Here is a 72,089-nt window from a genome sequence, read left to right as displayed (position 1 = left end):
AACGGGTATGTATGAGGAGATGCATGAACGTGGAAGAGGCGAAGATTGTTTGCAAAGACAGAGTGGTTTGGCCTTCTATTCTCTTTGCCTACCCCTACGGGGAAGCGGCGTGATGGTTAGTTAGTTAGTTAGAGTGAATGGTATTGAAATCAAATAACACTGAAAATCAGTAAAAGTAAATATAAATCTTTAAGCGAAAATCAATTTGCTGCGTTAAATGCTGAAATGATTTTTTTATTATTTCTAATTCAAACTGTATTATATGTTTCGTAAACGATTTACTGCAGTTTTCTCTTTGAATTTAAACTGAACGATATGTCCCGTAAAAGATTTACTGGAGTTTTCTCTTTTAGTTTTAACTTTAAAATAAAATACAACTTAGTAGACTCAAAAAGTCTGTGTTTGATTTAAGATTAATACATAAATTAAAATTGAGTTCTACAAATTAAACGCCAAATCAATAAATAAATATACTAAATGATATGTTCCATAAACGATTTATTGAGGTTTTTTATTTAAACTGAATGATATGTTCTGTAAACGATTTACTGGAGTTTTCTCTTTTAATTTAATCTGTATGATATGTTCCGTAAACGTTTTATTGGAGGATCTTTAATATACATTTAAACGCAGACACGTAAATGGGTTAAAGCTTTGGCAACAAGATAACGGCCTTGCAATAAGGAGGTTTTATTCGTTCGACCAGAAACAGTATATACGGTATAATGTATCGCAACCTACATGTGTGTGTTATTTCCCATACTTGGCAACAAGAGCTTTCGAGCTTTTCGTTCGTATTGCGTCGACATTTTGAGCTTTTGATCACGCAACAATATTTTTTCCTTATATTTTTTTAAGAAATATTTGATCCTTATCTACATGCGCGCTTATTTTCAACGTACTCTCTGCGTTTTATGCGAACCCAGCGAAACGTTTAAAATTAACAACCGCTTATCACGAGTTTTATCTTTATATTAAATATATTTTTCAAGGTTCAGTGGGTTGTAAATACATTTTATTTATCTTTTTTCTATGATCAACCTGGTCCTATTATTCGTCCAAATGACAAACAGTGTGTGTATATATATATATATATATATATATATATATATATATATATATATATATATATATTTATATATAAATATATATATATATATATATATATATATATATATATATATATATATATATATATATATATATATATATATATATATATATATATATATATATATATATATATATATATATATATATATATATATATATATATATATATATATATATATATATATATATGTATATATATATATATATATATATATATATATATATATATATATATATATATATATATATATATATATATATATACATATTTAAACATATGTATATGTATATTTATATATTAATTCTTGTATTCGTTTTTGGATGAGGTAGAGTAATAATAATAATAATAAAACCCTTATCCGCACCCCAATGGTGCATAGGGCACTGCGTCATATAAACGCAGTGTTATCTTGATCGTTTACACATGAAGGAAAGGTGATCAGCCCTCCGCTGCAGGTACCAGTCCAGGGTAATATTGAATAAATATTACAGTAAAAAAATCACTCATATTTATTTTACCCCCCCTGGGAGTCGAACCCGGATCCTCCAGAACGGTAGCCGAGCGTGCTGACCATTACACTACGGAGGCGGATGAGGTAGAGTACATTGTTTTTTTTATGTGATCACTTTATACGTGTGTAGCGTTACCATTTTACCCAACTACACTACTGAAATTTTAGGAACTTGAACCCCAAGATAATTTCAGTTTACGGACTATTTATCATTTTTATACATTTTTCATTAATTGATTCGGCAGTCATACCATTTACTCTGATCATTTTAAATTTATTAACACATCGTAATACCACGATTTCTTAAAATTTATCGTGAGACACGTTCCGATATATTCTGTATTGTAACGATGTTCGAAAATGATACGGAATGCATGAAAACACGTGTCACAAAATATATAATGAAATAATGGTACTTATCAAGTAATATTTAAATTGAAAACAAATGAAATCCTTGATAAGATTCCCCTCAATATTTTTGTTTAATTGAAGAATATGTTATTATTGGAGAGTCACTTGGTAAATACAATTATTTCATTTAATCTATTATGTTATTATATTTCAAACACCATAAATGACGCAGAATCTGTCGTAACATGTGTCACAATAGATTTTAAGAAAAAGTGGAATTTATAAAGTATCTAATGTTTAAATAAAAAATGGATAAATATTTTCACAAAATGACTTGTTCATCAATTAATTGGACTCTATTTGTAATAGTTGAACGTATATTTAATGACATTACGTGGAAAAATATTAAATATAATGTAAATCTTTGTATGTATGTTATATTCAATTACGCGTGTACAAACAAAGATAAAGTCATATCTTTAAGCAACGTTCACAGTGGATCAACAACACAAACGTTTCAGTATAAGCTTGTCAACCTGTAGATGGGCGTTCCTGAAAACTGAAACAAAGCCCCTGAAAGCGTGCAAAGGTGCTTGTAATTTCGTTAAAACGCCACGTTAGATAAGACGATAAACGAATATGTGTTTAAATATACCATATGAACACAATTAGCTAGATATATCATGAATGAGCGATGAAAATATTATGATTATTTATAGAATTTAGATGTTTAGGTGATTGAAAGTCAAATATAAAATGTTTTCAAACATACGTATGTACATAGGGTTTTTGTGATGTATTTTTCACATTTACCTTCCCTATCTTTACTTTTCTACCTGCAGAAAAGCCTCTTTAAATAGAGGCTTTGCGGGTTATTCCTCTAAAACATACCAACCCCATAAAGATAATCGAATAACATGATAGAGTGATGACAATATTATGATTATTTATAGAACTTTGGTGTAAAGATGGTTAAAAGTGATAATTTATGTCTTCAAATATGCCAACACAATAAGCTGCAGTTGGAATATCATGAATGGCTGATTAAAATATTATGATTAATTATATAATTTAGATGTTTAGATAATTGAAGGTGATAATATAAAATGTCTTCAAACATGCCAACACGAGATGGAATATCATGAGTGACTGATATAAATATTATGATTATTTGAATAATTTATGTGTTTGAAAGGTTATATACTAATATGATAAGCTAGAGTTGAAATATCGTGAGTGACAGATGAAAATGTTATGACTATTTATAGAATTTATGTGTTTAGGTGTTTGAAAGAGATGATATACCAATACGATAAGCTAGAGATGAAATATCACGAGTAACTGATGAAAATATTATGATTATTTATAGAATTTTGGTATTTTGATGACTGTAAATGATAATGATAAGGATGATGAAGATTTTTTTTAAAGGTTAATGGTAAAAAATTGGAACCTCTCATGAGGAACGTGTGCCCGCGACGTGGTCACTTCATCTCGCGCTACCAGGCGACCAGCGGGCGCAGGAGTCTCGCGCGACCGCCCAGTACTCCGTCAGCTGCACCGCCGCACATCACACCGGGCACCGAACATTCCGACCGACGAGCACTCTGTGTTTACATTCGCGCGGGCGCATCTCAGAGGCTGGCTAGATCATGGCCGACTGGGTGCCCAGAGAGGCCAGGCGGCCCGGGACGATGCGGACTGCTCGGCGTCTCGGCGCGCACTGGGCGTCGCGCGACCCCCATCCCCCGCTGCGTGACGCCCCCCCTGCTATCTCCCCACCTCGCCGCGCCTCGTCATGCCGACCTCTCTGTACCGCCAGTTCGGTCTCCGAATAATAAAAACGGCATTTTTCCGGACGTGGAAATTCCGATGACACCAGTACTTCCATAGGTAGGGAGAACGATGCTAGACGGGTTAAATATATATATATATATATATATATATATATATATATATATATATATATATATATATATATATATATATATATATATATATATATATATATATATATATATATATATATATATATATATATATCGTAGTCATAGAGGAGAAAATGACCAAGCGCATTTTTGACAAAAACGTGATCATTGACTATTTGATATCTTACTAGCTTAATATTGCCCTGAAAATAATCTCAAAGGATTTTAAACTTGGAAGTATGATATATTGACTTGTTTAAAATGACTAACTGCATTGGTGTTTATTTTCTTGCCAAGCTAAAGTGACTTAAATGGCCCTCCTGAACATTTTGTTTTGTTAGTTGGTCACTTTCTCCTGTACGACTACGATATATAAACATGTATTATATAATAAATATAATATATATTTTCTTCCTCGAAAGATATCTCGAGAAAGACCAAAGAACTCATGGATGCTGCAAAAAGATAGCATAATCGAAGCACGGCCTAGGTAACGTTGTCCATGACAGAAGGACCTACAACCTGAGTATGAGCAGATGCATCAGTGTGGAAAAGGCGAAGATCGTTTGGAATGACAGATATTGTTATGGTGTTCGAAAACTTCGTGATGGTAGTAGTAAGATGAGTTGTAAAAGAAAATTAATTTTATTATGACGACTAGTTTCGGATAAAAATGTTTACATTTACACCCAAAGGTGGAAATATAGCTTCCGAAATTAGTCGTCATAATTAAATAAACTGCGAGACATTACTCTAAATTATTTATTGTAACTGCAGACAGTTGATAAAATTCCATTTTGAATTGTTGGGTAATATATCAAAAATTTAATACGGTTATTGGATTGAATTCTACTTTTAATTACATGCATATAATAATAAGTGACGCGTTTCGTCTTATTCTGTCATTATCAAACACTGGAGTCAGTGTTTGATAATATATATTAATAAGACAAAACTCATCACATATCATCATATATAAATAAAATATAATAAAAGTTGAATTCAATTACCGTGATTAATTTTTGATATAATACCCAACAAATAAATAGTTATGTAGAGGATAGGCAATTGAGATGGTATGAGCACATAGGATACTGATTATATTATAAACCAAGGAATTGCCATGGATCTTCCTCGAAAGACATCTAGCGAAAGATAAAAAAATCATGGATGCTGCAGAAAGATAACATGATTGAAAGGCTTGACCTAGGTGACGTTGTATATGATAGAACGACCTACAACTCGAAGACGAGAGAGCTGACCCTCACAGTCTATAAAGAAGATAAGTTAAGACAGAGCAAGGAAGATTAAGACAACGGTTTCAAGTCTAATGTATGGAAATAAAACATGGAGTTGATAAGAGAAAGATGAACGTAGACTGAATTTAGTTGAAATAACATTTCTTTTGTTAATAAAATATATTTTCTAACTCTTATTCGTACCCAATGGTGCATAGAGAACTGCATCGTATAAAAGCGGTGTTATCTTGATGAACAATCTATATTTAAAAAAGATCAGAAAAAAAGTAAAAAATAAACACGACCAAAACACAAAAGTGAAAAGGATAAAAAAAAACAAAAATAACACAGAGTAATATGTAAAATATAAAATTATAAATGGGTAAAGTAAATAGGCATATAAACACCGATTGTAAACAATGATTTGGACACTGTATTTTTCTTTTTTTTTAAAAAATGTTTGTAATATTAGTATAATCAAGAGTCTACTGGTTTCAAGAGGTACCCGTCTCTTCATCAGAACAATCACTGCATGCAAACACTACTAACATTAAACAAAATATAAATAAAAGTAAAAATGACTAACCACAAAGTAAATGCATTAAATATTAATACGATTGATTTTTTTTTAATAATTAATATTTGAAGCACTAACTTTGAGATTTTCCATTTTATAATTAAAATGTAACATTGTTTTAAAATCACATATCGCTCTCTCCTTTCAAGAACGTCATAAATCAAAAATTGAAAATTTTTAGTTGTGCACGTTTTCGGAATGCCCAGAAAATGTACTATATTCCAGCAAAATTGGCAAATGTTTAACTTAATATTTACCCGCTACAGGCCAGAAAGTGTTGTTTTTGCATTTTGAAGAAAATGTATTATTTAGTTATTTTTTTAAATGTACTAAATATTTTTCAAAAAACCGTCAGATTTTACCTAAAAAGATCTGCTGCACAGAAAAAAGTTAAATAAGTAGCTTGATATTTATTTTGAATATATTGTATTATAGTTGTAAACTTTAAAAACGTTCTCCTTAAAAATCATTTTTTTTTATTTATGAAGTTCTTGAAAGGAGTGAGCGATATAATGTCTACCGGTTTCCAAGCTAACCGCTTCTTCATCAAGACTGATTAAAACTGATTAATTAAGTATTTTTCAGTCTTGATAAAGAAGCGGTGAGCTTCGAAACCGGTAGACATTATAATTAAGTTATAATAAAATATTTATAGTGATCTTAAAACAAAGCTACATTTTAATTATATTTTTTTTCTTCATGTAGGTTTATACGCATCAGTAATTATTTGAATTGTAACCATTCCTTTGGACCGCTGTAGGATATTTTCGACAGGTGTTAGGCACACCCCGAAGCTCCAACCCTGGTCCTGGAGGGTCTGTCATCATCCCTCCATCCCTCTCTCCCCCACCACCCGCCCTGGAGGGGGGAGGGAGACAGACACGTTTAGGGGAGTGCGTCTATTGGGGCCACGTGCTACGTGTAGATCGATATGGTGCTATAGCCTTCTGCAAACTACTCACCTACGAAACGTCAGTCCGATGTAGAAGGCTCAGAGTCAAACGGGGCAAGAATATGTTATACAATTTCATATTGATATTTTTTTTTTAACATCTCATCAAAGATGAAGAAGAATATGGAAGTCTGGGCCTTTACGGGGCTGACGACCGTCATATGATCACTTTACACACGCGTAACATTCACCAATTCTACCCATTATTGACAACCACACTACTCAAATTCTTGGAAGTTCTATATATGGGCTGATGACCGTCATAGGCTGGTTTAAGTGATCACTTTACACACGTGTAACATTCACCAATTCTACCCATAGTTGACAACCACACTACTAAAATTTTTGGAAGTTCTATATATATGAACCAATTTTGAAACATCGATCTTGAATCACTAGAACTTCACTAGAGACATCTATTGTTAAGATGAAAAGCTTTTTATTGAGCAGAAACTCTTTTAATAGTATGTGAGGTCCGAATCCTGGATTATAATCGCACACATGAGAAACGCCAGAAAATATCATTTTCATTTTTATTATTTAAGCTTATAATTTGACCAGATAATTTATTTACAATATTTTGAGTGTCCAATTACTTGTTCACAAAATCTGGATTAACTCCAATTATAGGAGTTATTTTCATATTATTTTTTTGACATCTCATCAAAGATGAAGAAGAATATAAAAATTCTGAGCATTTACGGGGCAGACTTCTATATTCTTCTTCATCTTTGATGAGATGTCAAAAAATAAGATGAAAATAACTCCTGTAATTGGAGATAATCCAGATTTTGTGAACAAGTATTTGGACACATTCAAAATGTTGTTGATATGATATCATTTAATTACATTTTTATCTCACATAACGATCCGCAAAATTTATCTTTTAAAGAATTATTTTTCGTCCTGGCTATATTCCAACTTATTTTCATTAAGATCGCTGGAATCAGCTCTCTCTGTCCTCAGGTTGTAGGTCCTTCTGTCATGGACAAAATCACCTAGGTCATGCATTCGAATTATATTTTCTTTCTGCAGCATCCATGAATTCTTTGGTCTTCCTCTAGATGTCTTTCGCGGAAAATCCATGGCTATTATTTCCTTGGTTTATAATATAATCATCCTATGTGCTCATACCATCTCCATTGTATTTCCTCTACTTAACTATATATTTATGTCTGTTACACGCAGGCTTCCACTAGTATACATTGTACTTTTAAACAAATTCTACATACAAATTTTATAGACAAAATAAGGGTTAGCGTTCCAAAAAAAAAATTAAGATAGCTTACATGAATATGTACTTTTTGTTTTAATAACAAACATATTATTTAATTCGGATTTTGGAACAGATAGATGATTTCGTATATTTGAGTATTATGTTTTCTAAGGATGGAAAGATTGATAAAGACATGGAAAGGAACAAAGTGAATGGTGCACTGATATCAGTTATAGCAAATAAAAACCTATCAGCAGAAGCTAAACTGGCAGTACACAACGGAGTCCTGGTTCCAACTCTAATGTATGAAGTGAAACGTAGAGTTGGCAAAAGAAGGATGAAAGCAGTCGAAATGCGATCTCTCAAAAGAATGTGCGACAAAACGATGTATGATAGATGTTCGAATAGTAGAATAAGGAAGGAATGCTAAGCTGAGATAAGCACTAGCGATAAAATTAAGAAAGGTGTGTTGATATGGTGTGGACATGTAGAACGAATGAGTAAGGAAAGAACGGTAAATGAAATTTATGAGGCGAATGTAATTGGAAAAAGGAGCAGAGGAAGACCGAAAAAACTTGGCACGATCAGGTATGCCAAATACTTGAAAGTGGTCAGATTAGGAGTCGTAATAATCGTCGGGTATGTATGAGGAAATGCATGAACGTGGAAGAGGTGAAAAATGTTTGCCAAGACAAAGTAGTGTGGCGTTTTTTTCTCTCTGCCTACTACTGCGGGGAAGCGGCGCGATGGTTAGTTAGTTACTTAATTTATTTAATTCGTTTATTTTTCTGAAACTGTGTTAAAGAAAGCGTGTACAATACACGTGTATAAAAAAAATATATATCATCCGTTTTATATAAAACCGTGTTATACGAGGCCCAAGTGTTTATGTAAATAAAAGTAGAATTCATATTATTTTTGACATCTCATCAAAGATGAAGAAGAATATGGAAGTCTGGGCATTTACGGGGCTGACGACCGTCATAGGCTGGTTTAAGTGATCACTTTACACACGTGTAACATTCACCAATTCTACCCATTATTGACAACCACACTACTCAAATTCTTGGAAGTTCTGTATATATGAACCAATTTAGAAACCTTGTTCTTGAATCAATAGAACTTCACGAGAGACATCTATTGGTGAGATGTGTAAAGTGTAAAGTGATCACTTAAACCAGCCTATGACGGTCGTCAGCCCCGTAAATGCCCAGACTTCCATATTCTTCTTCATCTTTGATGAGATGTCAAAAATAATAAGAAAATAACTCCTATAATTGGAGATAATCCAAATTTTGTGAGCAAGTATTTGGACACACTCAAAATGTTGTAAAGTAGAATTCAATCCTATAACCATATTTAATTTTGGATATATATCCCAACAATTCAAAATGGAATTCTACCAACTGTCTGCAGTTACAATAAATAATATTTTTTTGTTGTATTTTCAGTTTTTCAAAATCCCAATTTTTGGTTAATTTATATAAATCTTTTCTTCTGGATCTGTCCCTTTTGATATGTGGGACTCTAATTGGTTTTACTTTTGCGTAGCATAACTCCAACTTGTGTACTTTACAATGCGATGTGGTAAAAAAAGCATACAAATTTCGATTCCACTCCAGTCACAAGAAGGTTCGCTATGAAAAGTTACCAAAAAATGTTCACAAATTATTAGATATACAGCATCTCCTCATTGAATTAGACCCACTTACTTTTTTTTACACATTTTCTCGAATAAAATAAAGGTAATATTTAGTCAACCAAAAAAAATCATTCAAAGATTGTCTTATCTTCATTAATACTTTTTAACTCAAAATTTTACATAATTTTTTTTACAACTTATAATTGAGTGTTTCACCTTTTAATAACCTGACTACCTCTATTCTTGCTGGCATACTGAGAACGCATCGCTCATTATTTTATTTATTTATTTCTCATTACTCGTCCATGTTTTTTCAATATATTTTTAAGACATTGAAAATTGGTATATATATAATTACAACTTTATAGCCTATTTCTTTTTTTTTAAAATATGGAATGGCATTGCACATAAAATACATTGCATTTGCCAATGTTAGTTGAATTCTTAATTATAAAATATGATAGACTTATTATTAAACTATAAATTTATTCCATTTAATTAAAAAAAACAACTAAAAGTCTGTACAGAATAGGGTTCCTGCTCGCCAGGATGAGATGGATATCTGTAGGGAGGGGAATAAGCGGGGCCAGAGTTAAAAAAAAAATGGCATTTGGTCATTTATTGGGCAAACAAAGATTATGTGGTTAAGGTCTTCCTCTTCAAAACGACACTCGCAAATGGGGGAGTCAAAGACACCAATCCTCGCAAGGTGCTCTCTCGTACAGCAATGACCCATCCTCATCCGACAAATGGTGGATGTATCTTTCTTGTTCGTCGAAATTTTTCTAAACCAAAGACGGGACGGGACAGTAGGCTGAATGAGAGAGTAATGTTTTCCCTTTGAAATTTTGGAGGTGTTCCATTTGAGGGACCAGCTGGAAGACATATCAATATTTGGAATTGTCAAAAGGTCATCAGATAGGTAGTTAGAGAAATTCGTACTTCCATATAGCCTATTTCACATATATTTTATCTGTCCAGTGACCTACTTTCATCGTTACCAACATCATCAGACTGGTAGGACGCTAGAAAAAATTATATGATATATATACAACAAGGCAGGGGTTAAAAAACATGATTGTATAGTTTTGATTCTGATAAAATAAATGAATTTAAGTTGTGTATTATGAAAATGATTACATATAAGTTATGGTTAAGATTTTAAGTATGATTTTATAAAATATTATTTTGGAAGTGGATTTTAAATAACATTAAAAAAATCCATTTCTATAATAAAATTATATGAAATCATACCTGATACCCTTACCATTACTTATATGTAATTATTATTATAAAATTATACCCAAATTCATGCGATTTTAATTCCTAATGTCAGAAAAAAAGTATTTTAAAATCATACTTTTCAATCTCTGCCTTGTGTATACATGCATTATAAATACTTGTCTTGCTTGCTACCAATCTAATGTAGCGACGAATCTCGGTAATTGCTCAAATGAAATACTTGTGGATAAAACTATATAAGTAAGTAGTTATTATTTTATTATATTAAACGTAGTTACACCTAGAAATGTCTATATAAGTAGTTATTATTTTATTATATTATACGTAGTTACACCTAGAAATGTCATAGTTACACCTAGAAACTAGAATGTAATGAAAAAAAATATAAAAAGAGAAGAAATCACCTAGAAACTAGAATGTAATGAAAAAAAATATAAAAAGAGAAATATTTCTGTTTTTATTCATTACACAAATATATCAATTTCATAATATTTCTGTGAGCCTACGTGGCTCATTATTATAAATAGGTATCAAATTGTGGTAGAGTGGGTTCGAACGGAGAAACTCTGACTTAAGATTCCGCAACACTAACCACAGGACCACAACCCGACACAAATTATAAAAAAAGTTTTTATTTAAAAAAAGGACATTTAAAAATATAATAATATTCATATTTTTATAAATATATAAACTTTTTTTACCGAAATTATACCATGTTAAATAATACAATCGTACTAAGAAGTTCTTAATCATTTAATCAAGGAGTTTCTGAAAATTAACAAAGAAAATGAAACGAAGTTTCAGATAATCTATAATCTAGAATTCAAATTAGGGAGCGTTTGATAAAACTTTAGCTTTGGGAATACTCAACTGTTTAATTGGACTCTTGTTTAGATCGATTTGCATCAAAAATAGATAACTGAAGCTTCAAATTTCAATCCGAGTTTAAATTTAAAGCATAAGACTATATTTATTAGAGATCTACTTTTAAACGTCATTAACCTTCGAGTTCATTTCGAAGATGTGTATTTTAAAAAATAACTGAAATTTACTAAATACCATTTGAGTGTGTCCAAAAAAATGTTGCTAACAAATTATCTGTTCAAATTATAAGCTAAAATAATAAAATGAAAATTATATTTTCTGGCTTTTCTCACGTATGTGATTATAATCCAGGTTCGTATCTACCTCACATACAAATGTAAAAGTTTCTGCTCAATTGAAAAGCTGATTCATGTCACTCGTGAAAATTCTAATGATGTAGGTACAATGTTTCGAAGTTGGATCATATATGGTATACAGAACTTCTGAGAATTTGAGTAGTGTAGTTGTCAATCATGGGTAGAATTGGTGAATGTTACAAGTGTGCAAAGTGATCACTTGAACGTTGATATGTCAAAAAATATATAAAATTTAGTTGGTAAATACCACTTTTCCTTACAATGAGTTATGACACGTGTTCACATTTCACAAACTGGGAGATGCCTGAAAAGATAATTTCCAGGTTTTATATGGGTCACAATAACCTATTTTAACAAGGATTTGGACACACACAAAGATATTTGCATTAGCTAATAACGAAGGAGGTGTTTTTGCCAAAAAATATCCGGCATTAAGACATCCGTAATTTCATGAATAAACTAGCGATCAGGGCGGCAGAACAGTCGAGGAGATTTCCATTATAAGGGAATAAATCATAGAACTGATGTGTTATTCGGCGGACACTCGAGACGGGGGGAATATCTTGGCAAGGCATTCAGATTCGCATTTTATTTGAGGTTCTCAACACAAGCCAGGGGTGAATTTTCAAATTTTCATTTTAAAAATGATAATTATTTTTAAATTAAAGTTTCACTTGATATTTTATTTATTTTATAACATATTACATATCGTGGATATTTTGACTAAATGATACGGTTTTATAAATTTTTTAACGTACAATTCGGGAAAATACACTAAAGTACCTTAAAATGTCATATTTATGTGGTTTCAAAATTAAATTCTACTTTATGTTTGATAGCATGTATCAGTGATATTTACCAATTTAATTAAAAATAGATGGATAACAAAAGTTAAATAAAAATTGAAAAGCATGTTTTCAGGCGTCTTCCGGAATGTTGAATAATTCGGAGGAATCTAATATACATTTTCATAAGAATCTCTTCAAAGTAAAAAGCTTGCTCAATGCAACCGTAGATGCTGCCAAGAACTCACACTTGAATAAACGCGTCAATTATAGCTTATAGTATATAAACAAATTCCAAAAAATTAAATAGTGTGTTTGTCAATCACGATTAGAATGGTGAATGTTAAACGTGTATACAGTGATCACTTAACCAGGTTATGGCAGATCGTTAGTCCAGTAAATAACCAGACTTGCATATTTTCATTATCTTCATATGTTTAGAAGTTTGTTTGTACATAATTATTGATTATTCTTTTGCTGTGGCAATATTTCCCTTTCTCATTTTTCAATTTTTTTTCTTCGTTTTTTATTAAGTGATCACTTAAACTAGCCGTTAAGAAATTGTAAGCCCAGTAAGTACTTAGGCTCAAATACTCTTTATCAATGTTCAGATTGAGATTGAGTGAACACAATAAAGTTTTTTTTTACTGTAGCAATATATCCCTCATCATCTATCAATTGAATTTTTTATTTATTTATAGTTTTATAGCCCTGGCTGCGGTTAGATTACAGCCTTCCTTGATAACATCTACTCTTGAGGGTAGAAGGAAATAGGGGTAGGATATTCCTTGTATTTCAGCGGTTATGTAAAACATAGTTACAACATGTTATTTATTGCGTTAAATTTTATAGAATCATTTTTGTACTTAAAAACACGTTAAAATTAAAACAGTTTCCGTTCCTTTTGCATAAACAATAACGTATTTTTATTTATATCTATGCAGCAACATAGATGAAGAAGTATATGGAATTTGGAGTATTTTAAATGTCTTCCTTATTCGCACCCAATGGTGCGTAGGACACTGCATCGTATAGAAGCAGCGTTATCTTGATCTATGAATACACGAAGGAAAGTTGATCGGCCTTCCGCAATACTAAATAAATAATAGACTGAAAAATAATATTTATTTTGACCCTCTTGGGAATCGAACCCGGGACCTCCGGCCTGGCGGCCACTATGGAGGCAGACAATTTTTTTTTCATAGGATGGTATGAGTGATTAATTTATACACTCGTAAAATTCACCATTCTTGACAAACTTCAATTTCGAAAGTTATATTAGTGTTTTAATAGAAAATAATTCGTCTGCCTCCGTAGTGTAATGGTCAGCACGCTCGGCTACCATTCTGGAGGTCCCGGGTTCGATTCCCAGGGGGGTTCAAATAAATATTTGTGATTTTTTCACTGTAATATTTTTTCAATATTACCCTGAACTGGTTCCTGAAGCGGAGGGCTGATCACCTTTCCTTCATGTGTAAATGATCAAGATAACACTGCGTTATATGACGCAGTGCCCTATGCACCATTGGGGTGCGGATAAGGGTTTTATTATTTAATAGAAAACATTTTGCTCATCCTACTTTTTCATCACCATCTACAGTTGAATTAAGAAAGTTTTTTTTACTAGCAGAGATCCTCATAAAATGTATATAAATCCTTATATTCTTCCTGATTCACTTAACATACAAGGAGACGCTTTAAATATCATATTAAAAATAATTTATTACCTTCGTAAAATAATTCGGAGAAACCCAATCGGCATAAAGGTTTTTACTAAATAAAAACTTACTCAACTTAGCCATAGTTGGTGCCGAGAGCTCGCATGTGAAAGAAGGTATCAATAAAATGATAAATACATCAAGTAATGCCTATTTAGTAATCAGTGGATTTAATTTTTGGTGTGAAGTTACTATAATTTCATATAATTCATAAGTGAAAAAAAAAATTGGGTATTCACAGGATTTATTATCAATCATACGTTATCATTCTACACATGTGCAACATTAGTCATTCTACCCATGATTGACAATCAAAATACTCAAAATTTTGGAACTCCAACATATTTGTATCATAAATGTCACGTGTGAGTTGATGCAATAAGTAAAATAATCCAGTTAGGATCTTGTTAGTCTCTGCTAAATATCATAAAAGCGTTCTCAAATTTACTTCACTAAAGTGTCATGAGATTTATGACATGAAATTTGAGTAGCGTGGTTGTCAATTATGGGTAGATTAATGAAAGTCACACGTGTGTAAAGTGATTACATAATTATTATAAACACCCAGACTTCCGTATTCTTCTTCATGTATGCTGAGATGTGAAATTGTAAATAAAACTCCTAAATGGAGAAATCCAGATTCGTTAAAAAGGATTTGGACCCAAAATCTGTGAAGAAAAAAATTGGTAAAAAACATTCAGCATCCCGCTAAAGTCATAATTTTATACAATTCAATGATATTAAGTAAATTTTATTTATTGTTTCGGCATTAACTTTATGGTAAGACAAGTTACAATGATTAAAGAAAACACTTGTTTTTTACCACTTGAGTTTTATTATAGACTACATGTTTCAGAGTTTAAACTTCCATCATTCAGGTCTGTATAATAACTAAAATATAAAATATAAAATTGCTCTTTAAATAAGGAGAGGGAAAAGTTAGGGGAAGGGGTTAGTCAAGGGGTGGAGTTTGAAAACAAAGGAAAAATGGAAAGCAAAGGTGAAGAATTTTGAAACAATATATTATTTAATAAATTATGATTAGAATTTAGGTTTTTTTGGATTTCTAAATTTTCAAGATAATTCATAATTTGGCCTTTATGTGGAACAAGGTGTAATAATTTTAATTTATGAGAGTGAAAGAGTGAAATAAAACTCAAGTGGTAAAAAACAAGTGTTTTCTTTAATCATTTTAAGTTAACATTGAAGTTACTTCGGTAGGTAAATAATCTTATTAGTTTGATTTTAGTTGTGAGTTTTCATAGGTTATGATGGAATTCGGCCAGTTATTGTCGATGGAAATTGGTAATCATAAACATGCCACATGCCCCCTGCATTCGATACTTTAATATGGCACTTGGCTCAGAGCGAAGGGATTTAGTGAAGAGTTACTTTTTCACAAATTTTGTTTGGTCCCTCGCCAAAAATTAACGGGAACACGAAGCTAGAGTCCCGAGGGATCTCGTTGGAGGGGATTTGTAAAAAGTAATTAGTTTTGTTTCTAGATCAAAGGTTAAGATCTGTACGTTTGGAAGCTTTGCTTTTACCAGGATAACAGAAAATAACTTATATGTATCATTGAAAGAAACTCCCTGACCATCGGGTAAGACAATTTTAGACCATATGACCATAGCATTCAGGTGCTTTATCGGGTCATCGTTTAGCAAGCTTACCAATTTTATTTATCACCCGTCTGAAGAGTGAGTATTAAACAAAAGATCAGTTGCTACTATCATAAATATTTATGACCACACGATTGCCTGACACGCATTTTTGAAAGGTGTAAGTGGATACATTGTAGGATGCTACGCATTCCATGGACTGATATGGTCAGCAACGTATATGCTCCAAAGAACAAGAGTTGGATGACAGTTGATGACTGATATCAAAGTCCGAAAGATGTTCTATCTGATGCATGTGCGTAAAGGAGAGAAGTACGAGCTATAGCACCTAATAAAGTTCTTTTTTTAGGTGCTTATTATGTAAAAGTTTTACAGATCATGCAGGGAAATTTTCGTTTCTTCTAGCTAAAAACACCTTTTATTTTTGGTATTTGTAGTATATGGAGTTGAAACATGGACTCTTATTTTAAGATGGGAGTTGCATTTAATATTTACCTTGCTAATTATGTGTAAAGATCACTAAGTGGATGTTTTATTTAAATTTGTATAAGAAACAGGATGGATGGTCTAGTGTGGGACAATCAGGAACTTCTCAGCATAGATCTTCAGGAATAGCCGGACTGTTGACCTTCTGTTTCACTAGAAGAGGGTTCGGCATTTTGTGTTTATTGTACATTATAAATGGTCGATAAGGTGTGGGCAGAAGGCAGATCTCCTGGCACCGGAATACACGAGACTGGACGGGTATCAGAAACGTCGAGGAGGTGTTTAGAGCTGCGCAAGACAAAGACAATTACTCTCAAGTGATAGTCGACGTCATGGGGACCTGGCATGACACGCACAGAAGAAGCAGTGTATAAAGTGATCCCTTAAGCCAGCCAAATGCCAGGCCGCAAGCCCTGGGATGCTCAGACTTCTATCTTCTTTCGTATAAACACGACAGATGTTTCATCTCAAGTGAAGACACATATTATATGCGTGATGGGTTTGTACCATTGCGTATAGTAAAAGTTTTGGTTACAATACGGATATCTCCATATTCAATAAAAAAACATTTTTTCGTATAAAGTGCTTTATTTACTAAATATTTTCATTTTTATTTATTTTATCATATTATTTATTGACTTGGCGTTTAATTTGTAGAACTCCATTTTAATTTATGTATTAATTTTGAATAAAACACAGATTTTTTGAGTCTACTAAGTTGTATTTTATTAACAAAAAACACATAAAAAATTATATTGTGACAATTGTTTCGCCTTGTTAGGGCATTATCAAACGAATGTGAAGATCAAATGGATTACGGTTCTTATGTAGCTATACAATTCTAAGTGACAGTTTTAACATGTGCAGCAATAATTTATGGGAGACAACAGTAGCTAATGGGGGATGTAGGTATGTACCCTTATATTTGTTTTCTGGGAAAGGAAGAATTTATTGACATGGCCATATTTTAGAGATTTTAATACAATTGTTGGTAATATTATTTTTAAGAATTTTTATATGTAGATGTAATTATTAGTTTATCAATAACGCATCATGCAAGCGTTTACATAGAGAGAGATGATGTACAGTAATAGTCTATTTAAATATATCATTTACAATATTACACATATTATTGTTATGTGTGCCCTCACTGAGTTTTCCCGTGCCGAGGACATATTTTACAATATTCGTTATTAAAACTATTTAAAAGAGAATTATTTGTGACATGAAAAAAAATACGACATGGTCGAATTATGCAATCTATTTCACATCTACTCACCTCAATTATTCATTTTTAAACAGCTCTTTTAGACTTGGTTTATTTTTTTAATGGTTTTGTGGATAGTGAAACCAGGTTGTAGAACTTTATTGCATTATAATCATAGTTTTTGCTGACCAAAAGAGGTATGTGTTTTGTTTGATGTGTTTCGGATCTTGTAGGTTCATGTACGTTACCATAACGTGTGTTAAATGTGATTTGTCTGCTTTTCTGGGAGGTGCTTTTTTTGTGTCATATGAGAATAATTCTTTAATGCATATGTAAGGATTATTTTAATGTATTTTTAATGTTGGAGTGTTATAAGTTAATTTGTTGAATATTTCCTCTCTGAGTTTCTGTATTTTGGATCTTGCAGTTCTATGTACGTTTCCATAAAGTGTGTTATTTGTAACTCTTTCCTTATCATTTATCCTTAACTTTGTGTAATACATTTTTAAAGTCACAAAGTAAACAATGGTTTTTATATTATTTTTTAACATCTCATCAAAGATGAAGAGGAATATGGAAGTCTGGGCATTTACGGGGCTGACGACCGTCTAGGCTGGTTTAAGTGATCACTTTACACACGTGTAACATTCACCAATTCTACCCATTATTGAAACCACACTACTCAAATTCAATTCGACAAAAATTAAATTGAATTTGAGTAGTGTGGTTGACTTCCATATTCTTCTTCAAATTTGATGAGATATTAAAAAATGATATGAAAATAACTCCTGTAATTGGAGATGATCCAGATTTTGTGAACAAGTATTTCGACACACTCAAAATGTTGTAAATGGTTTTTATAAACAAAAAGTGTTATTTGTGATTTTTGTACTTTATATATTTATTGTACTTTATATATTTAATTAAATAAATAGTGTAAAATAATGTTTTGCCCGTAAACTGTAATCCAAAGCATTCAAGCGATGTGAAAATTATAGACAATTTTAGACGAATGAAATATTGACTTTGATTTCTTGAACTGGTTTAGTTTCTTCATATCGACGACAAAATGTATAAATTCAAAACACCATATGTTACCTTTTTCCGTAAATGTCATCAATTGGCATTTGAATTTTCCAAAGAAAAATCTTTCTCCGATCAAACTTCGAGTTATAGTGTATATATTTATATCATTAACCCTTTTAAACCCCTGCAATAAAAAATAATTAAAAAAATTCTTCTTTTCTTCTCCTTTTTTTTAAATAAAAAAATATTTTTGTTTTTATTATTTGCACAAATATTTCAATTTCATACTACATATTTCTATGACCATAAGCGGCTCATTATTAGAAAAAGTATCAAATTGTGGTAGAGTGGGTTTGAACCGAGAAACTCTGACTTAAGAGTCCGCGACACTAAGCACGGGACCACACCCCAACACAATTTCTTCTTTTTCTTCTTCATCTTCTTCTTGGTGCAGACGTTCTGGCCTGTTTTGACATGTGAATGTAGCGCTTTCAGCGTACCATAATTTATATTATTTTTTACATCTTAACAAAGATGAAGAAGAATATGGAAGTCAGGGCATTTACAGGGGTTACGACCGTCATAGGCTGGTTTAAGTGATCACTTTATACATGTGTAACATTCAACAATTCTTCCCATGATTAAAAACCATTAAATTCTTGAAATTTCTATATTTGTATATGGTTCCATATGGTTCGATTTTGAAACTATTGGTGAGATGAATGAAGCTTTTTATTGAGCACTAGCTATTACATTTGTATGTAAGGTCCGAATCCTGGATTATAATTACACACATGAGAAGCGCTAGAAAATATCCTTTTCACTTTATTATTTAAGGTTATAATTTTGCCCAGGCCTCAATATTATTCTTCATCTTTGTTGAGATACCAAAAAATAATAAGAAAAATAAATCCTATAATTGGAGATAATCCAGAGTATTTGGACACACTCAAAATGTTGTACCATATTTTATGTTACGAATTAAATTTCTCAACATAAATTTCTCATAATGGGAAAACTCGTTTCACACAACGAATTTGCTCCTGGAACGAATTTGTACGTTATGCGAGGCAATACTCTAAATTATTTATTGTAACTGCAGACAGTTGTAGGAATTCCATTTTAAATTTTTGGGTAATACATCAAAAATTATACAAGGATATTGGATTGAATTCTACTTTTATTTACATATATCGCTTACTCTTTTCAACAACGTCATATAAAATAACTTGATTTTTCAGGAGATCCTTTTTTAAGTTTAAAAATATAATCAAATGTATTATATATATATATATATATATATATATATATATATATATATATATATATATATATATATATATATATATATATATATATATATATATATGTATATATATATATATATATATGTATATATTTATATATAGATATATATATATATATATATATATATATATATATATATATATATATATATATATATATATATGTATATATATATATATATATATATATATATATATATATATATATATATATATATATATATATATATATATATATATATATATATATATATATATATATATATATATTTATATATATATATATATATATATATATATATATATATATATATATATATATATATATATATATATATATATATGTATATATATATATATATATATATATATATATATATATATATATATATATATATATATATATATATATATATATATATATATATATATATATATGTATATAAAGCCATTTATTAACTTTTCAGTGTCCAACAGATCTTTTACGGTAAAACCTGAATGTTTTTTCTCCATTTGAAAAATATTTTAAAAAATAATTAAACACTACTTTTTCTTCAAAATCCATAAACAACACTTTCTGCCCTGTGGCGGTAAATATAAAGTTAGAAATATGCCGCTTTTGCTGGGATATAGTATATTTTATGGGAATCCCGAAAAAATACACAACTGAAAATTGACGATTTTTGATATATGACGTTGTTGAAAGGAGTGAGCGATATATATTTATTATATATGATAAAATGTGACAAGTTTCGTCTTATTCAGACATTATCAAACTCAAACATTATGTGTTTGATAATATTTCAATAAGACGAAACGCGTAACATATTTTTATGTTAAATATAATATGTAAATAAAAGTAGAATTCAATCCAATGACCTTGTTTTGTTTTGGATATACTACCCAAAAAACACTCTGAATATTTTGATAGTAAAAAAGTGAAAATTGACCTTTTTCAGATAACAGCGCGAGTCCATTAACAGAAGATTTCCATAGACAGACTCTATCAATTTTGCGTATTCGCATATATTTTTAGAGTTGATGGTCACTGTCACTTCATATCTGGTTCCAGACCATTTAAAACATCGAAGACGAGACTGAAATAATAAAAAAAAAAAATACAAATAAATTCATTGAATTATTTTTCTTTATTCCAATTTCCAATATCGCACAAAAAATACTTTAAATGAAAATCTGTTCTGTTTACTGTATTCTATCGAAATCATAATTAAAGTTGCGACTAAACGCGATCAATCATGTGTTAAACCAATATAAAATTATAATCGCACCAAAACGTAACGATTTTACAAGCCAAAATCCCTGATTGCTTAAAATAATTTATAATAGAAATGCAACGTTTAATGACTTACTTGTATTGCATCGCCATTTTTTATATTAGTCATATTACCTCTCATTACAGATTTAGTATGGTCAGGATGTATTTCTATGGTGGTGTGTATTTTTGATAAGTTCAGTCTCTTCAGTCCCTTGCATTGGTCCACAGATTCGAAAAACAGTTCATAATCTCCCTTAAACAATATAACATATGAATAAATTAACTGGTCATATCAGAAGCTAAAAATAAAAAATGAAAAGGTCATTTTCTAGCTTTATTTAAATAAATTCCAGGATTCGGACCTCACATACAAATGTGGTGGTCCTCACCAACGTTACATTTTCATTACAAATGATTTTAAGTAATCAGGAATTCTAGTTTGTAAAATTGTTACGATTTGGTGCGATTTAATGATTTCATATTAATATATTATTAGATTAAAACCGATATTTTTAGCTTTTCCACTTTATTTTTATTTGACCAGCGACCGGGTTTCGTCGCTGCCGACATCATCAGACTGGTTTGATATTAGTTTAACATAGGACTGGTCACGTTTTGTCGTAACTTTAATTAAGATTACGATAGCATACAGTAAACAGTACAGTTTTCATTTAATGATTTTTTTGTACAATATTGGAAATTTTACTTTTTGGCGAGGACCTCAACAAATGAAAGAATTTCTGCTTATTAAAAAGCTTCTGTCATCTCATCATAGATGTCTCCAGAAAAATTCTAGTTATTTAAACTGTTTTGAATTTAATCGATATAATTAGACGTTTTAAGAATTTGAGTAGTGTGGTTGTAAATCATGGGTAGAATTGGCGAATGTTACACGTGTTTAAAATGATCACATATTAACATAGATGAAGAAGAATATGCAAGTCTGGGCATTTACAGGGCGTACGACCGTCATAGGCTGGTTGAGGTGATGATCACCTTACACACGTGTAACATTCACCAATTCTACCCATGCGTACCACACTGAAACTTCTAGATATATTGATCAAACTCGAAGCACAGTGTGATCTATTATATAACTAACTAACTAACTAACCATCACGCCGCTTCCCCGCAGGGGTAGGCAGAGAGAATCGAACGCCACACCACTCTGTCTTTGCAAACATTCTTTGCCTCTTCTATATTCATGCATCTCCTCATACATACCCGACGATTATTACGACTCCTGACCCGGCCGCTTTCAAGTATTTGACATACCTGATTGTGCCAAGTTTTCCTCGGTCGTCTTCTGCTTCTTTTTCCAACTACATTCGCTCCATAAATTTGTTTAACCGTTCTTTCTTCACTCATACGCTCCACATGTCCAAACCATCTCAACACACCTTTCTTAATTTTATCGATAATGCTTATCTCAGCCTTACATTTTTTCCTTATTTCATCATTCGAACATCTATCAAACATCGTTTTGCCACATACTCGTCTGAAGGATCGCATTTCGACTGCATTCAGTCTGCTTTCATCCTTCTTTTGCCAACTCCATGCTTCGCTTCCATACATAAGGGTTGGAACCAGAACTCCATTGTGTACTGCCAGTTTAGCTTCCGCTGATAGATTTTTATTTGCTAAAACTGATTTTAGTGCACCATTCACTCTGTTCCCAGCATTCACTCTCCTTTCTATGTCTTTATCAATCTTTCCATCCCTAGAAAACATACTACCCAAATATATGAAATCATCTACCTGTTCCTATTCTATTGTTCTATTATATTGTGTATATTATATTGTGTATATTACATATTCTTCTTCATTTATGTTGAGATGTCAAAAATAATGTAGATTATAACTGCTTATTAGAGATAGTTTGTGAACAAGTATTTGGACACGTTCAAAATGTTGTGAATTACAATAAATTAAACACTTATTTTTTTCTCTTTCAATGCACATTTCAAAAAATATTTGTACGCCACAATGCATTGCCTTTTTTCCTACTTTTAACCGCAATATCACACACTTCCTTTGCATATTCACATACTTTAAAATATTCTCACATATCGCTCACTCCTTTCAAGAACGTCATAAATCAAAAAACTAGATTTTTAAGGAGATCGTTTTTAAAGTTTAAAAATATAACACAATGTATTAAAAATAAATATCAAGCCACTTACTGAACTTTTTACTGTGCAATAGATCTTTTTAGGTAAAACATTAAAGTTTTTTTCCATTTGAAAAATATTTAGTATATTTAAAAAAATAATGAAACACTACCTTTTCTTCAAAATGCAAAAACAACATTTTCTGCCCTGTAGCGGGTAAATATTAATTTAAAAATATGCTTCTTTTGCTGGGATGTAGTACATTTTCTGGGAATTCCGAAAACATGCACAATTAAAAATTTACGATTTTTGATTTATGACGTTCTTGAAAGGAATGAGCGATATCATTTATATTTAATTTTGCATCCTTCGCAATCATCTTCATTAGTTAGTTAGTAAATTAGTTTTTTTAGTATTCTTACGAAATTTTCTAAGGTGAATGGCATCACATTGCTTATCAAGTAATATAGAAATATTCCAAGCAAGTATCTTGAAATATATCCCTCCATACTGGAATTTGATTATTGTTTTTAAAAGAGCCTTAATTTTAATTACAGTGATGTTTATTCAAGGTTTATTCGAATTATTTCCATGATGATTAATTTTATGTAATACAAAAGTTGAAACTAATATCAATTCAACTGTTGCTGATTCACTGTTGAAAATATTTTTCAAATAACAATGGGATACTAATCTACTTAGATAAAAAATAATGGCCTAGCAAATGATTGCTTACACAGGATGTTTGATTTTTTATAATCTATTTTAATGTAACATTTTTATTTTTTATTTCATCACAACCTGTCCACAAAAAAGAAAAGTAAAATAAACTAATTAAAATTTTTGTCAATATTGATATTTTTTATCATTTCCTTTATTTTGCCTTTGCTCCATATATCGTAGTCGTACAGGAGAAAGTGACCAACTAACAAAACGTAAAATGTTCAGGAGGGCCATTTAACTCACTTTTGCTTGGCAAGAAAATAAACATCAATGCTGTTAGTCATTTTTAAGAAGTCAATATATTATACTTCCAACTTTAAAATCCTTTGGGATTTTTTCAGGGCAATATAAAGCTAGTATATCAAATAGTCAATGATTTTGTAAAAAATGCACATGGTCACTTTCTCCTGTATGACTACGATATTTGTTTGCCCTCTTACAACAACAACCAAATTTAAAAGACTCGAAACTATGTATTGAAGTTGCTATGTTCTACTTCAAAATGTATTAATCACTCTTGGGACCATCAACCCTTCGTAATGGGTAAACCGGGATCATAGTCGTGCGTTGGCGCATTTTTATACTTTTTACTAGTTGTAATACCTTCGAAGTCTTGTTCCGTATACTCCTGATGGACTGTCTGGCGAGCTGCTGGGTCCATCTTGTGGGGACCTGTCTTGCAATACGTTCTACTTATTGCAAGACAGGACACTCTTGGGACCATCAAACCCTTGGTCGTGGGTGAAGCGGGTATCATAGTCGTGCACATGAAGATTTTTATACTTTATACTAGTTTGTAGCTCAATTATGACATCCATCCACAATATTCCACGTATTGGAAGTGACTTGATATGGTTATATACCAATATTGTATTATCTCATTGATATTATTTTTGACATCTCAAAAAAGATGAAGAAAAATATGGAAGTCTGGGCTTGTACGGGGTTTACGACCGTCATAGGCTGGTTTAAATGATCACTTTACTCACGTGTAACATTCACCAATTCTACACATGATTGACAACCACAATACTCAAATTATTGGAATTTCTATGTATATATTGTTCATATTCGAGATATAGTACTTGAATTTCAATTTGAGATGTCAAAAAATAATATAAAAAAATCTACTAATTAGAGATAATCCAGATATGTGAACAAGTATTTGGACACACTCAAAATGTTGTAAAACTAAATCTCTTTGATTATATAATAATAATAATAATAATAAAACCGTTGTCCGCACCCCAATGGTGCATAGGGCACTGCGTCATATAAACACAGTATTATCTTGATCGTTTACACATGAAGGAAAGGTGATCAGCCCTCCGCTTCAGGTACCAGTTCAGGGTAGTATTGAATAAATATTACAGTGAAAAAACGTATATTGACTGAAATGATATATTGCTTTAATTTTTCTTTTCATCTAATCAAACTGAGCCAAAGAAAAGCGAGACAGGGTACAGGTATTAGTAAATAAAATTTGCTTGAATTTTTTCATATATTTATTTATAAAAAAAAAAACAATTTAAATTTTTTAAAAACACGAATATTTTAATTTCATGCTTTTTTTAGGGTTATAATAGGCCTGTGATAATAACGTCATGATAACAGTCCATTAAATGGTCACACGAGTAAAATCGACTTTTTTAATGTATGAATAATTGTGTATAATTTCACTTGTATTATGCATGTAATGATCGCATAAATTTGTATTTATGTATGTACTTATATCATGAAAAAAAATCTCAAAAGTTAAGTTTCTTTTACAGATGGTGTTAAAAAATGTGTTATTTCTAGATTTCAATGTTATAATTTAGAAATGGATCTTTCTGGAAAGTAATCTAGAGGAAGACCAAAAAATTCATGGGTGAAGCAGAAATATAACATGGTTCGAAGGCATGGCCTAGGTGACGTTGTCCAGGACAGAAGGACATATAACCTGAGGACGAGGAGAGCTGACCCCAGCAGTCTACAAGGACAACAAGCTGGGATGTAGCCAGGAAGAAGAATGTTATAATTTAAAAAGGTGTGTTTTTTTTATGTACATAACAATCTTCATCATATATGACACCTAACCTCGAACGTAATAAGCAAGGTAACTAATGAATACAACCCCCATCTAAAAACACATACGTAAAGTATTTTTTGAAAATAAAACATGTACAAGTAAAAAGGGGTTGGATTATCATTAACAAAAAGAATGTACAAAGAATGGCCTTGAGCTTTTGGACCTAGACTTATCAAATATTGCTTGTATTTCTTGAAGTGGCACATTTTATAAACAACATTTTACTAACCACTTTCATTGGTACACTTTTTCCAACCGGTTTCAATAAGAACCTTGTCATCATCAGAGTTTATGTACTAATCCTAAAACATTGAAATACTCATAGTTAGGTTATAGATAATTAACCTTCCCTTGCGATACCAAAAACTTCCACGTACTCCGTACACCATATTGGAAAAAAATATTGGTATTGATATCCACCATATTGGTTGGAAAAAGTGTACCAATTGCTTGTAACTTATTTATAATACATAATGTCCAATTTATTTATATATATATATATATAAACATAAATATTATGAACTTTAGCCTGTAAGTATTTCGGCTCATCACAGGCTATGCCTAAAGAGATAATTCAAAATACAGATAATTCATACGTATGTATAATACATGTACATATTAAATAAATAAATGAAATACTACAAATAATGCCTTATTCCGGAAAAAAATACAACTATCCGAATGGGGTTCTCTTCCAATCGATTCGGATAGTTGGAGATATAGTTTTATTTAAGTCTTAGCTCATCATCAATGTCCACCATCTCGCAGCTGTGATACTTGGAAGAGCTGTCCATCCAGCTGTCCAAATTGCTGGCCAGATCGTCGTTGGAGGGCTGTTCGGTAAGGGGCTCCAGCTCGGGGGCGCATTCCTCCCTCTCGTCGTACAGCCTTTCCCTGCTGCTGGAGGCTCCGAAGGCGGACCCAGGGGATGAAGGGCAAACTGATGAACAAAAAAATACAACGACTTATATATGTTGGAGATATAGTCAATATGAAATGGAGGTTTGGCATTCACCACTTAATGCTTAGGTTTCTTTACACAAAAATATGTATTATTACATACTAAAATTATCATAAAAATTTTGAGTGTGTCCAAATTGTTGTTAATCTAACCTAACTAGTCACTACACAATCGAAATTTTGCGATTTTAAATCGCAAAAATACGGACATTCATAGCTTATCTCCTTTCTTAATTATAAATGAAGTCAAAAATTATAATAATTTAGATTTATTTGCTGAAAATATTGAAAAACCATCTGGCAACGCTCACGAAACAAGCATAGGTCCACTCTCTAGTTGGAAGCTCAAGAGCTACTGCCGAGTACCGTTAGTGCCATTAGCCGTTAGCCGGAGGAAGAGACTGTTTTGAGTGATCACTTTAGACACGTGTAACATTCACCAATTTTTCCTATTTTTGACAACCACACAACTCAAATTCTTGGAAGTTATAGAACTTATATATAGATATATGAACCAAGTTCGAAACGTTGTTCTTGAATCACTAGACCTTTACTAGAGACATCTATCGGTGAGATGAAAAGAAGCTTTTTGAGTAGAATATATTATAGAAACAAGGATAAAATAAGACTATCATTTTTGAAAAAAAAACACAGTCGCAAAATTGTATAATGTATAAAGGTTTGAAAATGTACGATGAGATGCCTGAATGTATGAAGAATGAAAATAGTCGGAATGAATTTAAAATTGAATGTTTTGTCTACTGTAAGAATAGTACTGTAAGATGTAATACTGTAAGATGTTAATATGTGCGGCCAGACTATGGAATGAATTACCTCTCCTTGTAAAGAATGCACCTTCTCTAATATTTAAGAAACGTCTGAGACATTACTATTTATCATTAGAATCCTACCTGTCCATCAACCCTCCTCCCTTAGTTTTTCCCTCTACCTCCTTCCTTAAACTCCCTTTTTCCTTTGCCCTCCTTATATCATCTTTTGTAATTTATATGTGTTAATTTGTAATTTTTTTTTTTTTTAAATGTTCAAGTATTATCTACCCTCTGATTTCAAACGGCTATATATGGTATCAAACGTTTTGATCAATATCACTAGTCTGTTTTTGGTTGGTTGTAAGATATTCCTTTTTAGTAATGATCCCACCAACGTACTTATTTATTTTCTGTACATGAAGTTTAATACAAAAATAAATAAATTTATTTATGATGTAAATTAATTGTAAAAAATAGTTAAATAAAAAAAATAATCAAAAATCTAGCTTAGCTGGAACAAAAGAAAATCGTGGCAAAACAATACAACGCTGGCCTCTACTTGACCTCCATATTTCTACTCTAGGAGTACTTTTGTTACCAAGGGTAGTTTATTCAAATGCAAATTGAGGCTACTACCATAGAATGACCGGGACTTGTTGAGCGAGGGTAGGAAGGAAACGACGCGAAGTGGAGCGCTCTAATCGCTAATACACCAACCCCTACTTTGACATTTGCGTTTTTGTACGCTCATTACTATTAGGGTTGAATTCAATTCCGCCTTGATTGCAGTACCAGGAAAAATGTTGGATTTGTATGACGATTTGAGTATATATTTGAAGTTCTTTGAACGTTATTTCAGTGATGAATTTTACCACAGAGACTTACTTACTAACATAGAATAGAACAGTGCTCTGCAACCTTTTCTCACCTACGACACACTAAAATTCTTCCTAGTGTTCCGCGGCACACCAAAAGCTTAAGTATATATAGACCAATGAAAAATTATTTAATTGTAGTAATTATTATCCGCCTCCGTAGTGTAATGGTCAGCACGCTCAGCTACCGTTCTGGAGGTCCCGGGTTCAATTTCCGGGGGGGGGGGTTAAATAAATATAAATGATTTTTTCAGTCTAATATTTATTCAATACTACCCCTGGCCTGGTACCTGAAGCGGAGGGCTAATCACCTTTCCTTCATGTGTTAACTATCAAGATAACACTGCGCTTATATGATGCAGTGCCCTATGCACTATTGGGGTGCGGACAAGGGTTGAGAGAGAGAGAATTATTATATCCTACATTTTGAAAAAGAAACAATATTATGAAAAATAATTCGTCATCGTGTATTAAATACAAAATTAAAAACTGTAAAATGTCATATACATTAAATTTGATCGCGGCACACCTGTATCCGGCTCACGGCACACCAGTGTGCCACGGCACACCGGTTGCGGAGCACTGGAATAGAACACCACATCAATCTGTCTTCATATAATATATCACTTTATAACTGATTTCATTCGCTTCATATTTTGGTTTTACCTTTTTTTCTTTACTCATGCGTTCCACATACCTAAACCATCTCAACACACCTTTCTAATTTGTATCGAAAACGCTTGCATTCTTTCCTCATAAATACGTGTTCATTTGCTTGATCTACAATATTTTGTACTAATCTTTATATTTCTGTAATTAACTTTAATTGGCTTTTTCAATGTATATCTTGTTATGTTTTGTGACATATGTTGCTGTTGTAAAAACAATTTTTTTTTTTAAATCACTATAACTGTCCATAAAACTTCCTCCCTTAGTTTTTCCCTCTACCTCCTTCCCTAAACTCCCCTTTTCTTTTGCCCTCCTTATTGTCATCTTTTGTGATTTACGTATTTTTAAAAGTTAAATGTTAATTTGTATTTTTAATTTAAAAAAATATTCAGTAAATACCACTTTTTCTAAAATCTGCTGTGACGCGTGTTTCGATGCATTCCGCATCAATTTCAAACACCTTTAAAATTTTCAAATACGGTATTTCAAAATGATGCGGAATGCATCAAAACACGTGTCACAGTAAATTGTAAGAAATAGTGGTATTTTGTAAGTATTTTTTTAATTTAAAATGGAAAGGTTTTACCACAAAGTGACAAATAAATTAATGAAAAAATGGTTAATTTGTAATTAAGGTTTTTTTTAATGTTCAAGTATTATCTGCCCTCTGATTGCAAACAGCTATATAAGGTATCAAACGTTTTGATTAATATCACAAGTCTGTTTTTGGTTGGTTGGAAGATTGCTTTTTAGTAATAAGCCCGCCGATGTACTGATTTATTTTGTGTACATGAAGTTTTAGTAAATAAATAAATAAATAGTCTGTGGATCTTCTATAAACATGCATTACCTGACAACTTGCAAGCATTTGAAATACTGAATAATGCTAAGTTTTCTTCGGTCTTCACGTGCTTTATACAATTTTTACAATATTTTGAGTGTGTCCAAATACTGGTTGACAAAATCTATGTGATCACTTAAAGCAGCCTATGACGGTCGTCAGCCCCGTAAACACCCAGACTTCCTTCGTCTTAGATGAGATATCAAAAAATTATATTTAAAAAGGTATTGTACCATATGTAGTGAGTAATTGGAAATATGGGTAGAATTTTAATACAATTATTTTCATAATGGTTGCCGTATACTTCTTTGTGCCAATCAATCAAGTGCTTAAAATTACGTTGCATGAATGGGCCACACTTGTAAGCCAAGGTTTATGCAGATATTACGAAATTAAAGTCTTGAGTGCTTCCCTTCTGAGAAATTGAAAAAAAAACTAAACTAACTGCCCACTTATATCCTCCATTAACCTCTACATGAGTGGTATTGTTCACATTCTATTATGTACATATCGCTCACTCCTTTCAACAATGTCACATGTCAAAAATCATAAATTTGCAGTTGTGCATGTTTTCAGAATGCCCAGAAAATGTACTAAATCCCAGCAAAAGCGGCATATTTGAAACTTAATATTTACTTTTACGTTTTGAAGAAAAGGTTAACTAAATGTTTTTCAAATGGAGAAAAACAGTCAGGTATTACCTACAAAAATCTGTTGCACAGTAAAAAGTTCAATAAGTGGCTTGATATTTATTTTTAATACATTTTATTATATTTTTAAACTTTAAAAACGTTCGCTTAAAATATCAAGTTTTTTGATATATTACGTTGTTGAAAGGAGTGAGCGATATACATACAATATTTTGCCTTAACGTTTTATTTATATATATAATATATATATATATATATATATATATATATATATATATATATATATATATATATATATATATATATATATATATATATATATATATACCTGTGACGATTTTTTTGTTGAAATTCAGATATTTTTTACTGCAATGTTTAACATCTGTTGAACGTAACAGTAACACACGAAATACAAAAATATTACTTATGGTGGACTGCGTGTTTTAAATGTGTCGAGAATTATAAATGTTTTTGATTTTCAATATTTTCATTACAAAAATATGCTTTCCATTTTCTTTATTATCAATTTAACCACACTGAGCCGCAGCAACCCGTGGCCGGGTAAAGCCAGTACTTAGTAAAAGCAATATTTATAGGTTTTGAATATTGAAAGCATTAACTTTGTGGATCATATTGATATATTATTTTAGAAATAATAAAGCAATATTTATAAATTATATAAGGATAGTAAAAAAGTAATTACGTCTTGCTTTCCATGCAATTTCACAACAGTATCATGAATATCAAAAATTGTTATAGATTCTTAGAATAAACTTTCGTGGGTCAATTAATCATATGAGGTAAGCTTTTTAAGTTCACCTTAATGTGTGGAAATAATATTTAAAGGGACCTGTAAACGATCAATATTTTCGGGCAATGTTTTGACGTAATATTTATAGGAAGACTGTGGTAATGTGACCGTATGTTGCCGAGTATAAGTGTCACATTTTAAACCATGAAGTCTGAGAAATCGCGTTTCATCTGCATCCAGTCTACTTTCATCCTTCTTTTGCCAATTCCTAGCTTCTCTTCCATACATTACCAGAGTTCATGCATAACCATACGTTATATGTACATTTATATGTAAGTAAGTATAAGTAAGTTTTTCACTTAAAATTTTACAAACCGAATTGGACGTTCAACAAAACAAATAAGACTTTATATCGTATTTAAAATATATTTATATATATATATATATATATATATATATATATATATATATATATATATATATATATATATATATATATATATATATATATATATATATATATATATATATATATATATATATATATATATATATATATATATATATATATATATATATATATATATATATTTACTTTAAGTTAGTACTCATGATTCGAAGTAGTATTAAAAATGTTTTCTGAAAGCTAGAGTACACATCGCGCGCAAAGACTATGACAGCGCGCCGTGCAGGCTTGCCAACTGGACGACTAACGTATTTGCTAGTCTTAAGAATAAAATATTTGGGCAGCTATTCACAGTGATGGCATATATAGTACTTACATGAATGTTTTTTTTTTAATCTAATATTTTTATAAAATACAATATAACGTCCATTTTGGTTCGTATTTGAAGTGAAAAAATTGTTATAATATATGTAATCAGGAAATTAAAATTGAAATTCATTTCTTCATTTTTGTTAATGGGAGTATTCAAATCACATTTGATTAAGTTAGGTCATTTTCAAATTATTTCTCTTCGTCAAACAACATGCAGCGATTACAAGGACTCCTATATCATCCAAAATATCCGACCACAAAAATCACAAAATCTGATAAAACAGGGACAAATGGCCGCAGCGAATGATTGAGCCACAAATTGCACATGTGATGACGGTAATTTTGTCGGAGAGTTGCCGCAATATCGCTGAGAAATATCGCTCGTTTGCAGACCCCTTTAGTTCAGTTTTTGTTTGCGCTTGGACATTATATGGGAAATTTACAATGCCTCCTGAATTTATTTAATGTTGACATTACTTTCGGCCATTTAAATTAAATAATTTCCTTATATTATAATATATTTTGACATCTCGACATATGTAGATGAAGAAGAATATGGAAATGTGGGTATTAACAGCAGATATAATTAAAATGTTACTTTGTTTTAAAATCACCATTAATATTTTATTATAATTTAATTATAATGTCCACCGGTTTCGAAGCTAACCGCTTTTTTATCAAGACTGATAAATATATTGAATATTGTTTAGTTGATAGTGTTTTAGTATTAATCAGTCTTGATAAAGAAACGGTTATCTTCGAAACCGGTAGACATTATAATTAAGTTATAATAAAATATTTATAGTGATTTTAAAACATAGTTATATTTTAATTATAAAATGAATCACCAATTTAGTGCTTGAAATATAAATTATATTAACAGCAGAGTTTATAACCTGCCATAAGCTGGTAAAGTGATCAGTTTATACACGTGCGACATTCACCATTCGACCAATTATTGACAACCACACTTCTCAAATTTTTGGAACTATTAGATATATTAATCAATCTCATAGTTCCGAAATTAAAGTATTGTGGTTGTTTATCATAGGTAGAATGATAAATATTACACGTGTATAAAGTAATCACTTAAACCCGCTTATGACAAGTTATAAACCCAGTTAATACCCATATTTCTTTACCTTTATAAATATATCAGATATCAATATAAATATCTCCCATTGGAAAAATCCAGATTTTTTAACAACGTTTTGAACACACTCAAAATATTGCAGTAACGATCCACATATTACAATAACCTGTATATTTGTGTATTTAATTTGTGTAGAAATTTTTCGAAAAACGGATGACTCATAACAGTCGATGAAAGGTTGATATATCTAGGTTTGACGTGCGTAGAGTATAGGAGGCATTGAGGAAAAAAGTCTGAATCATTTGACCTTTAGTATACTTTTCTCCTTCGATTTAGAGAGTCGGTGTTCATTGAGACTTGTACACCCTCAATTATTATTTGAGGGGTGTTGCGAAATTTAAATATTACATTTTATTGTGGTTGACCTCAAATGTTGTTTTTAGTCTCAGGCCATGTCTCTGCTAGGGAGAAAACTCCCAGATGTTTCGCTGAACTTACATAGTTTGAAGAAAAAAAAAACAATAGTTTTCGAAGAATTTTTGCAGATAGTCTAAAATAATAAGTTTTACATGTACCTATCTCAAAAGATTTTGTAGAGTTAAATTTTAAAGCCGAACTATTTTATCTTCTGCGTAGGTTACAATCAGTGTGATGATTGGTTCGCTTCTTTCAAGGTCAGACTCCACCCATCCTATCCTCCGCTCGTCTCTTCAACTCGGCGTGTTAGCTTCCGTAATGTATGGAAGTAATGCATGGAGTTGTCAAAATAATGACGAAAGTAGATTAAATGCAGAAGATAGGCGTTCTCTCAGACAAATGTGCGCCAAAACGTTGAATGATAAATTTTCGAATGTTGATATAAGGAAATAATGCAAGGCTAAGGATAAGCATTATCGATACAATTGATAAAGGTGCGTTGAGACGGTTTGGGCATGTGAATCGAAAGAATAGTAAAACAAAATTATAAGGTGAATGTGGTTGGTAATAGAAGCGGAGAAAAACCGAGGAACACTTGCCAAACACGAGGCATGATCAAATATTTCAAATACACATAATTTGTATGTTGGGTAATATATTTAAAATTAAACACGGTTTATTTGGTTGAATTCTACATTAATTTATGTATATTTTAATACGTGACGCGTTTCGTCTTCTTATCAAACATTATCAAACACTAGTGTGTTTGATAATGTCCTAAGAAGACGAAACGCGTCACGTTTTAAAGTATACATAAATAAATGTAGAATTCAACCAAATAAACCGTGTTTAATTTTGGAAATATAACCCAACAATTCAATATGGAATTCTACCAACTGTCTGCAGTTACAATAAATACACATAATTTGTCTTGGACTTGAATCTTGATCATTCCTTTTTCCTCTTTTCCTCCCTCCCGTCCCTCTTCCAGGCATACCTGGGATGGTAGAAATACCTAAGATGGTAGTAATAATAAATAAATAATGTTTTTTATTACTCGTTAAAGTAAATGTAATTATGTACTGTTATATAAAATTCACAAATTAACTAAACTAACTAACCATCACGCCGCTTCCCCGCAGGAGTAGGCAGAGAGAATAGAGCGCCACACCACTCTGTCCTTGCAAACATTCTTCGCCTCTTCCACGTTCATGCATCTCCTCATACATACCCACCGATTGTTACGACTCCTAACCTGACCACTTTCAAGTATTTGGCATACCTGATCGTGCCACAAATTAAATAAAATAAAAATACTTGAAAGTGGTCGGGTTAGCCGATATATCGGATTCTGGTAGCCAAAAGGGTTAACAGAAGATAAATTAGTTTATTATGTAAATATGAGATAATCAGGCATTGTGCTTGATAAGTAGGTCTGCAGGGTACAATTTGCGAGGAGGGGGTTGAAATGACCTTAGCAGAAAGCGTTTCTAGTAAAGGTTCCAGCCGTGTTCGAGGCATTGATTAATTTAAATATACCACATACACATAGGTGGAAGAAAGCACTATTTTCGCTAGCGAAAGCTCGACAAATTTTCGTGAAACCACGTTTTTCGCTTAAATTATTTATGCTTGCCTAATTGAACCGTGCTTAGCGACTAATTTTTAATTTTAAAATGTAGTTTTACTGAGTAAATATCACTATTTCTTAAAACTTATTGTGACACGTATTTTGATGCATTTCGCGTATATTTCAAACATCGTATTGTGCGAAATACATAGAAACACGTGTCACAATAGGTTTTAAAAAATAGAAATGTTTACTACGTAAAACTTAAATTAAAAATGGATAGATTTTACCACGAAGTGACTGCCGAATCAATTAATTTAATAATATTACTCCACATGTCTCATTTGACTTTAAAATTTTTATTTTTTAATAAATGGCTGACCGTAATAATTTGATTTTAATCTACATTTGACCTGACGAGGGAATGATTACTCCGAAACCGGTAGTCATTATTTAATGTTTTTTTGTGGTATTACACAAAGTGAACGATGAATGATAGGGACAGTGTTATATTACCACTATTTCTTAAAACCTATTATTGTGACAAGAGTTTCGATCCATTTTACATGATTTTTTAATACCGTGTGATACGGAATGCATAGAAACACTTATCACACTAGGTTTTAAGAAAAAGTGGTATTAACTTAGTAAAACTTAACAAAAAATTGATGGATTTTACCTCAAAGTAACTGCCAAATCGATTGATGAAATAATTATAAATTCACTACGATGTTATATTCTCTCTGCCTACCTTTGCTGAAAGGAGGCGTGATGGTTAGTTTGTTAGAAATATAAACGAGAATATGGGTATTTTGAAATGGAAAAACTCTAAACTCGTTGTTTTTTGCGAAGCGAATATGGAATCCAATTAAGAATCAGATAAAAATCTCGCAGGCGTACATTGTAACGCTAATAACAATTTGATTACCTTATACCACAAAATGACCTATCAAAATAATGACTGTTTATTAGAGAACAAATATTATTTCAAATTACGCCAAATCTATTTTTATTTTAGCAGAATGTGCTATTCTCACCCTTCAGAAATATGGATTTAATAAAATATATTTTAGTAGAAAATTAATGATTGTTTTCTAGAGAACAAATAATGCCAAATCTATTCTTATTTTAGCAGAATGTGCTATTCTTACCCTTGAGAAATATCGGATTTAAAGAAAATATATTATAGTAGTAAGATAATGACTGTTTATGAACAAAAGTTATTTCTAAATATGCCAAATTTATGTTTTTTAGCAGAATATCCTATTTTCATCAATGAGAAATAACGGATTTTATAAAATACATAATATTTAAGTACTGAAATGATGACTGTTTATTAGAGAAATGACGAATTTTATAGAATATATCTAAGTACTAAAATAAAGACTGTTTAGTAGGGAACAAATATTATTTCAAATATATCAAATTTATTATTATTTTTGCAGAATGATTTTATAAAAATCTTAGTATAGAATATATTTTAGTACCTAGTAAAATAATGATAATGTATATTTACAGAACAAACAATGACGAGATAAGAAAGAAAGGAATGATTAGATAAGGCGTAGGTCGCAGCAAATCTTGGTCACAACTGTCGTCAAGAAAAGGCGATTCAGTTGGCTCGGCCATGTACTCCGCATGCCTCCCGAGAGCCGCCATCAAACTTGCCTCTCATACAAGGCATCAGGATCGCTCCGCCCAGGACGACTGGCGGTCGACAGTAAAGCTTGGAGACAGTTTGTGGACTCCATATGCTGCACATAGGGAGCGGGTGTGGTTTAAACAAAATAAAAATATTAGAGAACAAATATTATTTCAAATTATACTGACCAAATTTAGGGATCCAACCAATTGATAGTAATAGTAGAAAAACTGTTTCAATTATCGACTCAAATTGTATTTAAAAAAAATACAATTTCAATGTTTATAGAAATTCGAAATTGTATAATTTTATTTTACAACTTGTTGACCTTAATTAAACTTAAGCCAGGATTGATTATTTCCATAAATAATAAAAAAATATTTAGTTTGCAAGAGCAAAGATTGATTTAATTTCGCAAGGGTAATTTGGCCCGATTTTCATACCTGCAAAATGAACCAAACTGTTTTGCATATTTAAAACTAGTTTGATTCACAAACACAAATTTGAATGAAAGGAGGGTGAAATTTAATTCAAGAAATATGGCTAACTACCATGAAAACTTCATTCAATGATTTTGCACACAACTATTAACAAATCGAGGATATTGCATATTTTTAAATGAAGCATATATATTAATACGTTAATATAATTATGTTTTGAGTACGTATGTATATCAAATCATGAATTTCGCAAAAACTGAAAATCATGTTTTCAGGCGTCTTCAAGTATGTGAAAAAAATTGAGTGGAATCTTGCATACATTCAAAATAAAGGTATCTGCAAAATTAATTTTAACTCAAGTTAACCGTAGATGCTGTCGAGAACTCACATGTGAAAGAACGTTTTATGTACATATATATATATATATATATATATATATATATATATATATATATATATATATATATATATATATATATATATATATATATATATATATATATATATATATATATATATATATATATATATATATATATATATATATATATATATATATATATATATATATATATATATATATATATATCTAGTTTTTTTTTTTTATAAAAAATGGCGCTACATCAACTATCCAAAATTATTATAATAATCAGCTGGTCTAACGCCTCCCAGGAGCGGATAAGAGAGTAATAGAACACAGTCCAAACTAAAGAGGAAGAAGAAGAAGAAGGTTAAATTAATTCGATAATTGATTAATAATTTTCCCACTGTTAAAAAAACGTTATGTCATAAGCTGCAATATTTTAATGTTAACTGCATACGGAAATACAGTTAAAATCCATTTCGGATATCGTAAACTTCGAGCTAAGTATTAAGTGTCTCGAAGGTTCCACGTTCCTTATCGAATCAGCTCAATCTATTTCACAGCAAGGCAAGTACTTTCTTATAACCCAGAAAGATAATTGCAACGTTATCTAAGCGCAATCACTGCAGTAGTGCATAGTGAATAGTGCACGGGTGTGAGGTAATTATCCTAAGAACGTTATGCACAAAGAAACTAGGCGATGCTGATAGATACCTCGGCCCCAACGAGCGTGATGTTTATCTACCTTACCTATGCATATCTATGACACTTTGATCTATGCTAATGTTTCCCTACCTTATTTCGCTCACTCCTTTCAAGAAAGTCATAAATCAAAAATCGTCAATTTTCAGTTGTGCATGTTTTCGGAATGCCCAGAAAAAGTACTATATCCCAGCAAAAGCGGTATATTTTTAACTTAATATTTACCCGCTACAGGGCAGAAAATGTTGTTTTTGCATTTTGAAGAAATATTGCTAAGTCATTTTTTTAAATATACTAATTTTTTTTTAAATGGAGAAAAAACCTTCAGGTTTTGCCTAAAAAATCTGTTGCACAGTAAAATGTTCAATAAGCGGCTTGATATTTATTTTTAATACATTGTACTATATTTTTAAACTTTAAAAACGTTCTCCTGAAAAATCACGTTTTTTGATTTATGACGTTCTTGAAAGGAGTGAGCAATTAGTAATATGCCCCACTTTATGAATCGAAAATCTCCCAGATTTCCACATTCTTCTTCATCTATATTAAGATGTTGAAATGTAAAAATAGCTCCCAAGTAGAGAATACTCAGATTTGTCATTAAATATATGGACACGCTCAATTTTTTAAAAATAAACTATCGAAAAGGAATTTTATTAATTGATTTGGCAGTCACTTTGTAATAATATCTATCCATTTATACATAGTTATTGATAGATTTGGTGTTACTTATAAATTGTAGAACTCCCTGTACGTTTCCTTTATAATAACAAAAAAAGGCTATTTGCAAAGGTAGGAAACAACCTGATAAAATTGAGTTTTTTTTAGTCGAAGTCGTGGAGTCGGAGTCGGAGTCGTGTTGTTGGTAAATATAGAAATCGGAGTCGGAGTCGTGTCTTTTTTCCAACTCCATAGCCCCACAGTCACAATAGATTATATGAAAAAGTGGTATTTATCAAATAAAATTAGAAAATAATTTCATATTGTTTTTTGACATCTCATCAAAGATGAAGAAGAATATGGAAGTCTGGGCATTTACGGGGCTTACGACCGTCATAGGCTGGTTTAAGTGATCACTTTACACACGTGTAACATTCACCAATTCTACCCATTATTTGTTGTAAATAAATTATCTGGTCAAATTATAAGCTTAATAATAAAAATGAAAATGGTATTTTCTGGCGTTTCTCATGTGTGTGATTATAATCCAGGATTCGGATCTCACATACTAATATAAGAGTTTCTGCTTAATAAAAAGCTTCTTTACATCTCACCAATAGATGTCTCTAGTGAAGTTCTAGTGATTCATGAACAAGGTTTCTAAATTGGTTCATATATATAAAACTTCCAAGAATTTGAGTAGTGTGGTTGTCAATAATGGGTAGAATTGGTGAATGTTACACGTGTGTAAAGTGATCACTTAAACCAGCCTATGACGGTCGTAAGCCCCGTAAATGCCCAGACTTCCATATTCTTCTTCATCTTTGATGAGATGTCAAAAAATAATATGAAAATAACTCCTGTAATTGGAGATAATCCAGATTTTGTGAACAAGTATTTGGACACACTCAAAATGTTGTAGAAAATAATTAATTAGTGCAATGGTCAGTACGCTCGGCTACCGTTCTGGAGGTCCCGGGTTCGATTCCCAGGGGAGGGTCAAATAAATTTAAGTGATTTCTTCATTCTAATATTTATTCCATATTACCCTGGACTGTTACCTGAAGCGGAGGGCTGATCACCTTTCCTTCATGTGTAAACAATCAAGACAACACTGCGTTTGTATGATGCAGTGCCCTATGCACCATTGGGATAAGGGTTTGAATGAGTATTTGAGGATTAGTAGTAATAAAATTCTCACCCATCATATGTTTGGCCTTGAGTACCCTCGCGGGGCTGCGGTACTCCGTGGTCGTGATGGCCCCCGTGACCCCGGGCAGGCGGATGTCCAGGTGGGAGCCCTTGTCCGTGACGAGCTTGCTGTTCATGGCGTACAGCTTGGTGGTGATATCGCGCGCCACGAGCGTGGCCACCACCGTGGCCAGGTAGGTCTCTTTGATGAAGAGGTACTCCAGCGAGGAGCGCTGCCAGTACAGGTAGCGGCAGGAACTGGCGGCCACGATGGACACCTGGCGACAACAACAAAAATACCTCCTCTAATAACTTTCAAGAAACGTCTGAGATATCACTATTTATCATTAGAATTCATAGAAATCCACATTACCCACCGAAAAACCCACCATATGTACTCCTAGACCTAAAAATAGCAATTATTGTTTGTATATAAGGACATTTTGTAAATATTTTTAGTCAGTGTTTGATAATGTCCTAAGAAGACGAAACGCGTCACGTAATAAAATATACATAAATAAATGTAGAATTCAATCCAAAAAACCGTGTTATATTTTGGATATATTACCCAACAATTCAATATGGAATTCTTCTACCAACTAACTGTCTGCAGTTACAATAAAGAATCCTTACTGTCTATTAAACCTCATCCCTTAGTTTTTCCTTCTACCTCCTTCCCTAAACTCCCTTCTTCCTTTGCCTTCCTTATTATCATCAATTTGTTATTTATGTTTTTTTAATGTTCAATTACTATCTACCCTCTGATTGCAAACAGCTATATATGGTATTTTTCATATGGTCATTCTTCAGAAATTCCTGCTCTGTCCAAGAGGCCAGACCATGGAATGAATTACCTCTCGTCGTACCGCGTAAACAAATGCACCTTCTCTAATAACTTTTAAGAAACGTCCAACACACTGTCCATCAAACCTCCTTCCTTAGTTTTTCCCTCTACCTCCTTCCCTAAACTCCCCTTTTCCTATGCCCTCCTTATTATCATCTTTTGTAATTTATGTTTTTTTTAAATGTCAATTTGTAATTTATGTTTTTTTAAATGTTCAAGTACTATCTACCCTCTGATTGCAAATAGCTATATATGGTTTCAAACGTTTTGATGAATATCTCTAGTCTATTTTTGGTTGGTTGGAAGATATTGATTTTTGCAATAAGCTCGCCATTGGACTTATTTATTTTCTGTACATGAAGTTTAAATAAATTACCTAATTTAAAAAAATTGTTTAATGTTTAAGGGTTTGAAAATGTATGATGAGATGCCTGAATGTATGAAGAATGAAAAGAGTCTGAAAGAATTTTAAAATAAATGTTTTGTTTACTGTAAGGATATGTAAATACTTGAGTTTCCTTTGCATCTTGTTAGATAATACAAGCAATGCTTAATCATTTTTGATCACTTTTTAATAGGAAAAGTAGATATCAATAAAAGGTATTCATGAATCTAGATATTCTTTGTAAAAATTACTAACTATTAAATTGATGCTTTTAATAAAATGCCTCACAAAATAAAATAAATCAATTTCTTGTATTACTCGTATTATAACATTTCGTAAAAAAATACTGAACTAAAAAGAATATGGATGTCCGAAAAATATTTTCGATATCATTATTTAAACTAGTAATCTTGTAGTAGTCAGCAGGTACAAGGTAGAGTAGTGGATTCTAGTACTAGTTTCCTTAAGAAGTAATAAAACAAGACTGTAATTGCTGCTAGCAACGCCATGGCAGGAACATGCATTGCAAATTAACGCTAACAAGGAGTGAATATTTTTGCGAAACGAAAAATAGCTTGCAAAGGAAATATTGTGAAATTTTCTACTTTGCGAATTTTAAACACATTTGGGTATTTTATCCAATATTTTTTTTAATTTACCTATAAAGAGACACATGTTTCGTTGAATTAAAAATCGTTATAATTTTTCAGTAATTCCTTTTCTTTACTACATATTGGGTGTGTCCAAATCTTTCCTCACAAAGCTTTATATTTGACACCTCAACATCTATGAAACAGAATATAATAATAATAAAACCCTTATCCGCACCCCAATGGTGCATAGGGCACTGCGTAATACAAACGCAGTGTTATCTTGATCGTTTACACATGAAGGAAAGCTGATCAGCCCTCCGCTTCAGGTACCAGTCCAGGGTTATATCGAATAAATAGTACAGTGGAAAAAAATCACTTATATTTATTTAACCCCCCCTGGGAATCGAACCCGGGACCTCCAGAACGGTAGCTGAGCGTGCTGGCCATAACACTACGGAGGCGGACGAAACAGAATATGAAAATCTATTAATATGAATATGAATACGGAAAGTATTTACAGGGCTTACGACCCATCAAAGGCTAGTTAAAATGATCAGTTTTCACGTTCACAACATCCATATTTGTAGGATTGAGAAATCTTTTATTCAGCAGAGACCTATTTGGATGTATGCAAGATTCAAACCCCGGGTTATTTTCTACATACTGGAAAACGCCTGATTTTTAAATTTTTTTTTAATGCAGCTTATAATTAGACCTTTGCTATCTTCATTCGCAACGTTTTTAATGTGTCCAAATATTTGTTCATTCATCTGGGTTTACTCAACATAGAACTTATTTAATTATTTTTAATATTTCATCACAGATAAAGAATACAGAAGACGCCGTCTTTGTTGAGATGTAAAAAAATATGTAAAAATAATCTCTTGTGGTGAAAATACAGATTTATGAACAAGTATTTAGACACACTCAAAATGTTGTGTATAAAAATAACTGGTTAAATTTCCATATAAGCTACCTTTCTTTAATTTTTTATATCCTGTTTTCAGGCGTCTCACAGTACGTAAAAAATAATGGGGAGTTCGAAGCTTGCATACATTAAAATATAAGGGTCTCTGCTAAGTAAAATATTTCTCGATGCGGAAAATCCAAATTTGTGAACAAGTGTTTGGTCACACTCAAAATGTTGTGAAGAGAATGATTGTTTAGTAAAATATTCATTCAGAAAATGAATGTTATATATAATAATAATAATAACCATATCCGCTCCCTAGGTGGAGCATATGGAGTCCACAAACTGTCTCCAGGCTTTTCTGTCGGCTGCCAGCTCCCTTGCATCCTCCCAAGTCAGATCCGCGTCGCGAAGTTCTGACGAGAACTGCCGACGAATTGTCAGCAATGGTCGTCCTGGGCGGCGCGAACCTGATGCCTTGTAAAAGAGGCAAGCTTGATTAAGGCTCTCAGGAGGCATGCGGAGTACGTGGCCAAGCCAACTGAATCGCCTTTTTTTGACGACAGTTGTGACCAAGATTTGCTGCGTCCTACGCCTTATCTCTTCATTCCTCACAAAGTCAAACCACCGCACGCCTAAGATTCTCCGCAAACACCTGTTCTCAAAGCTTAGTACACGGCTGCTTTGGGCCCTTGTAAGGTGCCATGTTTCACAGCCGTATAAGAGAACAGGAGCAATGCAGGCATTGTATAGGCGGCATTTGGTTTTCACCGAGTATAAATCCGATCTCCAGACAGCCTTCATACTGTTGAATGCGGACCCAGCGAGTCCTAATCGCACTCCCAGTTCCTTTTGAAGGCTGCCATTCTCATGGTATTCTTTGACTAAATCCAGTGTGTATTTAATAAATCGTGTATGTACAGAATTCAATCTAAGTACCAAGGAAAAATTAAAAATTAAAACATTAAAATATGCCAGCTTATTTTACTACCAATCACGTATTACGTAACGTATTATTACGTATATCCAGCACGAAACCATCATGTTATCCACACGAAAACAAACAACCATTTCAAAGTTAATTAGATTGTCAACTTGTTGCTGTGTAACATGACATTATAAAGGGAAGGGGAAACCACATGTGACACACCCTTGTAGGGTGACCACACGTCCCCAACTATGGATGGAGGCACTTAAAGACACGGAAAAAGCCGAATTTTGTCATAAGGCTTAAGGGAAGAAATATTTCGCGAGGAGTGTTTCATTTGATAATGAAAATAAATAAATAAAATGGAAGTGACACTTCTTATGACATAAAGAATGTGAAAGATTTAACGTGAAAGACAAAGCGAGAGAGAGAGAGAGAAAGAGAGAGCATCTCAAAAGAAATAAAACAATATAATACTGCACTTCCATACATTATTCCTAATGTGCAGAAGTGAAGAATGGAGTTGGCAAAAGAAGGATAGAAGTAAATTTAATTAAACGCGGTTAAATTGCGTTCTCTCACACGAATGTGCATAAAATTTTGTATGATTTATCGCTTACTCCTTTCAAGAACGGCATAAATCAAAAAACTTGATTTTTCAGGAGAACGTTTCTAAAGTTTAAAAATATAAAACAATGTATTAAAAATAAATATCAAGCCACTTATTGAAGTTTTTACTGTGCAACAAATTTTTTTAGGTATCCTGAAGATTTTTCTCCATTTGAAAAACATTTAGTACGTTTAAAAAAATAATTAAACAACACATTTTCTTCAAAATGCAAAAACAACACTTTCTGCCCTGTAGCGGGTAAATATTAAGTTAAAAATATGCCGCTTTTGCTGGGATATAGTACATTTTTTGGGCATTCCGAAAACATACACAACTGAAAATTGTCGATTTTTGATTTATGACGTCCTTGAAAGGAGTGAGCGATATGTCCTCTTAAGATGGGATAATGCGTTCTCTCACACCAATTTGCATAAAATTTTGTATGATAGATGTTTGATTAAGATGGGATAAGGAAAGAACGCAAAGCACAATCAATAAAATTAAAAATATTGTGTTGAGATGCCTTTGGCAGGTTGTAACCCCTGTAAATACCAAGACCTCTGTATTCTTCTTCATCTTTGTTAGGATATCAATATACTAAATGACTCTGAAGTGGACGAAACCCATATTTGTTTCTATTTTTTCAACCATTACAAAAAGGAGTATTCCAGCTAAACCGAGACGTATGGTAAAACTATAGCGAAGATATTTATTATGCATACTAATGATACGTTTCGTCCGCTACAATTGAAAATCACACAAAACACATATCGATGGGGTTGAACCTAGAATATATTATCAACAATCCATTTATTTTTTCAACATTTGTTTTCTACTTTGTTTTCAATCGTAAATTGTCAATAAAAACTTAAAAGAAAACCAACATTTTTTTAATTATTTTATGATACCCGCTTCACCCTTGGTCGTGGGTGAAGCGGGTATCATAGTCGTGCACTTGAAGATTTTTATACTTTATACTAGTTTGTAGCTCGACTCCATCCATCCACAATATTCCACGTATTGGAAGTGACTTGATATGGATATGTATATACCAATATTGTATTATCTCATTGATACTATTTTTGACATCTCATCAAAGATGAAGAAGAATATGAAAGCCTGGGCATTTACGGGGCTGGCGACCGTCGTAGGCTGGTTTAAGTGATCACTTTATACACGTGTAACATTCACCAATTCTACTCAAATTCTTGGAAGTTCTGTATACATATATGAACCGATTTTGAAACATTGTTCTTGAATCTACTTCACTAGAGACATCTATTGATGAGATGAAAAGAAGCTTTTTTATTGAGCAGAAACCCTTATATTAAATGCCCAGACTTCCATATTCTTCTTCATCTTTGATGAGATGTCAAAAAATAATATAGAAAATAACTCCTATAATTGGAGATAATCCTGATTGGTGAACAAGTATGTGGACACTTTTATTGACATCGTTTTTTGTTATTTCAGTTTTTATTTTTGAGCAATATTAAAAACTTACTACTTAATTAACAAAATGTTGCTCTCCCGCAGGGGTAGAGAGAATATAATGCCGAACCAACCTGCCTTTGCAAACAATCTCCGCCTCTTCCACATTCATGCATCTTCTCATACATACCCGCCGATTATTCCAACTCCTGACCAAACTGCTTTCAAGTATTTGAAATACTTTATCATATCAACTTTTCCTCGTTCTTTTTCCCCTTCTATAACCATCCACATCGCCTCATAAACTTGTTTACCTATCCTTTCTCCACTGATTCGATTCACATACGCAAACTATCTCAACACACCTTTCTTAATTTTATGAATAAGTATATATTTTTTTAATTTACTTATTTATTGGAAAACTTACTAACAAAAAAACAAAAAATATAAAAAGAGAATATTAAATATGGAAAAAATTAATAGACTAATAAAATACAGGTTCCCACTTTAAAATAATCTAAAAACTGTCATGTAAATAAGTTTAACTTATTAAAATAAGTATAATTGTATAACAAAGGTAAGAATATAAACTTTATAAAATTTAAAAAAAACTTTGTTTTAACCACTTTTTTATTATAAGCACACGTTAACCTACCGGTTTCGACAAGAGCCTTGTCATCGTCAGGGTTTATTAAATTCTAAAACATTAAAATACTCATAGTGTGTGGAGTGTGTGGAAGATGTTGGAAAGGGAATGTAACTAGTTATGAATATTTTAATGTTTTAGAATTTAATAAACCCTGATGATGAGAAGATTCTTGTCGAAACCGGTAGGTTAAAGTGTGCTTATTATAAAAAAGGTTGAAACAAAGTTTTTTTAATTTTATAAAGTTTATAAAATGTACCACATAGTATCTGCGAAAAACATTCAAGAAATAAGAATATAAAATAAATTCAATACTGAAATTCCGTATTCAGAAGCCGAATGTTATAAATTACATTTTTTTATGTCTTCATTCTCAAACGTTTTGATAGAAATACTATTGCTTTTTGACATCTCAATATACATAAAGAAGAATATGGAAGTCTGGGCTTTTACGGTCGAAAGTCCCGCAAATGCCAAAACTTCCATATTCTTCTTCATCTTTATTGAGATGTAAAAAAATAATTAAAAAATATAACTCCTAATTGGAGATAGTTCAGATTTGTGAACAAGTATTTGGACACACTCAAAATGTTGTAAAGAAATACTGTAGATTTCTATTTGATGCATTTTATTGCATATATCACGGGTCACATTAATTTATTTGCATGAGTTTTTGTAACAAAATCTCGACTTCGAACCTCCGAGATGAAGACTCTCCGATCCATAATCGGAAACACATTGTGAGACCGAGTAAGAAATACCGACATCCGGAGCATGTGTAAGACGGAAGATATCGTGAGGTGGGGACGACAACGAAGGCGATACTGGATTGATCATGTAAACAAAATGTCAGATGACAGACTTCCACGTATCGCCCTTCAAGGAATCCCTGCAGGACGCAGACCTCCAAAAAGGTGGAGAGACAGCTGAGAGTCAACATCCCAAGAGCTACAAGTGGAGGCACAAATAGATCCTTAGGATCTAGAAAAATTAGAAGAAGAAGAAGAGTTTTTGTTCGACTTGGTATGCATTTTAGGGATTTTGAATAAAATGCTTATCATCGCCTTGCATTCTTTCTTTATATTGCCATATATTTTAAAATATTAATAACATAAATGGCAATGTTATGGCTACCATAGGGGTTTGTAGCAATATTGCCAGAGTGCATTTTTCGACGTTGCATAATGCATTCTACATGCACATCGGGTAATGTTTCCTTCCACGAAGCCCGCACCTGTAGCTACCCTCACCCTGTCGTCACTCCCTACCCTTGCAATTCCACCTCCACACCCCCTCTCGGCCTTATTAATCTCACCCTGGAAAGTAATGAGTCATTTTTATTTTGCAGCGTCACCGAAAATTAATTTATAATTTGATTTAACACTCAATTAGATCAAATTAGCTAAGATTCTGTAAAAAAAGAAAACAAAAGTATTTTCGAATCAAAGAAATCTTCAAGAAAATTCTAAAGAAGTGCCTTCTTATGTGTAATTTTTTTAGATAACAGTTATTTTCTTTTATTTTTTCCTTTTTTATTTAGGTTAACAACAGCAACATATGTAAAGCAAAACAATTAAAAGATATCCATTAAACAAGCCAATTATAGTTAACTACAGAAACATAAAGATAAGTACAAAATATTTAGTGCAGATCTAGCAAATTAATGAATGTGTGTGTGTGATGTTGATTCTAGTAGGGACATACATACAATGCAGAGAAGCATAGTTTTTAAAGATCCTGAGAGGACAAAATGCTCATCATTCGACTTTTCAACACAGATTTACCGCAATTGAAAATGTCAACTTGGCTAAGACATGAGTTGTACTAGCTAGCCATTCGAAACATAGGTGAACTCCGCTATATATTTCGCTTATTTTATACATTACACACTACTACTGCTACTACTACTACTACTACTACTACTACTACTACCATCACACCGTTTTCCCGCAGGGGTAGGTAGAGAGGATGGAACTTATACATACAATTAGTGATTAACAGTCGTAAATCAAGAATACGCAATAAGTGGTGTTTTAGATGTGGTTCTACAAGCGCATGTTGGGAATTTATCAGTCGGAATATATAGAGATCAACGATTTATGTCGCAGGCTTTTTTATTGTATTTTTTTTTAAATGGGAGTTTAATTAATTATTTACTTTGCTTATTATTTACAAGGTTTAAAGATCATCAAGTGGATTTTTGTGTCTTCTAGCAAAGAACATGTTTTATTTTAATCTGTATTGGGAACAGGAGGGATAATATAGTGTGGGCCAGTCAGGAACTTGTCAGAATTTGCCCATTGCTGGGAGGGGACCACGTAAAACTCCTCAGGAGAAGCCGGAATGCTGACTGTCGTCAACAGGCCTTCCGTTTCACTAGAAGAGGGTTCGGCATTTTGTGTCCTAGCTTGGTTTATGTTACCAATGTACTTCACTATTTTTATCATGTGTGCGTATCTGTGTATAAATAATGGCGCTACACTGCGATTGAATAGGGTAAATGAAAGAATATTATGGGCATAATAAAATGAAGAAGAATATGGAAGCCTGGGCATTTACGGGGCTGACGACCATCATTGGCTGGTTTAAGTGATCACTTTACATACGTGTAACATTCACCAATTCTACCCATTTTTGACAACCACACTACTCAAATTCTTGGAAGTTCTATATATATATATGAACCAACTTTGAAACATTGTTCTTGAAACACTAGAACTTCACTAGAGAATGTTGGTGAGATGAAAAGAAGCTTTTCATTGAGCAGAAACTTTTTTATTAGTATGTGAGGTCCGAATCCTGGATTATAATCACACACATGAGAAACGCCAGAAAATATCATTTTCATTTTTTATCATTTAAGTTTATAATTTGATCAGATACTTTATCAGATAATCCAGATTTATGAACAAGTATTTGGACACACTCAAAATGTTGCAATGTTATATGTTTCGAGCTTCAGATAATATTCAGATACACAAAGTTATACAAAACATAATTATGAACAAAAATATTTTATTTGTACTTTTGACTCATTACAAACACACTAACCACTAGCCTACGAAGCTAGACTCAAAAGCACTACTCACCTTGAATTTTTCATCAACTGTAGCACGACACGACTCAAACTCCGGAGAGTCCAGAAATTCACAAGGGAGAATGGGATGTAGAAACTGCGACCCACTTATCACGTTTACCTGATACAAAGAAAAAAATAATACAATTATTGAATTTGTTCCCAAATAAGTTCCGTCGTTTAGAGCAAAGTGTAAAATTTATTATTCCTTCTCTAAAGCGACTCACACCCAAACTGGACTCATATCCATACTACACTCACACCCATACTGGACTCATACCCATACAAAGAATATTGAAATATGTATATAAAAAAATGTGGTGCTGTAAAAAAATGCTCAAAATAATATTAACTTGGTTCCCAAATAAAGTCCGTCATTTAGAGCAAAGTATAGAAGTTTTTATTCCTTCTCTATAGCGACTCACTCCCAAAGCGGACTCACACTTTAACTAGACTCACACACCATCTGAACTCACACCCAAACTGGACTTACACCCATATCGGACTCACACCTAAACTGGACTCACACCGATATTGGACTCTCATAGTGATATTTTCAATAATAATAATAATAAAACCCTTAAACTCTCCCCAATGGTGCATAGGGTACTGCGTCATATAAACGCAGTGTTATCTTGATCGTTTACACATGAAGGAAAGGTGAACAGCCCTCCGCTTCAGGGACCAGTCCAGGGTAATATTGAATAAATATTAGAGTGAAAAAAATCACTATTATATTACCATACCACAAAGGAAACAATGCTTTGAATATACTTTTGAAAGTTGTGGTTTTATTATGTTAAATGCATTTACACTCAGAAATATCAGTGCAAACTAAAATCTAATAAATCAAAGTTTTAAAAAAAAATATGCTTGTATTAGTCTGACGCCAATTTTACATTAGGGCCTTGATGGAAAATATGAATTACGTTATAGGCTTACACGACATACGTGTAATTATTATTCCAACCCTCAAATCAAACGCCCACTCAAACGACTACATTTCCCTTCTAACCTTCGCTCCAACCCCTCACATTACATTATAAATCTTACCCTACTCACGGATTTTGTACCTTTACTCAATTTAAACACTAAATTTGTGATGCGTGTCTAGGCACGTGTGTAAAAAATGGTATGATTCAAAGGTTGATATTACAAAGTGTATGTGTACATACACACTCTCACATTATTAGTACATATAATCATTTCCAAAAATTTCAGCAGTGTGGTTGTCTATTAAAGGTAGAATAATGAAAAGTCAATATTTACAAGTCATAAGCCCTGTGAATACCCAGACTTTCATATATTTCTTCATCTATGTTGAGCTGTCAAAAATGTTTATATTTATATATATATATATATATATATATATATATATATATATATATATATATATATATATATATATATATATATATATATATATATATATATATATATATATATATATATATATATTTATATATGTATATATATATATATATATATATATATATATATATATATATATATATATATATATATATATATATATATATATATATATATATATATATATATATATATATATATATATATATATAAATATATTTATGTATATATATATATATATATATATATATATATATATATATATATATATATATATATATATATATATATATATATATGTATATATATATATATATATATAAAATATATATATATATATATATATATATATATATATATATATATATATATATATATATATATATATATATATATATATATATATATATATATATATATATATATATCTTTATATATATATAAATATATATATTTATATATAAGTTATATATAGGTAATATAGATTTTAGATTGGATTTTCACTGTATTTCCGTATGCAGTCAACATTAAATATTGCAGCTTATGACATAACGTTTTTTTTTATCAGTGGGAACATTATTAATCATTTATCGAATTAATTTAACCTTCTTCTTCTTCTTCTTCTTAACAAAGGTGTGTTTGGGGATGTGAATCACAGGGGTGAAGAAAGAACTGTAAACAAATTTATGAGGCGGAAGTTGTTAGTAAAAGATGCAGAGGAAAACCAAGGAAAACTTGGCATGATCAAGTATGACAAATACTTAAAAACAGTCAAGTCGGGAGTCGGAATAATCGGCGGGTATGTATGAAGAGATGCATTAATATGGAAGAGGCGAAGATCGCTTGCAAACACAGATTGGTGTGGGGTGATGAGAATATAAAATCTATCTGCCTACCTCTGCGCGGAATGACATGATGGCTATCTATTGTAGTTAGCTAGTTAGTTAATTAGAATACAAGTTGATTACAGGCGAGAGAATGGTTTGAAATGCATAATAGACCATATTGCATGACCCAGTTCCGTGTGCATATGTGTATATGTATTTAACGAGCCGGCGTTATCGTCAGATGTTCGTACCTTCCAGAAATTAGCTAAACAAATCGCTTTAAGTTTCAAATAAAACTGCATTGCCTTGTGTTTTGGCAGAGAACGCCACTTTCGCAGTTGGCTGGAGATGAGTCTCATCAGTTTTAATGTCGACGAATGTGTCTGGTGCCAAAAATGACATTGCTGAATCACGCTCGAGAGAACTGGCTACAGCCTCCAATATGACATAAATTTTATTAATAGAACGCGAGATAAGAAAATCTAGTAATAAGAATAAAAATGCGATGCATCAAAGCGGAATAATCGATAGATCGCAACTTTACTTTCTTTAAACTCAGATAACATTGACGTTATTGTATTTTTTGCTTCAAACAACGTTTTTGTATTGAAAAAATAAATAAATGGTTTCGAAAAGAAAACAGTTATGGAAAGGTATACGTAAAGAGTTTTACCGTTCTTTCCTCACTCATTCGTTCTACATGTCCAAACCATCTCAAAACTCCTTAAAACAAATTTATGAGGCGAATGTTATTGGGAAAAAAAGCAGAGGAAGACTGAGAAAAACATGGCACGATCAGGTATGCCAAATACTTGAAAGTGGTCAGGTTAGGAGTCGTAACAATCGGCGGGTATGTATGAGGAGATGCATGAACGTGGAAGAGGCGAAGAATGTTTGCAAGGACAGAGTGGTGTGGCGCTCTATTCTCTCTGCTTACCCCTGGGGGGAAGCGGTGTGATGGTTAGTTAGTTTTTTTTTTTTTAGTAAAGAGTTGATAAAATTACTTTCAAAAAGTCTGGTAAATTTATAATTTATTTCTCAAATGAAACAAATTGTATTCTAAAATAATCTTAAGTAATTCAGAAGTATTAATTGAATCAATTCCCATACAAAATTACCGATTTATATTTAGATTTTTTGGCTGTTCCAATTAGTTCACGTATATATTTTTTTTATTTAAACCACCTCATCAAAAAAAAAAATTCAAATTGGTCTAGCCATTCTCAATTTTTTGCGATCCTAACGCACGGCAGTTGATTCAATATAGGTAAATATGTATAAAGATATTTTTGTCTTACTTTTCCAGATAGAAGAAGTCCGAGTCTGTCGGTCTTCGTAAGGTTTTGCATGGCGTAGGCTTCTCCCGCGTGTAGCGACATGATTTGTGCAAATTCCGACGATACCATTTTCTTGAACTGCAATCTTGATACCTGAGGAACAAAAATTAACTTGATTTAACATGATTTTTTACAGACTAAAACACGCGCTTTAGTATTTGTATGAACGGGAGCCATCTATGGTTGGCTTGAGAAAGCTTTTATTTAGCAGAGACTCTATATTTAGATGTAGGCAAGATGCCTGAAAACATGATTTCAAATTATTATGTAGCTTTCAATTTGGTCAGATCGTCTTATTCACAACATTCTTTAACAATTTTTAATTTGCAATTGACTCATACATACATTGTAAATCTATGAGATTATGTTTGGATTCACGAGAGCCATCTGTGGTTATTTTGAGAAAGGTTTTATGTAGCTGAGACCATTTTATTTAGATGTATGCAATATCCTAGCATGATTTTAAATTCTGGAAGACGCCTGGAAATATGATTTAAAATTTTTATACAGCTAACAATTTGACCAAAATTCAGATTTTAAATTTTACAATCGATTCCATGTATGTATTTTAATATAAGGGGTGCCTAAGAAAATAAAGTCAGAGGAATAAGCACATGAATATTGAAAGCAAAGTAAAAATAAAGCAAAGTATAACACATGTGTAAGACCGATTGCCACATATGGAAAAGAGACCAGAGCAGACACAGAGAGAACAAATCTCTTTTGAGAACTTCAGAAATAAGGATATTGAGGTGCATAACCGAAAACATGTTAAGAGACCGAATAAAGAACACGGAAATTGGAAAATTGTGTAGTACGGAAGATATAGTCAGATGAAGAAGACATTGAAGAAGATTATATAATTCCCATGTCAATAGAATGCAAGAAGATTGACTGGTCCAAATTGCTCTTCAAGAGATCCTAGATGGAAGAAGACCACCTGGAAGACCTCCAAATCGATGGTGTGACAGCTGCCAGTCCACGTCATAAGAGACAGATAAAGGACAGATTCGAGGATCAATGAGAAGGAAAAATAAGAAGTACAACACTACATCTATAGGGAAAAACGACACGGTTTTTTAGACCAAATATACACACACATATGTAGCAAATCAAATGGATATTTAATTATTATTACCTTGAACGGTTCAAACAGATTGTGATAGGCTTCTTCCAGTTCCGGGTCGAATTTCACAGGTCGCAAATCGTAGATGATGAAAACCACGTGGACTATGTTGAGGAAGAAGAAGGAGAAATTCCAGGTGAAGACATCTGGGGCGCAGATCACGTGCCAAGCCCATACGGAGTATATCAGGAATGCTGGATTTAGTACATGAAAAAAAAATAATAAAAAAATAAAAATATAGATTATATATATATATATATATATATATATATATATATATATATATATATATATATATATATATATATATATATATATATATATATATATATATATATATATATATATATATATATATATATATATATATATATATATATATATATATATATATATATATATATATATATATATATATATATATATATATATATACATATATATATATATATATATATATATATATATATATATATATATATATATATATATATATATATATATATATATATATATTTATATATATAGTTTGCCAATATTAGTTTAGGTTAGGTCCCCATTAATAATAATAATAAAAAAAATTATGAAACACGGGCGATACTTTTTATTTCATTACTGAAAATACTAACAAGATAGATGTACAAAGTGAGTCCAGAAGTTCCCTTGAATTTATTGGCAATTTATTTAAAGACGTTTTACCGAAACTGAAACACTTTACTTAACTGTTATATTAAATTTCAACTCTATCCCGGATATTCCCACATTCCAGGACTCGAAACTGAAGTGTTTTCGTGTAATTTTATTCCCCGAGATCCCTAGGGAATCGAAAATGTATACGTTAGGCCATAAAGTTCCCGTCTAGCGGGATTGCTAAGTTATAAATAAGTGTACGAAAATAAATATATTATTCACTTATGGGCATCAATTTCAGTTCGCCGAAAATTCCAGAATATGAAAATTTTTGCAGTATACTCAGATTTATTGAAATGTTTTCGATTTAGCTCAAATTTTGTACCAACATAGTATTTTGGTAGTATCATAAGTTTCGACTATTCTGTATAAAGGTCTTACTCGATCGTAGATGGTGCCGAGAACTAGCATTTGAAAGATGGTGTCAATTGAAACATGAATACAAAGTCTGAAATTTGAGTGCTATGGTTGTCAGGCATGGTAGAATTTTGAATGTTGCATGTTTATAAAGTTATCACTTAAACCAGCCTTTAAGAGGTCGAAAGCCCTGTAAATACCATACTTTATATTTCTTCATCTTTACTGAGATTATCAATACAAATAATAACACATAATAAAAATAAATAGAAAAAAATAAAAGAAATCGTTTTCAAAAATAATTTTTGTATTTCAAAAGTATTCTTAACTTTGTGGTATGGTAATATAACACTTTTCTTAACATTCATCGTTCAATTTTAAGTGGTATTACACAAAGGAAACGATGAATGACAAGGAGAGTAATTTTATTCATTCATTTTTTCACACGTTAATTTCACGTGTTTTAAAAAAATAAGAAAATGCGTGCATTCATGTGTAACAAAATACATACGTAAATTCACGTGTTATTAAAACAATAATTTTAATCTAAGATTTACTTGGTATATTCGAAGTAAAACTTAAAATTAAAACGCATAGATATTACCAGAAAAAGGCTGCCAAATTAATTAATGAAAAAAAATGTGCTTTTTATTTTTAAACGTACACACGTAATTCTTATGGTGTTTGAATATGTTACGGGATGCATGGAAAAACGTGTCACAATAGATTTTAAAAAAAAAGAAGCAGATGAAATATTTAATTTTTTTAATATAAAATAAATCCGATAAAAGAGATAGTTTATACGTACCTAAGATAAGTGTACTGTGCATAAATAGTTGGCCCTTTTTAGTACTGGGCGCAGAATACGATGCCAGGAACAAAACGTACGCAATCTGAAAAAAGAAATTAATTATATACTTTTGGAGGTCTTTAAATTAACCATGAAGCCACTTCCCATTCTCAATTTCCCTCTGCCTACCCTTGCGGAGAAGCGGCGTGATAGTTAGTTGGTTAGTTGAATATATGACTCACCTGAAACATGACATGTTGTGGATTTTTCCAGAACGCACACCACGGCCAATACCAAGGTCCTGTGAAAAAAATGAAATATTTTTTTAGTTTAAGTTTTACTTGGTAAATACCACTTTATATTAAAATCTATTTTGACACGTGTTTCGATGCATTCCGCGTCATTTTCACACACCGTGTGTGAAAATGATGCGGAAAAGTCTAAATTTTTTACTTATTTTTTTTTTTTACAAAAATGCTAGTGATATTAGTATATCCACTTACCGAGATTTTTATGTCCACCGGTTTTGAGACGTACCCGTCTCTTCGTCAGGACAATTACTACCACAGCATGCTAACAATACTACCCTTCCCTATCATAGCACTATGTACACACTTAAAACTATATATTGTATTAATAAAAAGGTTATAATATAATAAAATATAGTAATAAAAAATCGCATATATTAAACATTTTGTGTAGTTTTAAGTGTGTAAATGGTGCTACGGTGGTGAAGGGTGGTATTGTTTGCACGCTGTGGTAGTGATTGCCCTGACGAAGAGACGGGAACGTCTCAAAACCGGTAGATATCAAAATCTCGGCGAGTGGTTGTATACTAATATTACTAACATTTTTGTAAAAAAAAGTATAAATGATTAACCATAAAGTAAATGCTTTAAATATTAATAATATTGAGAATATTATAAATTTTAGATTTATGTCCTTGGGACGTTGAAGGATGAAGAGGGGGTAGGAGCTTTTTTGTATCAGTGGGAGCATAGACAATAAGGGTGAGGACATAGTCATTGTCATATTGATAATTATGAGTAGATATGTAATTATTTACATTTTTACGAATTTGTATTGTTACAAAATGTTGCAGTTTATGACTTTTCAAATAGATAATTTTTAGGATTACTATATTATAACATTATTTGAAAAAAAATGACATCAGTGCTTGTGATATGTTTTCAGCCCTGTAAATATCAAGACTCCATATTCTTGATCACTTTTATTGGGATAACAATATAAATTCCTCCTAAGCAGACAAACTCAGAAGACGATGAAGAATATGGGGGTCTGAAATATGTTAAAATTTCCAAGGGAAATTAAAAATTTCCTCACATGTAAAATTCATTTTCAACTATCCAAAGCTCGCCTCGTGGGGACTTTTAGAAAATTGTGCATTCTGACCGCGTGTCGCCATACATCGCACAGTACGAGTGCATTGCAGCGCGCCTTCTTCAGGGAGAGGATGGTTAAATATTCAAGGGATCGTGGCCGTCTGGGAGTTTAAGTGGCTATAGGACATGTATCGTACCAGTACAGGACTCATGTTGCAATTCAATTAGGTTTTGGGCGTTGGGCGATGCATTTTACGAAGGATGCATCGATGCAAGAAGGGAATGCATTTTTCAATATATAAATATGTAATAAGATGAGTGTTTCAAGTGAACACGACAGAAATAACGAAAAGAGAACCTTCAAAGGTGTGATTATATATATTAGGCTGGTTCAAGTGATTGATCTATTCATGTGTAACATTCACCATTCTACCCATGACTGACAACCGCACTATTCGAGTTTTTGGAACTCATATACATACTTATATGTATGTATAACGGATACGTTTTTTAAAAAATAATGCAAGGCTGAGACAAGCATTAAAAATAAGAAGGCATGTGAATCGAATGAGTGAAAAAATAATAGTAAAACAAATTATGAGGCGAATACGGTTAGCAATAATAGAAACAGAGAAAGACCGAGGAAGGCTTGGCATGATCAAGTGTGTCAAATGCGTGTGCGTGGGAAGGCCAGGAGTCGAAACGATTGGTGGGTATGTATGAGGAGATGCATGAATATGGACATTTTTCGTCATACCACAACAGATGACGAAGAACATGGAAGTCTCGGTATTAACATGGCTTATGACCTGTAAATATTAAGTATTTATCATTGTACCCATGATTTACCACTACATTACTCAATTTTGTGAAATAATATTTTGAAAAATACTACCAAATAGCGGAGAAAACCCAGATTTAGGGACAAATATTTGGACACACTCAATTTATCGTAGTCATACAAGAGAAAGTGACCAAGTGCATTTTTTTACAAAAACGTGATTATTGACTATTTGATATCTTACTAGCTTAATGTTCCCCCTAAAAAAATCCCAAAGGGATTTAAAACTTGGGAGTTTAATGTTTTTATATAAAACCCTTATCAATGGTGCATAGGGCACTGTGTCTTATAAACGCAGTGTTATCATGATCGTTTTACACATGAAGGAAAGGTGATCAGCCCTCCGCTTCAGGTACCAGTCCATGGTAATATTGAATAAATATTACAGTGAAAAAATCACTTTTACGTAAGCCCTGTAAATACTTAGACATACATATTCTTTTTATATATTTACAAAGTATATAAAGTGATCACTCAACCAGCTTATGACGGGTCGCAATCTCCATACTTCCATATCTCCTTCGTGTATGTCGTGTATGTCAAAAATGTTAAAATAAGTTCCATTCCAAAATGGGCCAGCAAATGTTTGGCAGAGCTTTCAAAAGCTTTGAAGAATTTGCTCTACATTCTGTGTACTCGCAACTAATCGAATCAATAATGCTTGCGTGCAAGTTTATCAAAAATTCCCCAACGGTTCGCTCTAGCCGGAAGTCAGCTTTGCATGGAGGCAAACTTAATTTATGTACACACTCCACACTCGTTTTGTCTGCAGCATTAAGGATGTACTCTCAAATATCGCTCACTCCTTTCAAGAACGTCATAAATCAAAAATCGACAATTTTCAGTTGTGCATGTTTTCGGAATGCCCAAAAAATGTACTATATACCAGCAAAAGAGGCATATTTTTAACTTAATATTTATCCGCTACAGGGCAGAAAGTGTTGTTTTTGCATTTCGAAGAAAATGTATTGTTTAATTTTTTTTTCAAATATACTAAATATTTTTCAAATGGAGAAAAAACCTTCAGGTTTTACCTAAAAAGATCTGTTGCACAGTAAAAAGTTCAATAAGTGTCTTGGTATATATTTTTAATACATTGTATTATATTTTTAAACATTAAAAACGTTCTCCTGGAAAATCAAGTTTTTTGATTTATGACGTTCTTGAAAGGAGTGAGCGATATGTAAAAAAGTTAGTAGGAAATATGAGAAGAAAAATACCAAGGAAAACTTGGCATGATCAAGTATTTCACGTACTTGAAAGTGGTCGGGTCAGGAGTAGTCATCGTCGGCTTCGTATGAGAAGATGCTTTAATGTATGTAATATATTATATGTATATATCGTAGTCGTATATATCGTAGTCGTACAGGAGAAAGTGACTAACCAAAACTTAAAATGTTCAGGAGGGCCATTTTATGTCACTTTTGCTTGCCAAGAGAATAAACATCAATACAGTTAGTAATTTTTAACAAGTAAATACATTACATACGTCCGCCTCCGTAGTGTAATGGTCAGCACGCTCGGCTACCGTTCTGGAGGTCCCGGGTTCGATTCCCAAGGAGGGGGTTAAATGAATTTTCGCACTCTTATATTTATTCCATATTATCCTAGACTAGTACCTGAAGCGGAAGTCTGATAACCTTTCCTTCATGTGTTAACGATATTAACACTGCGCTTATATGATGCAGTGCCCTATGCACCACCAGGTGTGGATGATGGTTTAAATAAATAAATAAAATAATTGTTTTTTATTACGAAAAAAAAACATTAAGAGTTGGTGGGTACTCTATATAATAGAAACAAACACTCTAAAAAAGAAACTTAGTGATCACTACAAACATATACAGACAATACAATAGAAAACTAACCAAGATAACTCCCTTGTACAGCATAAAAACATATGTTACCCAGTAATATTTTTCAAAATTTATAACAGGATACTAAAAAACAAAAAAAATAAATAATAAAGTCCCTCTCCAAGCACAAGAACTCAGTCTCAGTTTTGGAGAGACTTGGCGAAACCAAAATTAAAAGATTAAGTAGAAATATGTAGATAATGCATTAAATTGTGTTAAAATGTTACTTTTTTAAATAAATTATGAAAAATGTATTTAAAAAAATGGTATAAACAAATTGTTTCCCCAACCTGCCGCTAGGGTGTAGTTGACAGTTCCTGACTCTTCAAATGATCCGTTTCCGCTTGGCCATGTGAAATTATGTTCAGACACCTCCAAAAACGTAGGTCCTCGAACTCCAGCTGATAATCCTGACGCAACAGGATTCGGAGACATTGTTGAACAAATCCCAATTCAATATTCAAGTCTAAACACGCACTTAATTAACAAATAAACACCGATAATGTTTACATCGACGGATTTAAAACCAAAACACTGTTATACATTTTTAAACAAGAATATTTTTGTATCAAATGCATATCAAAACATTATGATAGACATTTTTAACGGGTATTTCTTTATGACCATCATTTTCTGACAGCGAATTTCAAGTTGCAATAATGTTGATATGAAATAAAATCGATAAAAGCTCTCGTTTTTATTATTTAGCGACATCTGATGGAGATTTTCCGCACAGGAAAATGTCGGTAAAGCAGATTTCTTCGTTCCAATGACATTCTGAATGAGTTATAAAGAATGGTTAGTTTCCTTGCTAATGTAGTTTAACAAAATCTCAATAGATGTCAGTATAATACTTTTTTTGTGAGTAGGAAATGTGGATTTTCTTGGGCCGTTATCAATTGCAACAAATTGTACATATCGTAGTCATACAGGAGATTGTGACCAAATTACCGAAACGCGATCTTTGACTATTTGATACCTTACTAGCTTAATATTCCCATGAAAAAATCCCAAATGATTTTAAACTTGGAAGTATAATATATTGACTTGTTATAAATGACTAAGTGCATTGATGTTTATTATCTTGCCAAGCAAAAGTGACTTGAATGGCCCTCCTGAACATTTTACGTTTTGGTAGTTGGTCACTTTCTCCTGTACGACTACAATATGTTCATGTGAGAGATCATATATGAATATGATAGAGGCAAAGATTTACTAGACGTGAATTGTAAGTAAGTACACAACGGAACTTGTAATTATAGTTTTTTCCACTTTTATTTTATTACATCAGTGACTGGGTTTTGTCTTTATCGATATCTTCAGACTGGTCTGATGAAGTCAAATAAAATAAAAGCGGAAAAAGCTTTATATTTGTTGTTTTATATATGAAATGCAGTTCCACTAAGAAATGTCAGTACAAAACTAAAATCAAATTAATAAAATTAATGCAAAAAACAAAGCCTGAGTGTTTTTATTTTATTCTATAAAGTTCCATTTTCTTCTTCATCTATGTTGAGATATAAAGAGTTTGTTATACTTTGATTTGTATTTTTAAAACGGTGATATGTAAAATACATTTGAAATAATTACTTTTATAAAAATTTATATTTTATATAAATTCAATTCAATTTATAAGGGTTAATGGCATATCAAAGACTGGTTTAAGTGACCACTTAAACCAGATTATGACAGCCTTGTAAAATATCCAGACTTACACATTTTTCTTCGTCTATGTATGTCGAGAAATCAATAGTTTATAATACACAAAATGTTATTTAAAATAGTAGTGAAATATTTTTTTTAAATAACTATAAGCCAGATTTTTCGGGAATTCACTTTATTTATAATAATATAATTTTTAATCACTCAAAAAACAGAGCAAAATTATGATAAATTACACGCACAACAGCGGAAGGAGTTTGTTTCAATTACAAATAAGTATACATATTATTTTTTGACATCTCATCAAAGATGAAGAAGAATATGGAAGTCTGGGCATTTACGGGGCTGACGACCGTCATAGGCTGGTTTAAGTGATCACTTTACACACGTGTAACATTCACCAATTCTACCCATTAATTAATTCAAGAACAAAGTTTCTAAATTGGTTCATATATATAGAACTTCCAAGAATTTGAGTAGTGTGGTTGTCAATAATGGGTAGAATTGGTGAATGTTACACGTGTGTAAAGTGATCACTTAAACCAGCCTATAATGGTCGTCAGCACCGTAAACGCCCGGACTTCCATATTCTTCTTCATCTTTGATGAGATGTCAAAAAATAATATGAAAATAACTCCTGTAATTGGAGATAATCCAGATTTTGTGAACAAGTATTTGGACACACTAAAAAAGGTTGTATACAAATATATATACTATTGTATGTTATCCTGGTAAAAACAATGCATACATTACATCCATTGCAATGAATAATAAAAATAACATTTAGGATTTTTACGGAGTGTGTGGAAGTTTTTTGGAAGAGTATAATAATGTATTTAATGTTTTTGAATTAATATAAACCTTGATGATGACAAGGTTCTTGTTGAAACCGGTAGTTTAAATTATATTCATAAAAAAGTCGTAATATAATAAAATGTGATAATAAAAAATCGTATGTGTTAAACATTTTAGTTTAGTGTAGTTTTAAGTGTGAAAATGGTGCTATGGTGGTGAAGGGTGGTATTGTTTGCAAGCTGTGATAGTGATTATTCTGACGAAGAGACGGGTACGTCTCGAAACCGTAAGACATAAAAATCTCGGTGAGTGGTTATATACTAATATTATTAACATTTTTGTAAAAAAATAAATAAGTAAAAATGACTAACCACAAGGTAAATGCTTTAAATATTAATAATATTAAGAATATAATTAAAAAGTGGTTATACAAAGTTATTTCATTTTATAAAGTTGTTGGAAAGTAATTTTAACTGTACAGTCTTCAGTGGACAGCTCAGCGAGGAATGACGTAGAAGATATGAGGTAGCTCAGATTATGCGACGACGGATTTGGGCAGATGATCTCCCTCGGCCCGGAAGCCCTTCTCGTCGGCCACGTACTTGGTGCGGTAGAGCTTGCCGTCATCAGAGACGAAGGAGTACTCCCCCTCCTTGACGAGCACGTAGTCCTTGCCGTCCAGCGTGGGCTTGAGGGCGCCGGACTCCGTGAACACGGTCCCGTCCCCGCTGCGGTAGCGCAGGGCGAACTGGCCCGCCTCGTCGCGCACCTCGCTCCTCTCCAACACGGGAATATGGGCTGCTGAAGCAACACCCAACGCCAGCAGAGCGACCAGCACGACCTAGAAGTCATGACATAATGGTGATAACTGACAAGCTGTCAAGTTGTCAACAGTGACGCAGCGGAGGCTATAAAAGCCCTTACACACTGCATATGTCGCTCACTCCTTTCAAGAACGTCAGAAATCAAAAAACTTGATTTTCCAGTAGAACGTTTTTAAAGTTTAAAAATATAATACAATTTATTAAAAATAAATATCAAGCCACTTATTGAACTTTTTACAGATCTTTTTAGGTAAAACCTGAATATTTTTTCTCTATTTGAAAAATAACTAGTTTATTTCAAAAAATAATTAAACAATACATTTTCTTCAAAATGCAAAAACAACACTTTCTGCCTTGTAGCGGGTGAATATTATGTTAAAAATATGCCTCTTTTGCTGGGATATAGTACATTTTCTGGGCATTCCGAAAACATGCACAACTTTAAATTGACGATTTTTGATTTATGACGTTCTTGAAAGGAGTGAGCGATGTGTCGCCTACTTTCAAAATCCGCCAGATCCATGTAAATCGATTTTACAACAAATGCAAAATTCTCCGGGTAACATTTATGTTTCAAAGATTTGTCTATCATTGGATAAAATATTATGAAATAGATAATTTTTTTAGAATTTTTTTCAGTATTAAAAAAAAACACGAGACACAAACTTATAATGACGTCAAGTTAATGTTTGATCTATCCCCGCTCTGTGATTGGCCGATATGGGTCAGAAGACAAGTTTCATGAATATAGCGGAATTAGAAATACAACGCTATTTTCAAGTATTTTTGGCAGGGTTTTCAAGTATTTAAATTTATTAAACAATAATTCGCACAATTGGCATTTCGATCTCGTATTTATTTTATAATCTTATAAAATTAGATCTGGCGGATTTTGAAAGTAGGCGACACATATAATAGAGGGGACGATCGAGGGAATAAACGCCAGAAGACGCCCACGCCGCGAATATCTAAACTACCTATACCAGGACATAGGCTACTCGACGTATGAGGAGCTGAAGAGGTTTCTGAATAAAGACCAGATGTCGTTTGTTGCTGTAGACCAATACAAAGGATTGAGACCAGAGAGAGACACACTTGCAATCGCCATCTCTTAAATGTTGACAAATCAAAATTTATGTTTTTTTTTAAAGATATGAATTACGATCTGGGTGTGAAATATTGGTTAATATAATAACTAAAGTCAATAATTTCATTTATTTGAGAAGTACGTTATCTTGAGATGAAAACACTGATAAAGATATAGAAAGAAGAGTGAATCCTGGAAGCAGAGTGAATAGTGCACAGAAATCAGTAATGGGAAAGGAAAATATATTGGCGAAAGCTAAGTTGACAATATACATCAATTACGATGTATGAGAGTGAAGCATGGAATTGGCAAAAGAAAGATTAAAGTAGACTAAATGATGAATTACTCAGATGAACATGTAGCAAAACGATGTATGATGATCCAACAATAGGATGCAATGCTGAGATAAGCATTATCGAAGAAATTAAGAAAGGCGTGTTCAAATGGAAAAGAGGAAAACACGGTTAAAGAAATATACGAGATGAATGTAGTTATAAAAATAAAAATAGAGAAAAATCAAGGAAAATGAGGCATTTTCAAGTATTTAAAATATTTAGGTTTGGTCAAGTCACGAGTCAGAATAATCTTCGGGTATGTTTGAGGAGATGCATGAATAAATGATGAAGAGGCAAAGATTGTTTGTAAAAACAGAGTGGTGTGGCGCTCTATTCTCTATGCCAACGCCTGCAGGGAAGCGACGTGAAGGTAAGTTTGTTAGTTATGCAAGTAATTCAACATATTTCAACAAAAAATAAGTTCTTACGGAATTCATGGTGAACATTATCCTTCTAGTGATATCTGTCCAAAAGAACTCTAGTAAATGGTACAGTAATGACATATTTTTAGCAATTTATATATTTTCGCCACCAGTTGTAATTCATTAATAATTGTGTATTAATTTGGGAACTAATAGCAATTACAGTCATTAAAATATTGTCAAACGAGCAATACCTGTTATTTTAATAATTGCAAGTAATAGTGTAGTGCTTAGCGCGCTGGAGGTCCGGGTTCTATTTCCAAGATAGTCAAAATGATTATAAGTGATTTTTCTGTCAAATATTTATTTAATATAACCCTGGACTGGTTCCCAAAGCGGAAAGCTGATCACCTTTCGTTAGTGTATTTAACGATCAATATAACACTGCTTCTATACGATGCAGTGCCCTATGCACCTTTGAGTGCGAATAAGGGTTAGATTTAAAAAATATATATATATCGCTTTGAAACCCAGATTTTACGTTCCTGAAGTCATAACAATTTACATTAAAAAAAAAAGTATTTTTTGTTTCAATATCCCCATTTTATACGTTCCCTCTTTTTAGGTTTTTGTATGCAAAATATGGATAATATTTTGTCAGCATCTACTTATATAATTTTCATAATAATTAAATGTTTTTTTTTCAATATTTCACATTTACATTTTTCCTCATTTTAAGTTGTTTTTTCAATCCCTTAAAAACGTTATAAGCATTGTACATGATATGTATGTAGTATACATCGACCATGTCGTATTAAATTGCCTGTCATACACAATTTTGCTGTGCGTGCTGGAGGTCCCAGGTTCGATTCTCAGGGGGGGGGGTGAAAATAAATATTAGTGATTCAAAACTGTAATATTTATTTAATATTACCCTGGACTGGTTCCTGAAACGCAAGAGTGATCGCCTTGCCTTCATGTAAATATTTTTTTAAATTAATATTTTACTTTAGTAAATACCACTATTTCTTAAAATCTACTGTGACACGTGTTTCGATGCATTCCGCATCATTTTCAAACGATGCAATAGATTTGACCACAAAGTGACTGCCGAATCAATTAATGAAATTCATGTAAATAATGATCAATATAACACTGCGTCAATTTGATGCAGTGTCCTATGCACCATTAGGTGCATATAAGGGTTATAAGTAAAAAATACGTATTGTAAAATGTGACCTGGGCACGGGAAAAACCAGTGAAGGAACATTGTTAATTGTTATTTGTTATTACATATATCTATGATGAAGAATATATAAATAAATAAATGCTTTTACACATTTAAAACAATATCCTCGATGTTTCAAAATACCCTATTTCAAGATGTCTACAATTTCTCAAAACTATTGATACAACTGCCATAGGAAAACTTTATATTTTCACTTTGATTCTGTGCTTTTGGAGAGCGACACGTGGTACTAACGATAGAATGATGGTAATAGCATTTTATTTCGTCTTATGGAAACATACAAACGTTGACGACAAACATTTTCCTCGCCGATCTTCGCGTAATCCACTACTTGAATTGCCGAGGCGGCGATAACCATTTGCTCATTTTTACAACAGAAACATCTCGAGTCTTATTTTTTATTACACCCAAAATTGTTCAATTTTGTCTTCCATCTATCATCGAAATTTTGAGAATTGGTTTCTCATTTCCAGAGAATATAGAATATTAATGAGATATTTTTTTTTACTTATTTATTTATTTCAAAATGTTAATAAAATTAGTATATAACCACTCACCGAGATTTTTACGTCTACCGGTTTCGAGACGTACCCGTCTCTTCGTCAGGACAATCACTTACACAGCATGCAAACAGTACTACCCTTCACCACCATAGCACCATTTACACACTCAAAACTACACAAAATGTCTAACACATGCGATTGTCCTAACGAAGAGACGGGTACGTCTCAAAACCGGTAGACGTAAAAATCTCGGTGAGTGGTTATATACTAATTTTATTAACATTTTTGTTAAAAAATAAATAAGTAAAAATGACTAACCACAAAGTAAATGCTTTAAATATTAATATTGTTGAATTTTTTTTTGGTTTGTTATGTATATGTTAATTGAAAATAAATAAATTGACATTGAATTTGAAATTGAAAAATTATTGCTGTCACACGTTTTATAGAAAGGGTTGGAAAAAACCACCTGTGCAAGATCTCCAATGCAAAAATCAGATATAAACGCCATCGTATTTCATTACACAACAAATCTAAAATATTTTGCTTGTGTCGAAAAATTAAACAAAAAATGAATTTTTTACATCTTAATAAAAAAGAAAAATAATATGAAAGTCTCGGCATGTACAGGGCTAACGATCGTCTTAGGCTTGGTTAAGTGATCACTTTACAGTCGTGTAACATTCGCCAATTCTACCCATGATTGACAACCACACTACTCAAATTCTTGAAACGTCTAGATATATTGATCAAACTCGCAATACAGTATGCGCCAGTTCACAATAAGCATCCATGGTGGGATGAGGAAAGCCTTTATTAAGCAGATACTCTATCAAGTATATTTATACAAATTTATTTAAATTTATCTAGAAATTTTAAGAATTTGAGTAGTGTGGCTGTCAATCATGGGTAGAATTGGTGAATGTTACACGTGTGTAAAATGATCACTTGATTAAGACGGTCGTAAGCACTGTAAATGCCCAGATTCCAGTTTTCTTCTATGTTGTGATGTCATAAAATAATGTAACATAATAAATCAATTAATAAAACTGTTTTGCTTCAATTATTACCTTTGCTTTTATCGCGTCGGACCACTTATCGATAATATTTCATTTGATATTCGGGAAACATGAAGAGACGATAATGATATTAATGCGTAAATATCTGTAGTGCTCAGATTTAGGATAGCAGTAATATAAATGCTTTTTCACGGTTTTATTGATATCTCGACATAGATGAAGAAGTTTCTTTTATATTAATAATAATGACCAATTCATAAAGAGTCATTTTCTTATTTCATAAAACTCATCTCAAGGCGCTTTACAATTTTCAGTAAGTAGTTTCATGTGAAATATGTTTTTAAAAACTTCACTTCACTTCAAACCCTTATCTGCACCTACATGGTGCGCAGGGTACTGCGTTATATAAATGCAGTGTTATCTTGATCGTTAACACATGAAGGAAATGATCAAACCTCCGCTTCAGGTACCAGTCCAGGGTAATATTGAAAATAATGTTACAGTAAAAAAAAAAATCACTTACATGTATTTGACTCCCCCTGGGAATCAAACCCGGGACCTCCGGTACGGTAGGCTAGCTCGCTGACCATTACACTACGGAGGCGGACGAAAACACAGATTGAAAATATAAATTATATAAGAAATTATAAATAATTAGAAAAATATATATTTTTGCAATTATTTTGGACGTAGACTCCCAGGCAGACCCTCGAAAATGTGGAGAGATAGCTGGCAGTCGATTACCCAAGAGGAACAGGCGATGGTATAGACATATTCCCAGGATCTATTACAAAGATGACGAAGAAGAAGAAAAAAAAGGAATAACAAAGTATATCCTTAGTTTAGTTATTAGGGATGATTTTAAACAAGAAATATTATATGTATGTATGTGTGTGTGAGTGAGTGTGTGTGTGTGTGTGTGTGTGTGTGTGTGTGTGTGTGTGTGTGTGTGTGTGTGTGTGTGTGTGTGTTTGTATATTGAAAGTGGTTAGGTCAGGAGTCGAAATAATCGACTTGAATGTACGATGAATGAGGGAGAGGCGAAGATTTTTTGCAAATAAAGATTAGTATGGCGTTCTAAAAGCAGTTACCTTTAAGTCACAACTCTATGTGCTAAAACAATTACCTTAATAATTTTTTTTTTTTATTACTCACATATTTATGCAGTCAGTGGCGTGAATTCCACATAGGCGCATAAACAGTGTCCACACCCTACTTAAAATGGAAAAAAAATGGAAATCTCTGATAGCCAATGGAATGTGGGTTAAGGTATAATGTACCAAAAATATATTTAATAATGCGTTTATTGCGAAAGAAATGTATCATTATTATTTTAAGTCTTGAATGAAAATAGCCGTTTATGTGTATGATTTTGGAGCCTACCTTGATTAATAAAGAAAATAACTCTGATCACACCGCTGATAACACATGTGTACCTTTTATAGGAACCTTCAAACACACATGACACAAACACAATCACAAAGGCAGATAATATAATTTTACGATACTGATAATCTTGTTATTACGGTAGCTACACAGCTACCTAGATTTAACATGTATATATAAATCCTTTCAAATAAATACTGCGACTGAGTAATTTAAAAGGTTAAAAAAAAAATTGAGTTTTTTTTAAAGTTGGCAGGTTTTTTTAAAAACTGTATTAAATATTTTTTAGTTTGAGCCAAATAAGTCATTTCGTTTGTTTTTAATTTAAGTTTTACTTGGTAAATATCACTATTCCTTAAAATCTACTGTGACACGTGTTTCGATGAATTCCGCATAATATTTTTTGACATCTCATCAAAGATGAAGAAGAATATGGAAGTCTGGGCATTTACGGGGCTTACGACCGTCATAGGCTGGTTTGAGTGATCACTTTACACACGTGTAACATTCACCAATTCTACCCATTATTGACAACCACACTACTCAAATTCTTGGAAGTTTTATATATATGAACCAATTTACCAATAGATGTCTCTAGTGAAGTTCTAGTGATTCAAGAACAAAGTTTCTAAATTGGTTCATATATATAAAACTTCCAAGAATTTGAGTAGTGTGGTTGTCAATAATGGGTAGAATTGGTGAATGTTACACGTGTGTAAAGTGATCACTCAAACCAGCCTATGACGGTCGTAAGCCCCGTAAATGCCCAGACTTCCATATTCTTCTTCATCTTTGATGAGATGTCAAAAAAAAAAAAAAAATAATATGAAAATAACTCCTGTAATTGGAGACAATCCAGATTTTGTGAACAAGTATTTGGACACACTCAAAATGTTGTAAATAAATTATCTGGTCAAATTATAAGCTTAATAATAAAAATGAAAATGGTATTTTCTGGCGTTTCTCATGTGTGTGATTATAATCCAGGATTCGGATCTCACATACTAATATAAGAGTTTCTGCTTAATAAAAAAGCTTCTTTACATCTCACCAATAGATGTCTCTAGTGAAGTTCTAGTGATTCAAGAACAAAGTTTCTAAATTGGTTCATATATATAAAACTTCCAAGAATTTGAGTAGTGTGGTTGTCAATAATGGGTAGAATTGGTGAATGTTACACGTGTGTAAAGTGATCACTCAAACCACCCTATGACGGTCGTAAGCCCCGTAAATGCCCAGACTTCCATATTCTTCTTCATCTTTGATGAGATGTCAAAAAATAATATGAAAATAACTCCTGTAATTGGAGACAATCCAGATTTTGTGAACAAGTATTTGGACACACTCAAAATGTTGTAAAAAAATTCCGCATAATTTTCAAATATAGTTTTTAGATTTTTTAAATAAAAAAGTGATATTTACATGCAGATAAATTAATAATTAAAACATAAATATTATATTTATGTTTAATCTACGGGTTTGAATATAATACTGGAGTGGTAAAAAACGTGTTGTATTTACGAATTTAATCATATTTTGACACAAATCAATGCCGAAACAATAAATAAAGTAAAACTTTATTGAAAAATGGGTAGATATTACATCAAAGTGACGCCGTATCAATTTATGAAATAACGTTTTTTCATGTCAATCATGTACATGTAGCGATTTTTTTGATGGAGAAAAATATTGAACAGAGAATTTGTCTTGAATTTTATCTTGTGAACGAAATTCGTGGCTGAGACTCAAAAAAATAATGCAGAAATCCTATACTTATATGTCAGGTCCCCCTGACGTCGACTATCATTTGAGAGTAATTGTCCTTGTCTTGGGCACCTCTAAACACCTCCTCGACGGTCCTGATCCCCGTGCAATCTCGTATATTCCGGAGCCAGGAGATCCGCCTTCTGCCCACACCTCGCTGACCCTCTATTAGGTGCAATAGCTTGTACTTCTCTCCTCTAAGCACATGACAGGCTTTGATATCAGTCAGCAACTGTCTTCCTATTCTTGCTCTTTGGAGCACATTCACGTTGCTGACCATACCGGTCTGTGGAATGAGTAGCAAACCTATTTTAACCTGTCCAGGCAAATGGCCTTATATGTGCGACCATATTGAATATTCCTCATAGGAGTATGGCCGTACATGCAGGGTCGATACAAAACATGATTTATGACATGATTTATACACACATATATATATATATATATATATATATATATATATATATATATATATATATATATAT

The 72,089-nt window shown here is 32.0% G+C and overlaps 3 protein-coding genes across 3 annotated transcripts in view; all 3 read right to left on the bottom strand.

The window, feature by feature from the left end:
- LOC148313372 (uncharacterized) overlaps positions 1–3,669 on the bottom strand; it is a 26,453-nt gene extending 22,784 nt beyond the window's left edge. The window contains exon 1 of the mRNA XM_088263632.1: positions 3,430–3,669. The gene's annotated coding sequence lies outside the window, so the exon portion shown is untranslated. The remainder of the gene's footprint in view (positions 1–3,429) is intronic.
- Positions 3,670–26,778: 23,109 nt separating this feature from the next.
- On the bottom strand, positions 26,779–61,292 carry LOC148313371 (popeye domain-containing protein 3-like). Its single transcript, XM_088263692.1, has 8 exons — positions 60,909–61,292; positions 56,821–56,879; positions 56,597–56,681; positions 54,754–54,935; positions 53,577–53,708; positions 50,094–50,201; positions 40,668–40,935; positions 26,779–27,224 (listed from the first exon to the last, which is right to left on the bottom strand). Exons 1-8 carry the CDS (start codon positions 61,051–61,053, stop codon positions 27,010–27,012), a joined length of 1,194 nt encoding a protein of 397 aa, XP_088119818.1. The 5' UTR covers positions 61,054–61,292; the 3' UTR covers positions 26,779–27,009.
- Positions 61,293–63,610: 2,318 nt separating this feature from the next.
- Positions 63,611–64,642, bottom strand: Cpr49Af (Cuticular protein 49Af). The gene is made up of 2 exons (XM_088263676.1): positions 64,634–64,642; positions 63,611–63,916 (listed from the first exon to the last, which is right to left on the bottom strand). The coding sequence occupies exons 1-2, from the start codon at positions 64,640–64,642 to the stop codon at positions 63,611–63,613; spliced, it is 315 nt and encodes a 104-aa protein (XP_088119802.1).
- Between the last annotated feature and the right edge of the window lie 7,447 nt (positions 64,643–72,089).

Source organism: Brachycentrus maculatus, unplaced genomic scaffold (genome assembly GCF_059751285.1).
Source record: "Brachycentrus maculatus isolate JH-2025_06_01 unplaced genomic scaffold, ASM5975128v1 h1tg000013l, whole genome shotgun sequence".
Lineage (NCBI taxonomy): Eukaryota > Metazoa > Arthropoda > Insecta > Trichoptera > Brachycentridae > Brachycentrus > Brachycentrus maculatus.
This window is presented reverse-complemented; position numbering and strand designations above follow the sequence as displayed.

Coding starts and splice junctions, on each gene's coding strand:
- LOC148313371 (XM_088263692.1), bottom strand. CDS start 61,053: ATGTCTCCGAATCCTGTTGCGTCAGGATTATCAGCTGGAGTTCGAGGA. Junction 56,880..60,908: donor CAACTACACCCTAGCGGCAG/GTTGGGGAAACA, acceptor TTTTTTTCACAG/GACCTTGGTATTGGCCGTGG. Junction 27,225..40,667: donor CAAGGCCAAACATATGATGG/GTGAGAATTTTA, acceptor TTTGTTCATCAG/TTTGCCCTTCATCCCCTGGG.